Here is a 72089-nt window from a genome sequence, read left to right on the forward strand (position 1 = left end):
TATGGCACATCATAAAACGAGCAAATCAATGTGCGAGTGGGGCCGATCAAGTTTTTTTATAAAGGGGTCTAGAGTAAGGCAATAAGTGTGCGAGAAGAAGACAGTGAACAACACCATATTCAGCCAATTAAGTCACCTCAACACGTGGGCTAACATGTGGGACCTTTGATTCTGCTTCTTGATCTAGAGCGGGAGGATTGGCTCATCAAGGCTGTAAAAAGCCATCTGTGTACTGTAGGACTCCAACTCTCATCAAGACCCTCACACACACACACACACACACACACACACACACACACACACACACACACACACACACACACACACACACACACACTATCCCTTCCTACCGGTCCTCACCATGGTTGACGTTGTTCCTCTATCGTGATGTGTACCTCCCAGGACTAATACTACAGTTACGGGGTCTCTACTCTATTGTGAGTCAGAGAAAAGAGTGGGGCTGAGCCAAGAATCAAATCAAATTAAATGTTATTTGTCACATGCTTTGTAAACAACAGGTGTAGACCAACAATTAAATGCTTACTTCCCGACAATGCATAGGAAAAAATGAGGAATAAATACACAATGAGGAATAAATACACAATGAGTACCAAAACGACGAGACAGCCTATAGGGAGGAGGTCAGAGACCTGGCCGGGTAGTGCCAGAATAACAACCTATCCCTCAACGTAACCAAGACTAAGGAGATGATTGTGGACTACAGGAAAAGGAGGACCGAGCATGCCACCATAAAAATACAATTAATTCCATTCCCCACCCCCAAGAACCCCCCAATGCACCAACAACCAAGAGAATGAACAAAAGAGAAAAAAGGAAAAGACAGAAGAAAACAGCTAACAACAATGTAAAAAGAGAAATAAAACAAAATATTAAATTTAAAACAAAGGACATCAAGGACAACTGAAATCATAACAGCAATGCCAACTGTATATGTTTGTGTGCATGTCTGACACTATTACATGTATGTGTGTGTTTTTATAATGAGAGTGTGTGTATATGCATGTGTACAAACACCTGCACGGCATCAGCCTCAGGCAAACCGGCATTAGTTGTAAAAACACTGCCACTTAGTGTCATTCAAATGTACTTTTTATTATGTTTTATTTTGACTTTCTAATTTATTTTTATTTTTTACTTTTATCTTTGACCATCATTCAATCTCCCACACAGCAACCCCACTCCCACTCCCACTCCAATTCCACATACCAACCCTCAGTTTCCCTCAGCCCATCCCATCTATCTCTGCTGGCAACCCACTTCGGGTTTCTACGCAACATATATCTTTCAACTATGCTGTGATGTTTAACGTACAATTTCAATCTATCTAATCGAATAGAATCCACAGACTGCGAGTCGAAAATAAATACTCTTACTAAGAGTATTAGTATATCAGTAATTGACTGACCCGGTCTCTTCAGATCTCCTAACAGTACTATTTCTATGGTCCATTTTAGATCAATGCTATGCATTTTCAGCCATTCCTGAACCTGAGACCAGAAACAGGCTACCTGAGGGCAATACCAAAATAAATGGTCTATTGATTCTGTATCCTCACAACAAAATCTGCAGAGCTTCGATGACTTTATGCCCCAAATATTCAACATTTGTTGATGGCATGTCACAGCTGTCTTCAGGAAAGGACCAAAATGCAGCAGAGTTAGTGTTCGTCATCTTGAATTTAATAGAAAGAACACTATAACAAAAACAAACTGAGAAAACTGACAGCCAACAGTCCTGTCAGGTGCAACCACACTAAACAAGAAACAATTACCCACAACCCCAAAGAAAAACACACACTCCTATATAGGACTCCCAATCAAAGGCAACTCAACACACCTGCCTTCAATTGGGAGTCCTAATCACCAACACAACCATTCACACACACAAAAACCCTGCCACATCCTGACCAAAACTAATCCAATTGCTCCCTCTGCTGGTCAGGATGTGACATGGCAAGAATTCTATATAATACTTTTAGCTGAAAGCACGAAGTCTTGAATCTTGCGTTGCTTTATATATCAACTCATACACCCTGTACCATGGAATTGGTACATCAAAAATCTCTTCCCAACTATTTTGCAATCTTTATGGCACAGTTGTCAACATCCTGGTCCTCAAATGAAACTGGTATACTTTCCTATTTATGTTATTTTTATTCCTTCGCCAGTTTTGATCCTTTATATTGGGCAGACAGACCAGTTCCCTACCTCCTCCCGCTGCCACCTGCCTCCTCCATTTTTGGGGTAATGCTGTAATCAATTGGTTGTACTCTTGGACTGAGCAGACCTTTCCGTACAATTCTAATAACTCCATGAAGGACATAACTCTACCATTCCAATTTACAATATAATTTAAGAACAAAATACCATTTTCAAACATCTTTCCCATAAATACAGGTATTTTATCAACCAGCACATTTGAGTTCAGCCATAATATTTGTTGTAATATTTGTTCTATCTTTTCAGAGGGATGAAATTGAAATTGTAGCCAGCTCTGCAATGCTTGTTTGAAAAAGAGAGATACTTTGAAAAAAGTATAATTTTCAATTAATCGAAAATGAGACATGGCAATCTGCACAAAGGCAAAAAGGCCATTTTTAAACAATGAATGAGCTTTTCTTAGTAATCCACTTGAGAACCATTTAGGGTTCAAATACAACTTTTGAATGAGTGAAGCTTTTAGAGAGGTTTAGTGCTTTTACATTTAATAATCTCAACCCAGACAATTCATATTCATTATATAGATAGGCACGTTTTATTTTGTCTGGTTTAGCGTCCCAGATAAAGCGAAAAAAATGTTGCTCATATGATTTAAAAAACGAATCATCAGGAGTAGGCAACGCCATAAGTAAGTGAGTAAACTGAGATATGACTGAGGAGTTAATCAGAGCAATTTTTCCATAAATAGACAGGTATTTACCTCTCCGTGGTTGCAGGATCTTGTCTATTTTTACAAGTTTTCTATTGAAATTCATTGTGGAGAGCTTATTTATATATTTTGTGTTATGAATACCGATTAAGTCTACTTCTCCATCAGCCCATTTTATAGGTAAACTTCAGGGTAATGTAAAAGTTCTGTTTTTTAAGGATCCAATATGTAAAATTGTACACTTATCATATATAAAGTTTTAGTCCAGAGAGTACAGAAAAGTTATCTAGATCTTCAATGAGACATTGCAGGGATCTAGCTTGCGGACTTAATATAAAACTTGAGTCATCGGCATGCATGGACACCTTTGTTTTTAAGCCTTGGATTTCTAATCCTCTAATGTTGTTATTGGATCTGATTTTAATAGCTAACATTTCGATGGCCATAATGAATAGATATGGTGACAGCGGAAACCCTTGTTTAACTCCTCTTGACAATTCTGAAACTCTCTGAGAAGTAGCCGTTATTTACTATTTTACACCTGGGGTTGCTATAAAAACAATTACCCATTTTATAAGAGAATTACCAAAATTGAAAAATTCCAGGCATTTAGAAGTAAAATCCAGTCTTACTTTATCAAATGCCCTTTCAAAATCCGCTATAAATACCATTCCTGGCTTCTTATACGTTTCAGGATGTTCTATTATTGCTAGAAGTTGTCGTATATTATCTCCAATGTATCGTCCATGTAAAAAACCTGTCTGATCATAATGAACAATACCTGGTTAAACCCTTTTAATTCTGAGTGCAATGCATTTTCCTAGGATTTTTGCATCACAACATTGAAGTGTAAAGGGACTCCAGTTTTTTTAGATAGACTGGGTCTTTATATTTGCCATCTTGGTCTTGTTTTAATAAAAGAGAAATCAGACCTTCCTGCTGAGTAACTGACAGACTACCATTTCTATAGGAGTAGTTAAAACAATCTAACAATGGAGCTTTTAATAAATAAAAAAAATACTTGATATACCTCTACCGGTATGCCATCAAGCCCTGGGGTTTTTCCAGACTGAAAGGATTTAATAGCCTCAAAAAGTTATTCCTCTGTAATTTGGCCCTCGCACTGATCTTTCTGTACATTTGTTAATTTTAAATGTTTTATATTATTTGGAAAGAATTCCTAAACATAATCTTCATTCAGTGGGAAAGGATGAGACGGAAAAGAGAACATCTGCCTAAAATAATTACCTTCCTTTTTTTAAATATCATTCAGAGAATCATAGATGACTCCGTTTTCAGTTTCGGCTAATTATTTTTGTTAGCGTTCCTGTATAGGAGATTCAGGAAGAATTTTGTGCATTTTTCTCCATATTCCATCCAGTTTGCTTTATTTTTGTAATAGATTACATTAGATCGTTCTTGAATAAGTTCCTCAAGTTCTTTTTGTTTTTCCTCTAACTTATTTTGTATCTCTGTAGTATCATTTTTATGGCTATCTACCTGTATTATTAGTTCATGGATTTCCCTTGTTAGTCTTGTCTCTTTAGCCAGAAACTTATTTTTTTATTATTGATGAATATTGAATTGAATGACCCCTGAAGGTACATTTAAAGGTATCCCAAACAATAAGGGGATTTTCTGAACCTATATTATACTGGAAAAATTCAGTTATAAATAATTTTGTCTTAGTTAAAAATAAGTTGTCCTCCAGTAAATTTTGATTACATTTCCAATATCTGCATCCATGTGGAAAATGTATAAGAGTTATGTGAATGCCAATTAGATGATGATCCGATCGCATTCTGTCTCCTATTAAAACTTATTTAACCTTTGATGCAAGAGAGAAAGAGACAAGAAAGTAGTCAAGACGACTAGCTTGATTAAGTCTCCTCCATGTATATTTCACTAGGTCGTTTTTTTTTGTCTCCAAATATCCACTATTTCTAATGTGTCCATAATATTTGTGATTTCCTTAAGGGCACAGTGATGATAGTTTGTAGAATGATTACCTTTACGGTCCAGTGAGGTACTTAACACTGTGTTATAGTCTCCTACCATAATGATTAGATCATTTGTTGCCTGTAAGTTCAATAAATTGGTATAAATGTTTTCAAAGAAGTGTGGATCATCCTGATTTGGACCATATAGATTAATGAGCCAAATCTCTTTTTCATCCACTTTCATATCCAAAAGGATCCACCTTCCTTGCGAATCCTTCCTGACTATTTGCACATTCAGATTGACATTTTTGTTAATTAATGTCATCACACCCTTTGAGTTCCTTTGTCCATGACAGGAAATTATTTCACCACCCCATTCCTTTTTCCACGCAACTTCATCTAAGTATGTAGAGTGAGTTTCCTGTAAACAGTATATGTTATATTCCTTTTCTTTTAGCCACGTAAAGACTGATATTTTTTTATAATCTGCTAAACCGTTACAATTATAACCGGCTATACGTATTTCACCCCTTACCATAACTAGATACTATTCTCAGTATAAATTGACCATAATTAGTGCTTGTAAAGTTACTGCCATCAGAGGTATTATGAAGGTCAAAACTAGAGCTTTCAAATGTCTGATATTTAGAATTCAAGAAATAGGTTCTAGAAATATTTGTTTTATTCCCTTGCCTGTGAGCCAATGCCACAGGTGTTAGAAAATTGAGACAAGATATTATGTGTGTAGCAAATCTGAGTAGGTTGATGTGTATGATATTGGATGTGATACAGTGAGAGTGTGTACAATGTCTGTATAAGAGTAAGACTATAATGTGTGATGTCCAAATAAATAATAACTCTGCCAATTTGCATGGTTGAGTGTCTTTGTGTGTAACATGTAGTGCGTATAGCCTTAACCCCTGTGCGGCCTCCATCCCGTATGCGGGACGGACATCCAGCGAAAAATCCTATCGCCATTAGCATAACAAAATGTAATATTTTTTTTTTTACCATTCGTTTATCTCCCTTGGAAATTTGTCATTGAGACCGAATTTGGTCCCTTTAAGCTCCCTTCCCCTGCTTTTGATCAGCTCCTTTTGTTGGTAGTGTTCAAATTTTGCGATGATCGGTCGGGGACCCTTGGTCTTGTCACTTCGAGCTCCAAATCTACGTACTCAGTGGAAAGCCACCTTGTTTACAGTCTCCATGGGAAGTTTCAAGGCGGATTGCATGAATTCTCTGATCGCGCCCTCTGGATTATTGGATGCGTCCTCAAGAATCCCAGAAAAAAAATGTTTTTCATGCATGCTACGACTTTGTATGTCTAGTAGCGACTCCTTCATCACCCTGTTTTCCCTGAGTAGACAATCCATGTTGGAATCGTGGATTTTTACCTTGGCTGTGAGTGTCTTGTTTTCTATTTGGAGCGTGAGAATTTCACTCTGGCTGAGCTCCAAACTCCCCCTCAGCACTGTTACCTCCTCACACAACTTTTCCAGTGTTGCATGGATTCCAGCCAGAGCACTAGCCTCTACCTCAATGGTAAGTAAATCGTCCGTGTCTGTAGATTAATCTGTTTTTCTTTTTTTTGTCAGGTTAATGTTATTTTGTGAGGTGGTCTGATCTTCCCATGATGTAGTATGTTGTTCCTCCATAGCATAAAGCTGTTGGTACTTGTCGATTTCCTTCAGGATCTCCTAGGTATCCAGATTGGCTCTTTACTGCAACCAGTTGTTTTACGAAAAGATAACAATGAGTCTTTCCAACGACAACGACAGGTGTCTGTAGTACAGCCAGCTAGCACTCGCGGAATCCATACAAAAAAAGGAACACAAACTTGCAGTCCGTAAAGGCTAACCGTGCTGTGGAATCCTTAACAACAAAACTTTAGTTCGGATTGGTCTCTTTTTTTGCTTTATTGATTAAGGCAGCTCCAAAATGCAGGTGTTTCAGCCTAGCTCAGTGCTTTCTGTGGTGAAGCTGCAGCCAGCATAAAGTACAGAGCGTAGGGGTAGGTAATCTTCTCTAGTTGCACTATGGTGTTGAATGCTGAGATATAGTCAATGAACAGCATTCTCACATAGGTGTCTCTCTTGTCCAGGTGGGAGAGGACAGTGTGGAGTGAAATAGAGATTGCGTCATCTGTGGATCTGTTGGGGCGGTATGCGAATTGGAGTCGGTCTAGAGATGATGGTGCTGATGTGAGCCATGACCAGCCCTTTAAAGCATTTCATGGCTACAGATGTGAGTGCTACAGGGCAATTTAGACAGGTTACCCTGGGGTTCTTAGGCACAGGGACTATGGTGGTCTGTTTGAAACATGTAGGTATTACAGGCTGGGTCAGGGAGAGGTTGAAAATGTCAGTGGACACTTGCCAGCTGGTCAGCGCATGCTTGGAGTGTGCGTCCTGGTAAATCTGCGGTCTTGTGAATGTTAACCTGTTTAAAGGTCTTACTCACATTGAATCCTCGAAGTGTCGAGCCAAGAGAAGCACAATGTGCGATGTGTCAGGGAGAGAGACGAGGCAGAGCGAGGCAGACAAGCATAACCCCTTCCTTGCCCCTGCTCCAGAAAGTGACAACAGCAGTGCACCCTGAGCTTCACCACACCATATACGCTGCTCATTTGGAGACTGGCGATAAAGGCTTTTCCACTGTACAGAGAGGGGACGCTCAGCTCTGATGGTGGGGGTTTGATGGAGCAGTAAGTGCCGGGGGTGTCAGTTATGTCACTACACCCTTACAGAAGCATCACCCCTACACAGTTCCTGCACCGTGTGCCCTCACATAGACATCTCAGGTGTTATGACTTTGTCTGGGTCTCTCTCTCTTTGATGGTGGCTGCCTCTCATAACATAACCATGTGCGGGTGGTGTGATGAAAAAGCGAGGCAACCTGTTTTCATCAAGTCTCATTTTTTGGTCAAAATAATTCACCTACCATGACCCCCATGATGAAAGCTGATGAATAACCAACGCCCCATTGTTCCCGTGCATTGCTTCCTCTGCACTTTAAATACATGACAGAAACAGAACACAGGGCTCAGTTACATTGTGAATTGAGCATATTCCTGATTAAGCTATAAGCTCTTTATAAAAGTGTCTAATATCTCCACCTCCAGGCAACCATAGCCATAAGCCCATTAAGTGCAATGTACTAATATGCTAAGCTGGCTGAACAGTGAACTCATAAACAAACATTTGCTTCATAGATGTACATATAAGGCATTGGTCAAAGGCTGCTCATTAGTCTCTGACTCCGATCACAGGTGCCATAGTTAAGTAGGCAGAGACAGCTCACTAGACTAAACAGACTCAGTCAGGCACTTTCTCTCTAAATACAGTACCTCACACATGACTTCAGCATCAGTGTTGTGTATTCCTGGATGCCAAGGGAAGCCAGGCTTCCCCCAAAAATGTACCAAGATTTTTTTTTTATATAATAATAATTAATCTTTTGTATCTCTGTGTTTCATAATTTTCCTTAAAAATTGTAGGCCACCCATCTGATGCTGTCTTGTCCAAAAGAGTATGACATTTTTGCCGCCCGTAGAACTGAATGCAGTGGAAGCCAGCGAGCATTTGGCTTCCTTTGATAAAAAAATTATAAATAATAGCCAATCAGCGTTGAGCTAAATTGAGTGACTGTTTACTGTTTATTTTACTTATGTAAATAAGGTATTTCTGTTTTTTATATTTATAAAAACCTGTTTTCTCTTTTTCCTTAAGTGTGTAGATTGATGAGGATTTTTATTTATTTAATCGATTTTAGAATTAAGGCGGTAATGTAATGTAATGTAACAAAATGTGGAAAAAGTCAAAGGGTCTGAATACTTTCCGAATGCACTGTATATATAGCATTCTGTTGGTGGCAAGATATTTTTATAATCATTTTAATTTAAAAACTTGAAGTGTTGAATCAAGTGTTGCTTTTTGTACCAGTTCATAAACCATTTGCCATGGAATCGGTACATCAAAAATCTCTTCCCAATTATTTTGCAACCTGTATGGCGCAGTTGTCAACATTGTTGTCCTCAAATGAAACTGGTATATTTTTCTATTTATACCAATTCCTCTCAGCCAATTTGTATCTTTAATATATGGCAGGCAAACAAGTTCCCTACCTTCTCTCTTTTCGACTTGCCTCCTCCATTTTTATGGTAATGCTGCAATCACTTCATTGTAAGTTTGGATTGAGCAGACATTTCCATATATTTTCGATAGCTGCATACGTGACATAATTCATCTGTTTCCATTCATAATATCATTAATAAAAATAATACAATTTTAAAACATTTTCCCATAAATAATGTATTTTTTCTTAATCAGTGTATTTGAGTTTAACCATAACATTTGTTATAATATTTGTTCTTGTCACGTCCTGGCCAGTATAAGGGTTAATTGGTATAGTAGTTTGGTCAGGATGTGGCAGAGGGTATTTGTTTTATGTGGTTAGGGGTGGTGTTTTTCTAAAAAGGGTATTTGATTTAAGTATTCCGGGGTTTTTGGGCACTGTTTGATTTTCATGTATTCTATGTTGAGTCTAGTGTGTCTGTTTCTATGTTTGGGGTTCATTGGGGTTGGGACTCTCAATTGAAGGCAGGTGTTGTCTATTTGCCTTTGATTGAGAGTCCCATACATGAGACGAAGACAGGCGTGACAGAATCTCCCACCTAACCAAAACCAAGCAGCGGAGAGAGGAGCAGCACGCTCAGGATACGGACTATGGGGAGAGATGGACATGGGAGCAGGTTATGGCCGGAGAAGGCCCATGGAGTAAGGATGGTATGGACCGGGAACGTTTCCGAGGGACACGACTGGCGTTGAAGCACGAGAGGCACCCCCAATAATTTTTTTGGGGGGGGCACACGGGTAGTTTGGCTAGGCCTAGGAAGAGCCGGAAGCCAGCTACCCGTGGTTTTATGGAGGAGCGTATGAGGTGGAGAGCGCCATGTTTCGCTGAGGAGCGCACTCTCACACCCATACGCACGCACAGGCCGGTGTGCGTTATTCCAGCCCCTCGCAGGTGCCGTGCTAGAGCGGGCATCCAGCCTGGTAGGAGGATTCCTGCGCAGCGCATCTGGTCGCCGGTACGCCTCCGAGGACCAGGCTACCCAACTCCCGCTCTACGCACGGCTACCATCAGGCCCCTGCACAACCCAGTCCGCCCTGTACAAGCACCCCGCTCGTGCAGGGCTACTAGTTCCATCCAGCCAGGACGGGTTGTGCAGGAGGTAAGATCAAGACCGCCTGTGCGCCTCCATAGCCCTGGGTTTCCAGCTCCTGTCTCTCGTGCGGACCCGGAAGTGCGTCAGCCCAGTCTGAATCGTCCTGTTCCCGCTCCCCGCACTAGCCTGGAGGTGCGTGTTCCCAATCTGGTACGTCCAGTACCAGCACCACGCACCAGGCTTCAAGTGCGTCATTCCAGTCCGACGTCGCTAGAGCTGCCCGTCAGTCAAGAGTCGCCAGAACTGCCCGTCAGTCAAGAGTCGCCAGAACTGCCCGTCAGTCAAGAGTCGCCAGAACTGCCCGTCAGTCAAGAGTCGCCGGAACTGCCCGTCAGTCAAGAGTCGCCGGAACTGCCCGTCAGTCAAGAGTCGCCGGAACTGCCCGTCAGTCAAGAGTCGCCGGAACTGTCCGTCAGTCAAGAGTCGCCGGAACTGCCTGTCAGTCAAGAGTCGCCGGAACTGCCCGTCAGTCAAGAGTCGCCGGAACTGCCCGTCAGTCAAGAGTCGCCGGAACTGCCCGTCAGTCAAGAGTCGCCGGAACTGCCCGTCAGTCAAGAGTCGCCGGAACTGCCCGTCAGTCAAGAGTCGCCAGAACTGCCCGTCAGTCAAGGGTCGCCAGAGCCGCCCGTCAGTGAGGAATCGCCAGAGCCGCCCGTCAGTGAAGAGTCGCCAGAGCCACCCACTAGTCAGGAGCTGCCAGAGTGGCCAGACTGCCCGGAGATGCCAGAGTGGCCAGACTGCCTGGAACTGCCAGAGTGGCCAGACTGCCCGGAACTGCCAGAGTGGCCAGACTGCCAACTGCCAGAGTGGCCAGACTGCCCGGAACTGCCAGAGTGGCCAGACTGCCCCGAGCTGCCAGACTGCCCCGAGCTGCCAGAGCTGCCAGACTGCCCCGAGCTGCCAGACTGCCCCGAGCTGCCAGACTGCCCCGAGCTGCCAGAGTGGCCCGACTGCCTGGAATGGCCAGAACCGGAGCCACCTCCAGATATAGGTGGGTTGGGGAGGGGGGGTGTAGCACAGTGCCGTTGTTGACGGCAGCCACCCTCCCTTCCCTCCCTTTAGTAGGGGGAATTTTTTGTTGTTGTTGTTGTTTGGGGTTGTTGTTTTCTTGTTTTTCTTAAGGTGCTTCCGGGGTTAGCACCTTTAGGGGGGGTACTGTCACGTCCTGGCCAGTATAAGGGTTAATTGGTATAGTAGTTTGGTCAGGACGTGGCAGAGGGTATTTGTTTTATGTGGTTAGGGGTGGTGTTTTTCTAAAAAGGGTATTTGATTTAAGTATTCCGGGGTTTTTGGGCACTGTTTGATTTTCATGTATTCTATGTTGAGTCTAGTGTGTCTGTTTCTATGTTTGGGGTTCATTGGGGTTGGGACTCTCAATTGAAGGCAGGTGTTGTCTATTTGCCTTTGATTGAGAGTCCCATATATGAGTGTGTGTTTGTCTGTTGTGGGAGATTGTTTTTGCACTGCGTTAGGATAGCCTGCAAAATTGTTGCACTGTCATTGTTTATTGTTTTTGTATAGTGTTCACGTGAGCGATTAATTAAATTCAAAGATGAACACGACATCCGCTGCGTATTGGTCTACATTTTCAGACGACGATTTCACTATATCGTCAGAAGACGAAGACAGGCGTGACAGTTCTATCTTTTCTGGAGGATAAAACTAAATTGTAACCAGCTTTGTAAGGCTTGTTTAAGAAAGTGTGATACTTTAAACAAAATGTACATTTCATGAAATGAGAAGTTGTAATCTGTATAAAGGCAAAAAAAGGCCATTTATGAACAAAGGATGAGCCTTAATAATCTACTGGAGAAGTATAACTTATGTATGAGTGAAGCTTTTAGTGAGAGGTTTAAATCTTTAATATTTAATCATTTTAGCCCCCAAACTCATATTCATGATATGAATAGGCTTGTTTTTTAGCCAGGTAGCCTCGGACAACAAAAAATGAAAGCGTGAACTGTATATGATAGAACGTTTCTTCGACATGAAAGACAGGAGGGTGGCATTGGTATTTCTCTACAAGCATGGTGAGTCAACATGCCTTTTCTACTTGAAACGGTGCTGGAATAGCAGAGGCAGCTCCTGTTTTCTTTGCAACTTGCGGTAACTCTCTGTGGTTCTAAATCAATAGTTGTTTAGTGGTCCAAAAATTTCAGAAACATTAACTTGCTTGACCATGCTGTAGGTCATGCACGTAACTGTTTGTTACATGCAATATGCTTTGTGGGGATTCACCGGACAGAGGTTGCTCTCTGGTTTTGTGATGAAACAAAGGAATGGTTGAATTTATTATGCCACCATGTCTTCTTATTGTCTCAGCCTTAGGCCTATATATCACGGTCACAAGGCATATGAACTAGCAGGTTATGTAGCAAACAATTCAATTAATATGGCTTTTTTTTCTTTCTTGGCTTCCCCAGTGATTTTACCCACACACCGCTACTGTGTTGTGCTCCCCCCACCCCCACCTTTTCATTGAAAAATATTTGTTTAAAAAAAAATTATTGTGCAGTTTTTTCTCCCACCCTCCTTTGCTCCCTCCATCAGGTTGTGTCCTAGAGTCATTCTAGCAAGCTGACATTCCATTAGAGGTCTGTCCATGCTAATTAACGCCTAATTTGAAAAAGTCCCCCACTTTCTTTCTTTCACTTCCTCTCTCTTCTCGCTCCCTCTCTCACTTTCTCTCTCTCTCCCTCCTTCTCTTCTACCCCACTCCACTGTGGCTTGGTCATTTGTTTTACATTCCATAGAGACACAGAGACAGGATGTGCCTTGGGACGGAGGGTACGAAACACAGCTCGGTGGGCACCCACCTAACTCCCAACCAACATCCTCATCCATCCGTACGTCAGTAAATAAATCCCCCCCGCATTCACCTCGCTGCCTTCAACCTTTGAAGTCAGATCATTAGTTGCTTTACACACCTGAAGAATCACATATTGGGAGATGGAAACATCAAATGCACTCGAAACTAACCACAGCAGGGAGAGAGAGACACCTGATGAAAAAATAGAAAGGTGCTGGAAGAGTTTCTGAGGGAACCAAATGGCACAAGCAGCGAGGCAGATGATCATACATACACTACCGTTCAAAAGTTTGGGGTCACTTAGAAATGTCCTTGTTTTGAAAGAAAAACAATTTTTTTGTCAGACTGGCCAATAAAAAGAAAAGATTAAGATGGGCAAAAGAACACAGACACTGGACAGAGGAACTCTGCCTAGAAGGTCAGTGTCACGTCCTGACCTGTAAAAGGGGTTGTTTGTTATTGTAGTTTGGTCAGGGCGTGGCAGGAGGTGTTTGTTTAGTGTGTTTCGGGGTTTTTGGTTTATGTTCTATGTTTTCTATTTCTATGGGTTTTTTCTAGTTTTTCTATGTCTATGTTAGTTTTGTCAATGACCTCCAATCAGAGGCAACTGTTTGTTGTTATCTCTGATTTGAGGCCATATTTAGTTGTGTGTGTTTTCACTTGTGTTTCTGGGTGGTTGTTTCCTGTTTAGTCTGAGCACCTTACGGGACTGTTTTTGTCGTTTGTTTTGTGTAAGTGTTTTTTCCCTTCTAATAAAAAGATGATCAATATACCCGCTGCATTTTGGTCTACTTACAATGATGCTTGTTACAGCCAGCATACCGGAGTCGCCTCTTCGCTGTTGATGTTGAGACTGGTCTTTTGCGGGTACTATTTAATGAAGCTGCCAGTTGAGGACTTGTGAGGCGTCTGTTGCTCATACTAGACACTCTAATGTACTTGTCCTCTTGCTCAGTTGTGCACTGGGGCCTCCCACTCCTCTTTCTATTCTGGTTAGAGACAGTTTGCGCTGTTCTGTGAAGGGAGTAGTACACAGCATTGTACGAGATCTTCAGTTTCTTGGCAATTTCTCGCATGGAATAGCCTTCATTTCTCAGAACAAGAATAGATTGACGAGTTTCAGAAGAAAGGTCTTTGTTTCTGGCCATTTTGAGCCTGTAATCGAACCCACAGATACTCAACTAGTCTAAAGAAGGCAAGTTTTCAGCTGTGCTAACATAATTGCAAAAGGGTTTTCTAATGATCAATTAGCCTTTTAAAATGATAAACTTGGATTACCTAACACAATGTGCCGTTGGAATACAGGAGTGATGGTTGCTGATAATGGGCCTCTGTACGCCTATGTAGATATTCCATAAAAAATCTGCCGTTTCCAGCTACAATAGTCATTTATAACATTAACAATGTCTACACTGTATTTCTGATCAATTTTATGTTGTTTTAATAGACAAAAAAAATAGCTTTTCTTTCAAAAACAAGGACATTTCTAAGTGACTCCAAACTTTCGAACGGTAGTGTACATTTTATCACTCAATTATCAATCCACGATCCGTCATCAACACAGAGACATTCCCGACAGTAACGTCCTTGGAAATACCCTTCATTATAAACCTAATGATGAAGGAAGAGGATTTGAAATTAATGTAATTTTCTGTATGAATATTCGGTCCTTAGGAGAGAGAGCTGCTACTTCTGAGGTGGAATCTGATTTGTCACTGTTTGTGTACACAATAAAAAATAACATTTTTGTTTTTTACGGTAACTTAATGGCAGCTAGTTACTGTAAAAAACGTACAGTATGTTACATTACTGTGAACTTTGTGCGCTCCTCCACCCATCCTCCACCCATCCTCCCTTCACTCTCAACTCCACAGTCCCAGCATGCATTGCACCCACACCACAGTGAGCTGAGGAAGCTGGATCGAGACTATGGTTGTTTTTACCATGGAGGGATTAATCACGTTAATGATTATCCACTCTACCAAAATCCTCCACTGGACATTAGCTGGGAATTAATTACATTTGAACTTAGGATCGGGGTAATTTATTGGGGAGGAGATCAATGATTGCCTGTCTTAACAGCTGTCCTGTAGACATGAAGGACTAAGTTATAACTAGAATACATCTGTTGCATCTTCAAATTACTGTAGGCCCTGGGGTTTCACGGAACCCTGCAGTTATGAAAGGTCTGTAATGACTCCATGTGGTGTAGGAGAGAGAACAAAAAAACATTTGAATCTTAATTAGACTCCACATCTAAAAGTATTCATTCATTCTATTACTTGTTTATTTCCACAACCTAACTTGTTTGCTTGGTTTGATTATCTGATTGAAAAAAATGACAAAAGATGAGCCTAAGAGAGCTAATTGTCTCTTAAAGACCCCACACACCGTAGGCAAAAACATCAATGTCATCATTAGCATTCTCCTATTAAAATCTTTGTCCTTGGCCTTCCTCTGGCTGCTCTGTCTGTCCCCTGCTCTACTTGTGTCCCTGTCACCACGCACGCACACACACACACACACACACACACACACACACACACACACACACACACACACACACACACACACACACACACACACACACACACACACACACACACACACACACACACTTCATTGGCAAGGTGAACTCAGCAGGAGGCACTGCATGTAGCTTTGACGATGCAGACGTGAGAGGTCTTCTAAAACTCACTGTGTATGCGTATGCGTGTGTATATGTGCAGATGGAGGACATTTATAAAGAAAGAGATGAGTTCAGTCAGGGCCAGGCCTTGCCTTTTGGGGGCCTGTCATGCCAAACAGTGTCACCCTCTACGTCACAATGGGATTCGATGAGTTCTAGCTTCTGTTGCTAGGGCTGTTGCTAGAACTTGCAACATTCTGACCGGATTACATAATGAACCAAAGCGTCCATTGCTATACTGGTTGCTTGGCTCTATTTTACCTCGGAGGAGGATGCGGGCAGTTCAAGTTCTATTTCACCGCATAAACGCTTGCTCAGTCCGCGCAAAATTATTACCTCAGAATTGCTCTCCAAGGACAGGGTTTTTGATGGTGACAACCTGCGGACTACCTGCTGCTTCAGAGGACCGAAAAGACTGGAAAGAGAACACTTTCTTTACCATGTATTGTCTAACTACATATTGTTAAATAGGAATATGTAATTTAAGCTGTTTTTATAGATTGACGTTTCTAGCTACTGTACTTACGTACCTCAGCCTGTCTGCAGACAGTTTTATTTAGCTAACGTTAGCTAGCTAGCAAGCAAGCTTCTGTAACTTTTATTGCAGCTTTCTGTTTGTATGTAGCTTGCACTTCAATGCCATCCTTCGAGGAGATTTTCTTTTATCTTTTCAACCAGGCGAAGTACTATTTAGACACCACTGATCTCGACAAGAGGCGCAAAATTCAGATGAATTCACAATTCAGCGTAACATTAAACAGTTAACTTCAATTAGATAACTGGACGGATTTAGTTATGAACAACCATTTTCCATCTAACGTTAGCTAGTCGCAAGCTATACACATAGTTCATTGGAGGCTGCTGAGGGGAGGATGGCTCATAATAATGTCTGGAATGGAGTAAATGGAATGGTATCAAACACATGGTTTCCATGTTTGATACCATTCAAATGAATCCATTCCAGCCATTATTATGAGCCGTCCTCCCCTCAGCAGCTTCCACTGATATAGTTATATGTCTATCACATTGAGGTGTCTAGCTATAAGTTACACCTGATCAATCAAATGGACAGGTGTAAACTAGATGTCTTCACTCGAAATACACAGAGGGGGGGAGAAAGTGAGAAAGAAAGGATGAAAATATGAGAGGGAGAGAGAGGTGGGAAGAGCGTGGAAGACATACAGGGAGAGAGATGGAGAGAGAGAAACAGAGAGAGAAAGACAGCAGTGCAAATATACTTAGACTTGAGTATTTCAACAACTCTTCTCTCCGAACTTGTTAGGCAATGATATATACCTACGGGGGAAGGATGGCCAGCCACACAGGAAGGTGATTTTTACTAAGGAGGAGAAGGAGGCCGTGCTGCCCGAAATGCATGCTGGCCATTTCGGAGTGAACCCCATGAATGCTAAAATCAACATACGCTTCTTCTGACGGGGAAGTGTCAAGGAGGTGGACAGTTGGGCAAGTGAAATAACCTTTTGTTTATCAGTCACATTATATTATATCTGAAATTATTATGATTTCAATTAATGTCATATCAGAGAGCACACAATGTTTCAATTTGTCACTTTTTGCATAAAGGTCAGTACCCTGTCTAGCCTGACAGAAGTTTGAAAGGGCGAAGACTGTGGCCCCGGAGTTGAAGCCCATCAAAGTTTTTTCACCATGGCATATGATCGGTAATTGTCCCAATTCAAATTTTGCCCTGATAAGTTGTTTTGTAATGGTTTCTTTATTTGACCACTTGCGAGGCCACCAAGGCAATGGTGGACATCTTCAACACCCACGGTTCTCCTGAGGTCATCTTGAGTGACCGAGGTCATGAACACTGGAACAAGGTACTGAACGGATGTTATAGGTCATATTCTGTCACCAATGGTTTGTTTTATTAATTTTTTACAATTTGTTTTTGTTTTTCCATAGTACATAATCAGACATATTTAAATATCTTTCAAGGTCAATAGATGTCGCTTTCCTACTCCCTCCTCCAGGTTTGGTGACTGACCAACCAGACCCTCAAGACTGCCATTGGCAAGTCCCTTGATTGGCACAGTACCAGGAAGGGTGGGAAAACAACGTGAAGGTAATTCTCTTAGCACACAACAGCAGCATCCAGGCTGAGTACGGACAGGAGCCGTAGCTGTTGACTGAGGTAAACAATGCAACTGTATATACAATTATTCCAGATACTGTAATCTTTCAAATTTGTGATTGACTTAGTGTTTTTGTTTGTCTATTGCTATTTTTGTATAACGTACTTACTGAAACCCCACCTGATGTGGTGGAAGTTGTCGAACCAGATCAGAACGCTTTCGAGTACTACCTACAGGCACGGACTAAGAAGGATGTGGATGTTTTTGACCAGGTAAAAATGATTGTCCGCTGTTAATTTATTTTATAACACTGCACTAATCCATCAAATTTTCTCACAGTTGAGTGTAACCTGTGTGTTTGCTTGTTTTACGTTTCTGTCTCCTACCTTTTTCCTTTGAACTTTGCTCCTGTTTTCCAGGTTTGGGTTCTGCCCAACACCCAGACGTGGATCCACCCTATGTCCTCCATTACCAACCACCCTCTAACTTTTCATTACATCATCTACAGCTACCGTTGTTGTCATGTTGTCATTATCTGCTAAGAAAGTTTTCTTGCACTATCTAAACACTAGCACTGCAAATACTCAGAACAAAGAGAGCAGCAGTGCCTGGACTTTGCAGTCTCCCTCTTAAAGTCCCCCTTCTGAGACTGGCTGCCTGTTGAGAACAAGTGACAGGCAAAATTCCACACACCAGAATTCAGTATTTTAGTCTATGATTGCCATGTGAGTGGAAATAAATTAATGACACAACTGTACCAAAAACTATCAAAGTTTATGTATTAAAATCTTAAATATTGCCAGGTTGGTTTTCACAGCTGTTTCACAAGATGTTCATTATTGTAAGTTGTAAGGTATCCTTTGATGGTATTTATTTGTTCCACATTATTCATTGTTGTATCCTAGGACCTACAATAGATACATACTGTATATGAGCTGCGTGAGAAAAATACATCGTAATAAAGGACTACTGAAATTATATTATTTCAGTGTAGATAAGGGAAGGGCAGGTTAAAATAAAAACATGACAGCCTGACAAGCCAGTGTATGAATCAAATGGATTTGCATATGAATGGAGTAGAAATTAGCTGACTTTGGGATCTGTAAGGTAAGTCACTTTAATGTGTCAAGCAGATTACACGTTTCTTTGCCATTTGTATCATGAAGGAGAGGCAATGCATGCTTGAATTTTATCAAGTACAAAGGGAAGAGGTAGAAAGGATGCTGTTGTCTCTTTTGGATGACAAGTCACCTGGTACCGATAATCTTGGCGCCAAATTGCTTAGAGTTACAGCTAACCAAATATCTACCCCAATCATATTTTTAATAGGTGCTTGATGTATGGGGTGTGCCCAGAAGTCTGGAAAGAGTCAAAGGTTATTCCACTACCTAAGGATGAAAAATCTGCATTTGTCCAATAAGCTTGCTGCCTGTGTTAAGTACATTATTGGAAAAAATTGTATCTCTACAAATCAATAATTATTTCTCATGTAATGGTCTGATAAAGGGTTTCCAGCATGCATGCAAAGAAGGGCATTCTATGAGTATGGCCTTAGCACAAATGACAGATGGTTGGTTAAAGAGTATGGATGAGGAAGTTAGTTGGTGCAGTGTTGCTAGATTTCAGTGCTGCTTTTGATGTAATTGATCATGAACTGTTACTAGGTAAACTCAAATGTTATGGTTTTAAGTCTGCTGCTCTATCCTGGATGGAAAGCTATCTATCCAGAAGGCAAAAAGTGTTCTTTAATATTAGCTTTCAAACAGTAAAGATATACACTGTGGTGTTCCTCAAGGAAGTTGCCTAGGCCCACTTTTCTCCTCTATCTTTACTAATGATTTACCTTCAGTAAAGAACAAAGCAAGAGTTGTCATGTATGCTGATGACTCTACAATGTATAGCGCAGCACAGAATTTAATGAGCTAACAGATGTACTGAGCAGTGAACTAAGAATGGTGTCTGAGTGGGTTGATATGAACAAATTGGTGTTGAACGTTTCTAAAACAAAATGTATTGTATTTGGCTCAAGATATATGCTTGCTGATGATCCCCAATTGAATGTGTTGATGAATAGAATACATGTAGAGCAAGTGAAAAAAAACTGCTAGGCGTCATGTTGGACTCAGCTTTATCATGGTCAGAACACATAGATCATATTGTTATTAAGATGGGTAAGGGAAGTACTGTTACAAGAAAATGTTCAGAGTATGTAACATCTAGCACACTGAATCAGGTGATTCAATCCCTGGCCTTATCACACTTAGACCACTGTCCAGTTATATGGTCATCTGCAGCAAAGAAAGATATAAAAAAGCTCCAAATCGCTCAAAACAGGGCTGCCAGATTAGCTCTTCATTGTGCTATCTATATGAATATTATACAAATGCATTAGAATCTCTCATGGCTTCATGTTGAAAACAAATTACAATCCAGTCTTCTGATTTTCTTTTGGGATGTTATATTTAAAAATATATATTTTTCAGGCCAGTTAGTACATACTAGCAACACGCATAACCACCAAACCAGACAGGCAAATTCAGGGCAGCTAAGACAACCCAAGACAAGGACAAAGGTAAATCCACCTTCAAAAAAAAAAAAAAAGAACATGTAATGCGATAGACCATATGACTGGACAGGAAATAGAAAGCATCAACTGAATGTTAAATGTGTTCCTTGTCAGGTATTTTAATTGTCTGTATTGTCTACTTGTTTAATGTTTGTGAAGTCTTGATTTGTGGTTGTTTGTAATGTCTTGTTAATTGGTGTTGGACCCCAGGAAGATTATCTAGCGTTACGGCGTTACCTAATCGGGATCCTAATAAAAATTACAAAATCTATCCAAATAAATGTGCAACGCATGTGCAGGACACAAACGGTGGAGAAACTTTTCTTCCAAAGGGCGATGGTCGAAAACCACAAGCTCTAAGGCAAGACAATTTAATTACCGCTGGCTTTAGGCATAAAGGAGGGTTAGGTAAGTTACCTTAGATAACCCCAGGGCAAATTGTTGGCACAAATGGTGGACTGACAGTGTGTGCAGCTCACTCACTCGCTTTGCAGATGTTTAGGAAATCACTAAAGAAGTTTTAAAGGAGAGATATTTAATCTCCACGATTTCCATCAGCCCAAATGGCTGCTGTGAAATAGCTTCAAGTAAAATGACAAGTCCCAAGATGGGGCTGAAGGTTAGGAGACTGGACGTAAGCGACATGCTCCTTTCATAAAATGACAACAGAGAGTGCTTCCCTACTGTGGTATTGTCAAAGACTATATGACAGGTCAAGATAATGGCTAAATAGACCTTTGCAGTGGAGAAAGCCTTCCCTCTGTCCAAAAGGTCTTGCAAAAAGCATAGAACCTTGTAAAAACATCCCCACCCCGCTCTCTCCCATAAAGGGAGGTAGAGCGGGTAGTAGCCCACTGCGTTTACCAAGCACACTGGTAGAAGGGAACAGAGGAAAATGTTGGAGCATTGTGTTCTTAAGAGTACCAGATAGATGTTTGGGGCTCGGTCACCTGATAAGGATACTGTCCCTCCCATCTTTTTTTACCAGAAAGTATTGCTAATGAAAAGCTATAGACAGGTTGGCTGACAACGTCACAAAAATTATGTGCGGGCATCGATATAGTGCATGTGTTGCTATGATTCTAAACAGTCAGATATCAAGCAACAATGACAAGAAGCGGCCATGTGGGGAATCATAGGTGGCTCTTTTCAGCTCATTTTATCTTGTTATTTATATTATGTTTTGTTGTGAGGTGTTTTGACTAATGTCATATCTATGCTAATATGTCTAAAATATGCTAGCTAGCTAGCTAACTAACAACTGTAACAATGTATTTGAGAGACAAGTTGTGCAAATGTATTTATGTTTTTAATAAACATTTGGAAATTAAACATAGTTTACATATCGTCAACAGTCTAAGCCAAGGCCATCTTTTTTCCCCCATAGTTGCACGCACGCAGATTTTGTTGCTAAACAACCAACCTGTCTATACTGACTGTGGATCTGAGTTGCTGTAGGCTTGTTGAAAAATCCCAAAAGCCTGGTGGGCTGAGGGGGTTTTGTAGTGAGCCAAGAAAACCTCTACCCTTGGGAACACAAACACTTGGGAACCCCGGGGATGAAACTGTTTGAGCTGGTGGCGTACCGAGGAAGTGCACTCGTAAGCCTGTTCTATTGCAGGGTTTCACAAACAGTCTTGAGGCTTGCCCCAGGTGCAAGTTTTGGTTTTTGCCCTAGCACTACACAGCTGAGTCAAATAGCCAAGTCATCATCAAGCTAATATTATTTTAATTAGCTGTTCAGTGCTAGGGCAAAAATAAAAATGTGCACCCAGGGTGGGCAGCAGGACCGAGTATGGGAAAACCCTGTTCTATTGTGTTCACTTTCGTGTAATAGATAGTTTAGAGGCAAAATGCTTTGAATGATTAGAGGGCCATGAAAGATGGCGACTGGCATTCTGTCATCCTGCTCCGTTAGTCTGATGAGACCGGAGGGAGAGCAAACATGCTGACTTGGCTAGAACCTGAAAAAGGCACTGAGAGAGAGTCTAAGGGAGGAGGGCACTTATGGTTAAAGTGCCCTCTCCTCCTTTTCCCATGTAAGCAAGGTCACGCAGTGAGCTACTGCACAGCAAATAGGGTTTGTTTCCCCACTGCCGTGTGGGTCGGAGAGAGGGAGGAATGGCTTACGTTAAACCTGAGAGAGAGGGTAGGACAGGGGACCATAGGCCTTGCACACTATCCTCCTCTGCCACTAGGGCTGTGCACTAGGTTGGTCGATCCCTCTTGCCGCCTCTATGGGGGTTAAGAGAGCGAAACCTTTCTGTGGCTGCAGCAAATGACTCCGGATTTGCCCTGGTTCATGGGTCTAACCTGGGTATGGGCAGTCTGCTGTGTCGCCGGAGATCTAAGACCCCCAAAGCCAGCTTGTTCGCTCCTCCCAGCTGTGAGGCTGGGACAAATAGCTGCAGGAACTGACAGGCTGACACGGAACCGGGGGGGCAGGTAGAAGATGAAGGCTTCGTCTTTGTCGTGACATGACTATCATTAATGTGATGACTGCTATTCATCAAATAATTTCCTACTATGTTTAATTATTACTCAATTAAATTAATCATGTAACAATTAACTCATTAGGAATTTGGGGCACCACGGGTAAAGTTTATTTAATGAATTAACTCAAGAACATATCGATATCATACCAGTCATCAATGAATAATTTCCTCATAACAGTCTCTTTCTGAATTTCTTTGACTTCGTAAATCTGCACAACACTAACCTAAGTGATGAATCAGTGTAAGACAAATTGGTTTAAATATTTATTTACTAACTAACTCGGTTCATCTATGGGAACGTCCCGTGTGGCTCAGTTGGTAGAGCACGGTGTTTGCAATGCCAGGGTTGTGGGTTCAATTCCCACGGGGGTCCAGTACGGGGGGAAAAAATGTATGAAATGTATGCATTCACTACTGTAAGTTGCTCTGGATAAGAGTGTCTGCTAAATGACCAAAATGTTAAAAAAAAGTTAAAATATACTTCAATGCAAGTCTCTGGTTGTCCACCAGAGGTCACAATGTCCTTCTTAGTTAAAGGCTTATTTTCTTCTGGTGTGTTCTTAGAATGGATACATCAGAGGTGTACCACATGGTGGTGAGATGGATCTATTCTTCCCTCCCATCTTTGGTCAATTGTCCTAGACTACTTTACATGCAGAGCTGCAGATGATGCATGGTTTGGTCTAGTCTTCACCTTCTTCACTCGTCGAGAGTTTCAGAGGGTCTGGTCTTGTAGTTTTTACGTGTGGACCACAACCTCACCTTCTCTGGTCTGTATTTAAATTCTCAGCGCATCCTATATTTAAGCACTGGCCTTGGAGGGCGGTTCCATCATGTGGACTCAAAGGCTTGCTTGATGTTGAAGTTTTGGCAAGAGTCTCTCTCTACACACAGCACATTCTTTTGTTCAATTCTGCAGAGCAATAGGGAGAAAATTTACGACCAGCGTTAATTCATAAAACTGGCCCAACTCCCCCTTCCTCACTGGTGGGAGAGGGGGGCGGGGGTCTGACTATCTGTCAGACCTGTGCCGAGCTGATCTGAGTCATGACACCTTCTTTCTTATGCATGTAACACTTTTGCTGCATGGCGGTGACAGTGGGCCCGGACAGCTCCTTGGGTTATACTGGGCGATCCAGGAGATCCACTTTTTCTTTGTCAGTTAAGCTGGAAAAGCTTAACAAAAGTGCCCTCTCTCCCACCACCGCCAAGCCTTGTATGGCATTACGGGAGGAGCAGAGGTTTAGGTCTGTAACTATACAGATCTCATCCCAGGCATCTGAATCCCAGGCATCTGGATCCAGCTGTTTCCCCACCTCCTCCAGTAACTCAGCCTGGTAAGCAATCAATAAAAAGTTCACGTTAAGTGCTCTGATCGACTGGGCCGAGGCTTTGTAAGTCTTCTGGAAAATGGAAGCAGAAAAGCTCTCCGACTTTCGAGGGAGGGAGTTACTGGCGGTGTTAGCAGCACAACGTTTGGAGTTGTGTCAGTCAGCCAGTGACGACTCCACCGTAGGGGAGGAAAACCCGATTTCTTCAATTTTTTGCATGTCCAGGATAGGGGACCCCTTAGCAAGGATCTTGCTTGTAAAGGGCTTTTCCAATGAGCCGTTAGCATCCCTAAGCAGTTGTTTAACTTGGGCCACACGAGCCAGGAGTCTTTTCCCGTTGTGCAGGTCCTACTGGAAGCTGAGTCTGGCCAAAGGCTCTCTTGCAAATGTCAAAGAGCCCAAACTCCAAGCGTAGGGGATACACATTATATTCCCAAGACAATCTCAGGGTGTTGGATAGACAACTTTACCGCCCTTACGATGACAGTACCAAGAGAGCCCACTACACCAACAGCAATCACATAGGCCTACAACCTAAATTGACAAATGGTAGTCTCCTTCAACTCCAACCCTCCAAGGCTACTCAGGTCTAGTGGCAAAAGGCACTGCATCTTTCTGTGTGTCACGTCCTGACCAGCAGAGGGAGTAGTTGTTTAGTATTGTGGTCAGGACGTGGCAGAAGTACTGGGTATGTGTTTGTCTAGTATTTCTGTTTCTATGTTGGTCTGTGTGGCTCCCGATCAGGGACAGCTGGTTATCGTTGTTCCTGATTGGGAGTCATATATTAGGAGTGTGTTTGTCACCTGGTTTTTGTGGGTTGTTGTATTTCGCACTGCTAGTGAATGTTAGCCTGTGAAACTGTCACTAGTTGTTATTGTTTTCCCGTGTATGCTTTATTCAAAATAAATATAAAGATGAGTATTCACATCCCGCTGCGTTTTGGTCGATTCAACACGGCTACACCTATGACACTGTGAGACTGAATATAATTTAAAAGTGACAGTCGAGATTTTACAACAGCAGCATTCTATACAAACATCACCTATTGGAACAATGAGAAATATTCTAAGGATCTTAATATTCATCCTCATGTTCATCCTTGATCTCCATGATTTGAGCAGTTCATGTCCATATCAACTTTTGTCAGTATTCACATTTTCCCCACTGCAATACAAGTGGAACCAGCAGATTTGTGTTGATTGCCAATATCTGTCTGCCTGCCTGCCAATATCAGGTTTGCAAAGCTTCATCCGAAAGAAGACAATTTACTTAAAGGTGCTAAACATCGAAGAGTGAACTTGAAATTGTGTAAAAGTCCTCAATTGCTCAACCCCCACTGTTCTTTCTGATTATCCTTGCTATGCGGGGAAAGGAATATTTCCCTCCTTGAGAAAATAATAGTTTTTTACGCTTTTAATGATGAATGTCATGTGCCTCATTTTTGTGCGAGATCGCGAGTTGTTTTCACAACCACGGTGTGTCTGGATGCTCCATATAGAACCATATGCTGCGATCGCTTCTTCCTGCTCCCCACACCACCTCTGTTTGCCCTCGCAGACACAGTGCTACAGCTATTCCTGCATGCCATCTGCTGCTAACTAAGCACTCACAACTCCAGCTCCTTTAAGGCCCTTCCATGTTCCTTGATTGGGTATTAATTAGGACCAGACTGACAGTGTTGCAGAACGGGTGAAGTGCATCATGACAACCATGATCTGTATCTCATTAAAGAAACTCATTGGTGGATGTCATGTGAACTCCATGCTGTGTACATTTGCGTGTGTGATGAACAGGAACACAGGGTATTCATCAACATTACAGTCATTCACACATCAAGATAGGAGGTGAGAATGGATATATATGATCTCTAACTCTGTTTCTCTGACATTGAGATCTGTGTGAAATGTGTCACATCAATCATCCTGACTCCCTTTCATTAACCAAGATATCATAAGCACTCCAGGATTTGAATGGGCAGACGTTGTCCTTTAGATGTTTTGCCTTTAATGGCTATTACCTGTAAAGTAAATTGTCTGCCAATCTAGCATCAAGCTGAGTAGAAATTCTGCCAGATAATCACTTTCACCCACATCAACACTGAAGCATGCACAAGAGCACCAGCTGTTCTAGATGACTGTGCGATAACGCTCTCGGTAGCCGATGTGAACAAAACCTTTAAACAGGTCAACATTCACAAAGTTGCTGGGCCAGACGGATTACCAGGACATGTACTCAAGGCATGCGCGGACCAACTGTCAAGTGTCTTCACTGACATTTTCAAACTCTCCCTGACCGAGTCTGTAATAACTACATGTTTCAAGCAGACCACCATAGTCCCTGTGCCCAAGGAAACGAAGGTAACCTGCTTAAATGATTACCGCCCGTGGCACTCACGTCGGTAGCCATAAAGTGCTTTGAAAGGCTGGTCATGGCTCACATCAACAGCATCCTCCCAGACACCCTAGACCCACTCCAATTCGCACACCGCCCCAACAGATCCACAGATGACGCAATCTCAATCGCACTCCACACTGCCCTTTCTCACCTGGACAAAAGCAACACCTATGTGAGAATGCTGATCATTGACTACAGCTCAGCGTTCAACACCATAGTGCCCACGAAGCTCATCACTAAGCTAAGGACCCTGGGACTAAACACCTCCCTCTGTAACTGGATCCTGGACATCCTGACGGGCTGCCCCCAGGTGGTAAGAGTAGGCAACAACACATCTGCCACGCTGATATTTAACACTGGGGCCCCTCGGGGGTGTGGACTTAGTCCCCTCCTGTATTCCCTGTTCACCCATGACTGCGTGGCCAAACACGACTCCACACCATCATTAAGTTTGCTGACGACACAACAGTGGTAGGCCTGATCACCGACAACGATGAGACAGCCTATAGGGAGGCTGTCATAGAACTGGCAGTGTGGTGCCAGGACAACAACCTTTCCCTCAATGTGAGCAAGACAAAGGAACTGATCATAGACTACAGGAAAAGGCAGGCCGAACAGGCCCCCTTTAACATCGACGGAGCTGTAGCGGAGCGGGTCGAGTGTTTCAAGTTCCTTGCTGTCCACATCACCAACGAACTATCATGGTCCAAACATACCAAGACAGTTGTGAAGAGGGCACGACAAAACCTTTTCCTCCTCAGGAGACTGAAAAGATTTGGCATGGGTCCCCAGATCCTCAAAAGGTTCTACAGCTGCACCATCGAGTGCATCCTGACCGGTTGCATCACCGCCTGGTATGGCAACTGCTTGGCATCTGACCGCAAGGCGCTACAGAGGGTAGTGCGAACGGCCAAGTACATCACTGGGCCAAGCTTCCTGCCATCCAGGACCTATATAATAGGCAGTGTCAGAGGAAAGCCCATAAAATTGTCAGAGACTCCAGTCACCCAAGTTATAGACTGTCTTCTCTGATTCCGCACTGCAAGCGGTACCGGAGCGCCAAGTCTAGGACCGAAAAGGCTTCACAACAGCTTCTACCTCCAAGCCATAAGACTGCTGAACAATTAATAAAATCCCCACCGGACAATTTACATTGACCCCCCCTCCCTTTTGTACACTGCTGCTACTCGCTGTTTATTATCTATGCATGGTCACTTCACCCCCACCTACATGTACAAATTACCTCAACTAGCCTGTACCCCCGCACACTGACTCGGTACCAATGCCCCCTGTTTATAGCCTCGTTATAGTTATTCTTATTGTGTTACTTTTTATTATTACTTTTTTATTTTAGTCTACTTGGTAAATATTTTCTTAACTCTTCTTGAACTGCACTGCACTGTAAGTAAGCATTTCACGCTAAAGTCTACACTTGTTGTATTCGGCGCATGTGCTAAAAACTTTTGATTTGATTTGATCAGGTTAGCCAACTCCAAGAAACATATACAAATGACAGAAATGGTGGGAAAGCTGAAACACACACACACACACACACACACACACACACACACACACACACACACACACACACACACACACACAGTGCAGAAACTGTATATTCTACAATGATGCAATATATTTATAGGCATAAAAAACATGGACAACATTCACATGACCATATGATGTGACAAACAGGTGTAGAGGTGCAGTCTTGCAGATTAACATTAACACTATACAATAGACAGACTCTAGCACACATATATACAGTGCCTTGCAAAAGTATTCATCCCCCTTGGCGTTTTTCCTATTTTGTTGCATTACAACCTGAAATTTAAATTGATTTTTATTTCAAATTGGTGAAGTGAAATGAAATTTGAAAAAACTCTAAACTGAAAACTGGTGCTATGAAGCTCCTAAATAAGATATTGTGGAACCAATTACCTTCAGAAGTCACATAATTAGTTAAATAAAGTCCACCTGTGTGCAATCTAAGTGTCACATGATCTGTCGCATGATCTCAGTATATATACACCTATTCTGAAAGGCCCCAGAGTCTGCAACATCACTAAGCAAGGGACACCACCAAGCAAGCGGCACCATGAAGACCAAGGCACTCTCCAAACAGGTCAGGGACAAAGTTGTGGAGAAATACAGATCAGGGTTGGGTTATAATAAAATATCTGAATATTTGAATATCCCTTGAAGCACCATTAAATCCATTATTAAAAATTGAAAGAATATGGCACCACAACAAACCTGCCAAGAGAGGGCCGCCCACCAAAACGGACCAGGCAAGGAGGACATTAATCAGAGAGGCAACAAAGAGACCAAAGATAACCCTGAAGGATCTGCGGAGCTGCGGAGGTGTGGAGCTGTGAAGCTCCAAAGCGAAGATTGGAGTGTCTGTCCATAGGACCACTTTAAGCCATACACTCCACAGAGCTGGGCTTTACAAAACACATTTGGTGTTCGCTAAAAGGCATGTGGGAGACTCCCCAAACATATGGAAGAAGGTACTCTGGTCAAATGAGACTAAAATTGAGCTTTTTGGCCATCAAGGAAAACGCTATGTCTGGCACAAACCCAACACCTCTCATCACCCCGAGAACGCCATCCCCACAGTGAAGCATGGTGGTGGCAGCATCATGCTGTGGGGATGTTTTTCATCGGTAGGGACTGTGAAACTGGTCAGAATTGAAGGAATGATGGATGGCGCTAAATACAGGGAAATTCTTGAGGGAAACCTGTTTGAGTCTTCCAGAGATTTGAGACTGGGACGGAGGTTCACCTTTCAGCAGGACAATGACCCTAAGCATACTGCTAAAGCAACACTCGGGTGGTTTAAGGGGAAATATTTAAATGTCTTGGAATGGCCTTGTCAAAGCCCAGACCTCAATCCAATTGAGAATCTGTGGTATGACTAAAAGATTGCTGTACACCAGCGGAACCCATCCAACTTGAAGGAGCTGTTTTACCTAGAAGAATGGGCAAAAATCCCAGTGGCTAGATGTGCCAATCTTATAGAGACATACCCCAAGACACTTGCAGCTGTAATTGCTGCATAAGGTGGCTCTACAAAGTATTGACTTTTGGGGGGGGTGAATAGTTATGCACGCTCAAGTTTTCTGTTTTTTTGTCTTATTTCTTGTTTGTTTCACAATAAAAAATATTTTGCATCTTCAAAGTGGTAGTGTATTATTGTGTAAATCAAATGATACATACCACCAAATTTTTTAAATTTATTTCCAGGTTGTAAGGCAACAAAATAGGAAAAATGCCAAGGGGGGTTGAATACTTTCGCAGGCCAGTGTATAACCTGGCACTGTACAAACTGGCATAACGATATACACTCAGTGGCCAGTTAATTAGGTACACCAATCTAGAACCGGGTCGGACCCCTCTTTGCCTCAAGAACAGCCTGAATTTTTGTATTTGTATTTATTGTATTTATTAGCAGCAGCTACTCTTCATGGGGTCCAGCAAAATTAAGACAGTTTAAACAATTTACATTTACATTTACATAGTCATTTAGCAGACGCTCTTATCCAGAGCGACTTACAAATTGGTGCATTCACCTTAAAAAACATTACAATACATTCACAGATTTCTCGTCCTGGGGTTCAGCAAAATTAAGGCAGTTTATACAATTTAAAAAACATTACAATACATTCACAGATTTTACAACACACTGTGTGCCCGCAGGCCCCTACTCCACCACTATCACATATCTGCAGTACTAAATCCATGTGTATGTGTGTGTATAGTGCGTGTGTGTGTGTGTGTGTGTATATATGCATGTGTCTGTGCTTGTTTGTGTTGCTTCACAGTCCCCGCTGTTCCATAAGGTGTTATTTTATCTGTTTTTTAAATCTAATTTTACTGCGTGTATCAGTTACTTGATGTGGAACAGAGATCCATGTAGTCATGTCTCTATGTAGTACTGTGTGCGCCTCCCATAGTCTGTTCTGGACTTGGGGACTGTGAAGAGACCTCTGGTGGCATGTCTTGTGGGGTATGCATGGGTGTCTGAGCTGTGTGCCAGTAGTTTAGACAGACAGCTTGGTGCATTCAACATGTCAATACCTCTCATAAATATAAGTAGTGATGAAGTCAATCTCTCTTCCACTTTGACATGCATATATTTAACATTAGCTCTCTTTGTACATTCAAGGGCCAGGCGTTCTGCCCTGTTCTGAGCAAAGTCCTTTTTTGTGGCACCTGACCACACGACTGAACAGTAGTCAAGGCGCAACAGAACAAGGGCCTGTAGACCTGCCTTGTTGATAGTGTTGTTAAGAAGGCAGAGCAGCGCTTTATTATGGACATACTTCTCCCCATCTTAGCTACTGTTGTAACAATATGTTTTGACCATGAGGGTTTACAATCTAGGGTTACTCCAAGCAGTTTAGTCATCTCAACTTTCTCCATTTCCACATTATTTATTACAAGATTTAGTTGAGGTTTAGGGTTTAGTGAATGTGTTGTTCCAAATACAATGCTTTTAGTTTTTTGAAATATTTAGGGCTAACTTATTCCTTGCCACCCACTCTGAAACTAACTGCAACTCTTTGTTAAGTGTTGCAGTCATTTCTGTCGCTGTAGTAGCTGACATGTAGTAGCTGACATTCATAGTGTTGAGTCATCTTCGTGGCCATGGCGTTCAGTCATTGCTCAATTGGTATCAAGGGAGCTAACATGTGCCAGGAAAACATTCCCCACACCAGTACACCACCTGAACCGTTGACACCAGGCAGGATGGATCCATGGATTCATGCTGTTTACACCAAATCCTGACTCAGGACTCATCAGACCAGGTGATGTTTTCTACACCTCAATTGTCCAGCGTTGGTAATGGTGTGCCCACTGGAGCCGCTTTTTCTTGTTTTTAGCTGATAGGAGTGGAATGCGGTGTGGTCGTCTGCTGCAATAGCCCATCTGTGACAAGAATCAACGAGTTTTGCGTTCCGAGATGTGGCGCCTGGCACCGCCTGGCACCGACGGTAATACCATGCTCAAAATATATTATGAATTTGAGATTCTTCAAAGTAGCCACCCTTTGCCTTGATGACAGCTTTGCCACAGAATTGTCTAAATCAAATCAAATGAAATTGTATTGGTCACATACACGTGATTAGCAGGTGTTACTGCGGGTGTAGCAAAATGCTTGTGGTTCTAGCTCCAAAAGTGCAGTAATATCTAACAAGTAATATCTAACAAATTACACAACATATACCCAATACACACAAATCTAAGTAGGAATGAATTAAGACTATATACATATGGACGAGCGATGTCAGAGCGGAACGGACTAAGATACAGTAGAATAGTATAGAATACAGTATATACACATGAGCCGCTTCTTCTTGTTTTTAGCTGATAGGAGTGGAACCCGGTGTGGTCGTCTGCTGCAATAGCCCATCTGTGACAAGGATCGACGAGTTGTGCGTTCCGAGATGCCGTTCTGCACACCGCTGTTGTACTGCGCTGTTATTTGTCTGTGGCCCGCCTGTTAGCTTGCACGATTCTTGCCATTCTCCTTCGACCTCTCTCATCAACGAGATGTTTTCGCCCCTAGGACTGCCGTTGACTGGATGTTTTTTGTTTGTCACACAATTCTCAGTAAACCCTAGACACTGTTGTGCATGAAAAGCCCAGGATGCCGGCCGTTTCTGAGATACTGGATGCGGCGCGCCTGGCACCGACGGTCATACCATGCTCAAAGTCGCTTAGGTCACTTGTTTTGCCCATTCTAATGTTCAATCAAACAGTAACTGAATGCCTTGATGCCTGTCTGCCTGCTTTATATAGCAAGCCACGGCCACTGTTTGTAGGAGCAATCTATTTTCGTAAACTGGGTGGTGTACCTAATAAAATGTGAGAATTCAGAGAATTCGTCATGATAGGTATAGATATTTCAGGCATACAAAAACCTGATATAATAATGTGTGTGTGTGTTTGTGCGCACGTGCGTGTGTGCGTGCTGTCGTGTTCATGCGTGTTTGCATGCATGCACCCATGTGTACTTGTTATGTTAAGTGGGGTTGTTAAACTCAGTACGATTAATTGTATAAAGGTGCCATTGATTGTGCATTTTAAGGTCTCTCTCTCACTTTTCCTCTGCTCTCTCACATAGAGAAGAGGGAGGAGAGGGAGCTAAACTTGGCACTGCCCCTCCCTCCTTCCATCCCTCCCTATGTGCATCTCATCTCCCGCTCCTGCCTCCATATATAAATTACCACACCTATATCCAGGTCCTGTAAACAGAGAGGACTGGGTGGAAACGCACACATGAATGCACGTGTGCTCACATAAACACAGACAGAAACACACACACACACACACACACACAAAGACATACAAGAACCCTAGCTAGAGGCTGGGTCTTTATAAAACACCTCTGATGGACATCAGCTCTCTTCTCAGAGTTCTCAGTCAAAACAAGTATTCATATACTCTTACAGCCCACACTGTTGAAACAATCATTGGAGAAAACACTGGATTATACTGTGAGACCTTGCTTGGCAAACATAGCAGACAGATGTGGCTGCTGAAAGCAGAGTACCAGATATATAACCTCTACCCACATTCCCTCTCTAGTTAACATCTCTGCTCACAGTTTCCCAGCTCATCTGAGATCAATCTTCTTCCACGTGTGAGGCAGCTGGCTTCATGTTGATTACCCAGGATTATCGGCTCATCGGAGGGAGCAACAATGTTGCCAGCTTCTGAGGGGGGGACAGCTCTACCGATCAAGGTTTTATTATCCGCAGGCGCTTAATGAGTTTGGGTCGTCGACCGTGTGATAATTAGATGGAAGGGCATGCACATCTATCAGAGCCAGTGGCAGAGTGGTATAGGGAACTGGAGCTATAACACTCGATGGTGGCAGGTCAGTTATGTGGAGGTCAGGAGGTCCTGTCTGTCTGTCTGTCTGTCTGTCTGTCTTGTCTGTCTGCCTGCCTGCCTGCCTGCCTGCCTATATCGGTGGCCAACATTTTATTCTCATCTATCCCTAATATGAGGAGAGAAAAATCTGAATCCCTCATTTGTATATGCCATGTTTAATCACCTTCATTTACATATACAGTATATACCTCAGGTTTTACAATATCTTAGCTCCTGAGAATCCGTTCTTAATTTGAATTTGCAGCAATTACAGCCAGTTTGGGATTTCCACTTAATTTGGGGGTATTTCTGCCTGTTTTTTACACTTTGCGCTTGAGCGAGCTGCCTCCTTAGAGCTTTATACTAAGGGCACTGGGAGTTCAGCAGCTGGATACAAACACATAGTTAATTCAAGGGAACATGAGAGGTGGCAAAACGTACCCTGCTGCCTAAACCACTCTGGAAGTTTACATTGAAGAGGATTATTAGCCAGCGAGCCCATCCAAGACCTGATGAATACCGTATGAGAATGCTAATAGTAAGTCCTACATGATGCCAAGAGTGAATAGAACTCCCTAAATGATGTTCTTCCCACTGCTAACCATATTTGACTATGAGAGGAGAGAGCTTTTTTGTTGTTGTTTTTGCTCAGCCCGTAAGCTACCGTACACCAGGGCTGGGGTGGGGTAGGGGTGAGGAAAGGGCTATGTGTTTGCTGGAGGGATGGTTGTCTGAGTCTCATACCAATGAGAATATGTCATGGCTAAACAGATTCCACTGTGATGACGGATGATGACAAATGGTCATAAAATACCTGGAGAGGTGAAACAAACAGCAACCATAATGAAAATAGTTTCAGTAAGCGATTCTTGTTGGAGTAATTTCTCCTATTAGGACCCAAGAGCATAGATAGGTAAAGCCAAGGAAGACCCACTAGTAAACCCTGATATGCCAGCTTTGATTTTAGGGTACAGTCTATCCCATACAGATTTATATGCTGGGACTCCTGAGGGCTTAGGATATTTGTTCTGAGAGTTGATTATTCATCCAAAAAAAGGCATGAAGAAGAAAAAGCATATACACTACATGACCAAAAGTACAGTACCAGTCAAAAGTTTGGACACACCTACTCATTCCAGGGTTTTTCTTCATTTTTACTATTTTCTACATTGTAGAATAATCATCACAACTATGAAATAACACATAAAATAAATAAAAATATATTTTATATTTGGGATTCGTCAAAGTAGCCACCCTTTGTCTCGATGACAGCTTTGCCACAGAATTGTCTAAATCAAATCAAATTTTATTGGTCACATACACGTGATTAGCAGATGTTATTTCAGGTGTAGAAAAAGGCTTGTGCTTCTAGCTCCGACAGTGCAGTAATATCTCACAACTAATATCTAACAAATTACACAAAATATACCCAATAAACACAAATCTAAGTAGGAATGAATTACGACTATATACATATGGACGAGCGATGTCAGAGCGGAACGGACTAAGATACAGTAGAATAGTATAGAATACAGTATATACATATGAGATGAGTAATGCAAGATTTGTAAACATTAGTAAGTTGAATGAGATACTGCAGAAGAGTATAGAAAACAGTATATAAATATGAGATGAGTAATGCCAAATATGTAAACATTAAGTGACTAAGATACAGTAGAATAATATAGAATACAGTATATACATATGAGATGAGTAATACAAGATATGTAACATTATTAAAGTGACTTGTGTTCCATTCCTTAAAGTTGCCAGTGATTTCTAGTCTATGTCTATAGGCAACAGCCTCTAATGTGCTAGTGATGGCTGTTTAACAGACTCTCGGTCCCAGCTTTGATACACTTGTACTGACCCCGTTTCTGGATGATAGTGGGGTGAACAGGCTGTGGCTCGGGTGGTTGATGTCCTTGATGATCATTTTGGCCTTCCTGTGACATCGGGTGCTGTAGGTGTCCTGGAAGGCGGGTAGTTTGCCCCCAGTAATGCGTTGGGCAGACCGCACCACCCTCTGGAGAGCCTTGCGGTTGCGGGTGGTGCAGTTGCCATACCAGGCGATGATACAGCCCGACAGGATGCTTTCAATTGTGCATCTGTAAAAGTTTGTGAGGGTTTTAGGTAACAAGCCAAATTTCTTTAGCCTCCTGAGGTTGAAGAGGCTCTGTTGTGCCTTTTTCACCACCCTGTCTGTGTGGGTGGTCCATTTCAGTTTGTCAGTGATGTGTACGCCAAGGAACTTGAAGCTTTCCACCTTCTCCATTGCTGTCCCATCGATGTAGATAAGGGGGTGCACCCTCTGCTGTTTCCTGAAGTCCACGATCATGTCCTTTGTTTTGTTGACGTTGAGTAAGAGGTTGTTTTCCAGGCACCACACTCCCAGAGCCCTCACCTCCTCCCTGTAGGCTGTCTCGTCATCATTGGTAATCAAGCCTACTACTGTTCTATCATCTGCAAACTTGATGATTGAGTTGGAGGCGTGCTTGGCCATGCAGTCATGTGTGAACAGGGAGTAAAGGAAGGGCTGTACTCTCAGCAGAGTGGAGGAGATGTTTCCTACCTTCACCACCTGGGGGTGGCCCGTCAGGAAGTCCAGGACCCAGTTGCCCAGGGCCTCGAGCTTAATGATGAGCTTGGAAGGTACTATGGTGTTTAATTCTGAGCTATAGTCAATAAACAGCATTCTTACATACAGTTGAAGTCGGAAGTTTACATACACCTTAGCCAAATACATTTAAACTCAGTTTTTCACAATTCCTGACATTTAATCCTAGTAAACATTCCCTTAATTAGGTCAGTTAGGATCACCACTTATTTTAAGAATGTGAAATTTCAGAACAATAGTAGAGAGAATGATTTATTTCAGCTTTTATTTCTTTCATCACATTCCCAGTGGGTCAGAAGTTTACATACACTCAATTAGTATTTGGTAGCATTGCCTTTAAATTGTTTAACTTGGGTCAAAGGTTTCGTTTAGCCTTCCACAAGCTTCCCACAATAAGTTGGGTGAATTTTGGCCCATTCCTCCTGACAGAGCTGGTGTAACTGAGTCAGGTTTTTAGGCCTCCTTGCTCGCACACACTTTTTCAGTTTTGCCCACAAATTTTCTATAGGATTGAGGTCAGGGTTTTGTGATGGCCACTCCAAGACCTTGACTTTGTTGTCCTTAAGCCATTTTGGCACAACTTTGTAAGTATGCTTGTGGTCATTGTCCATTTGAAAGACCATTTTGTGACCAAGCTTTAACTTCCTGACTGATGTCTTGAGATGTTGCTTCTATATATCCACATAATTGACCTTCGTCATGAAGCCATCTGTTTTGTGAAGTGTACCAGTCTATCCTGCAGCAAAGCACCCCCACAACATGATGCTGCCACCTCGTGCTTCACGGTTGGGATGGTGTTCTATGGCTTGCAAACCTCCCCCTTTTTCCTCCAAACATAACGATGGTCATTATGGCCAAACAGTTCTATTTTTTTTCATCAGACCAGAGTTTGTTTCATCAGACCAGAGGATATTTCTCCAAAAAGCATGATCTTATATGATAAACTTTTGACTGGTACTGTATATCCTAGTTATTGATATTTTATTGTTGCTCTTTTATTGTTTTACTAGAGTTTATTAAATAAATATTTTTCTTAACTCTTATTTTTCTGCATTTAACTGCATTGTTGGTTAAGAGCTTATAAGTAAGCATTGCACGGTAAGCATGCATGCAATGATAACATAAAGCTTTTGACTCTACAAACTTGTTGGATGCTTTTGCTGTTTGTTTTGGTTGTGTTTCAGATTATTTTGTGCCAAATATAAATGAATGGTAAATAATGTATTATGTCATTTTGGAGTCACTTTTATTTTAAATAAGAATAGAATATGTTTCTAAACACTTCTACATTAATGTGGATGCTACCATGATTACCTATAATCCTGAATTAATCGTGAATAATGATGAGTGAGAAAGTTACAGACGTACAAATATCATACCCCCCAAAAATGCTAACCTCCCCTGTTATTGTAATGGTGATAGGTAGCATGTCTTCGGGGTTTAATATTGTATATATTAAATGTATGTCTACATTCAGATATAGATCTCTCTGTTAAATATCACTTACCCTTCCATTTCTTGATCAGTTGTCTAGGACAGGGATGTTGTTTCAATGTGCCAATTCGTAGGCAAGTTCTCTGCATTTGAGGCTATTAAACCCATGAAACTGGTCCGTGAGAATCTTGATGTGTTTAGCAAGCTCAGACTCCATGTCATCAGATAAGACCTTGTGTGCCTCTGCTAGTCTATCATATCCTCTCTTTCGCACAGGTGAATGTTTGTTTTATTTTTTTTGTCAATGTACCACTTCAGTGTCCTTCAGTCTATTTTTTCATCCCTTGCTGCTGCTTGAATGGACTTCTTCCCTTCTCTCACTTCCTTAGCTGTTCTCTCAAGAACCTCAAGGGGGGCTAGACCCCTGTTTATTTTACGTTTGTATACACGGGGCATGATGTTGTCTGCTCTGCAACAATAAAAATACACAGCTTAAATTCATTTGCATGATACATTGCAAACATACTATGCATATTATGCATTCAACTTACAAAATGGAACCATAATTTGTGGGTTTGATGGCCATTGGCTCAACTTACCCCATGGCCTTTGGCTCAATTTACCCAAAGACAAACATTTTGACTATATTAGGCCACACAGCAACAAGGATGCACTTTCATGCTAGGTTTAGGACCTCATATTGTAAATAATAGAGACCCCAGCTAATTTATAAGCAATCTTAAAATGATATACTTTGGTTTAGATACAAGCATCAAGAAACCTGTAACACAATAAATTAATTTGACTTTGAGAAAATCCTTTTTTTTTTACGTACCTAACTTAAGGAAGAAACCACTTTGACGATATGGTTTCTTCCTTCACAGACTCCATGAAATGATGACCTCTTCCTAAATATTTGGTCACACTTACCCCGCTCTCTCCTATATCCATGAAGCCTGGTCTATCCATGTGCTGGCTGAGCCTCTGTTTTTCTTCACACACCGCTTCATGGATTACATGGGGTGGCATTTAGATTTATAGACTTCAGTGTTCTGTTTAAAGTCCACTCTTGGAACTCCAATCTCTCCTTGGAATGACTTGCTCATAATCATAACAAAAATGTAATACATATCGGCTTCAGTTTTGATGTGCGAGAGTAATACACATTCTCAATGTTAATAAGCTTCACATTCATGTACGCACAACCAAGCACTATAGAGAGGATTGGTTACACAAAACAGAACGCCTGAAAATGAAAGTGTGGAATTACCATCAATCTCCTTCATTTGTCATAGCCAACATAACTAGGCCGGGGTAGTATAACACACTTGTTGGCGGCTAATCTGGAAGTAGAGAGAATACAGCATGGGAACATAATGACCATATTTAGCTATTTTGAATAAGACAGCTGAATTTAATCAGAAGTGTTTTTGTGGTTCCACTAGCTCAGGGAGTTAAAAGCATCTGTTAATGTCTATATCCATCTACCTGTATATCTAGACAGAGAAACATTAGGAGCAAATCAGAGAGCAGTTGGGATCACTTACAGGAATTCTGTTGGTGTCTATTGAGGCTGATTCTTCAGATCCTTCTCTCCATTGGTGCTTGAAGGGTGGCGGGATGGCAGTGGGAAGACGGCTTCGGATCGATGCCCCTGCGTCTCCGTGACTTTGGGAAAATGAAGTGTCGGGGCTCTGGCGGCCTATTCCTGGAGTGCTGATGGGATTGCTTTTGTAATTAGCAATGCGTGAGTCCTTGACGGTGTGGCGTCTCAGTGGGTACACACTAGGGAGGACAGAGCTCTCTAGCTGAAGGACAGCCTCCATCGTTTTGTCCCTCGAGTTGAGACCTGACGTTCTGTGACCTTTATCAAAATCCTCACACCCCATTGTTCGGCACCAATGGCAGGGTACAGCTCTCGTTATCAATCTTGAGGGTCCCTAACGGTCCGTGTTTCACCTGGGCTGTTTTCAGTAGGTGCAAAACAGGAAAAAATTATTTGAAACAGAGTGAAACAGGGAGGTTCTACCAGAACGTGTCCAATAAGAACTGTTCATTTTCCTTTCGCAAACATTTTGCTACGGTGTGTCCTACTGAACAGGACCAAGGCCTCCCCTAGAGGCCCATACGGTACTTCTCTTCTCATCAGAGGGAGCAGCAGCTCTGTCTTTGTCTGAGTAAATGACAGGTGTGGGGTTATAGTACTGCGTTCCTCAGGGTGGTTTTACTCATATCCATTACTTTGATTGATAGCCTCGACGAGAGGCTCATTTCCCTGCACCGATGTGTGCAAAAGAGATTAAAAACAATAGATGTGTAAAATGTGTCGCCCCTTCTCCTCATTGATTTGTTTCCCTCTAGTGGGGTGTTATCAAAAGGACAAGGAGCGAAGCAGCCTGAATATAGAGGGAGTAAAGACATTTTGAATACCATGTATTAAAAAACGGGTTGTTTGGATCCTGGAAACTGATTGGTTAATATGCGGGAGTTGTGGGACGTGTTATTGTCATAGTTCCACTGTCTGCAGCCCAGGCAGAACAGTAATCTACCTTAGGAAAAAAGCGTTTAGAAATAAATTGCCCATGCTACTATTTGGTTTGCAACAGTTGGGGTTTTTATAAACAAACACTACCTTTCAAAAGTTTGGGGTCATTCAGAAATGAGTTGTAAAATGAATAGGAAATATAGTCAAGACTTTGACAAGGTTAGAAATAATGATTTTTAATTGAAATAATAATTGTGTTCTTCAAACTTTGCTTTCATCAAAGAATCCTCAATTTGCAGCAGTTACAGTCTTGCAGACCTTTGGCATTCTAGTTGTCAATTTGTTGAGGTAATCTGAAGAGATTACATCCCATGCTTCCTGAAGCACCTCCCACAAGTTGGATTGGCTTGATGGGCACTTCTTACGTACCATACGGTCAAGCTGCTCACAACAGCTCAATAGGGTTGAGATCCAGTGACTGTGCTGGCCACTCCTCTGTCCAGTGTCTGTTATTTTGCCCATCTTAATCATTTCTTTTTATTGGCCAGTCTGAGATATGGCTTTTTCTTAGCTTTTTCTTTGGTTGAGATCCATTGACTGTGCTGGCCACTCCATTATAAACAGAATACCAGCTGACTGCTTCTTCCCTAAATAGTTCTTGCATAGATTGGAGCTGTGCTTTGGGTTATTGTCCTGTTGTAGGAGGAAATTGGCTCCAATTAAGTGCCGTCCACAGGGTATGGCATGGCGTTGCAAAATGAAGTGATAGCCTTCCTTCTTCAAGATCCCTTTTACCCCAAAGAGGAACATGCGTCTCACGAATGTTCCTCTTTGTGATCCGAACACCTCAAACTTACACTGCATGCACAATTATTAGGCAAGTGAGTATTCTGATCTTATCATTATTTCTATTCACATTTTCGAACTCCAAACCATATAAATGCTTATTGGATTTAATCATTTTCAGGTGATATGTATTTGTGTAATGAGGGAGGGTGTGGCGAAAGTGAATAACACCTTATATCAAGGTGTGCGTAATTATTAGGCAGCCTCATTACCTCAGGTAAAATGGGCCAAAAAAAGAGATTTAACTGACACTGAAAAGCCAAAAATGTAAAATGCCTTTCAGACGGATGCGACACTCTTTAAATAGCTAAACTATTGAGGCGTGACCACCGGACCATCAAATATTTTGTTGTGAATAGTCAACTGGGGCGCAAAAAACGCATGGGGAAGAAAAGGCGCAAATTAACTGCAAAAGACTTGAGAAGAATTAAACGTCAAACTACCAGGAACCCATTATCCTCCAGTGCCACCGTATTCCAGAACTGAAACTTACCTGGAGTGTTCAAAAGTACAAGGTGTCAAGTGCTCACAGACATGGCCAAGGTCAAGAAGACTGAAACAAGACCACCACTGAATAAGATTCACAAGTTGAAGCGTCAAGATTGGGCAAAGAAATACCTGAAGACAGATTTTTCAAAGGTTTTATGGACAGATGAAATGAAAGTGACTCTTGATGGACCAAATGGATGGGCCCGTGGCTGGATCAGTAATGGACACAGGGCACCACTTTGAGTCAGGTGCCAGCAAGGTGAAGGAGGGGTACTGGTATGGGCTGCTATATTTGAGGATGAGGTAGTTGGACCTTTTCGGGTTGAAGATGGACTGAAACTCAACTCCCAAACCTACTGCCAGTTTCTGGAAGATTCTTTCGTCAAACAGTGGTACAGGAAGAAGTCCTCAGCACTCTAGAAGGCCATGATCTTTATGCAGGACAATGCTCCATAACATGCATCCAAGTACTCCACTGCTTGGCTAGCCAGCAAGGGCCTCAAAGATGTCTGAGTAACGACCTGGCCCCCTTCCTCACCTGACTTAAATCCTATTGAGAACTTGTGGGCCCTTCTCAAACGTGAGATTTACAGTGAGGGAAGACAATACACCTCTTTGAACAGCATTTGGGAGGCTGTGGTTGCTGCTTCAACGAAAATTGATCGTGAACAGATCAAGATGACAGACTCCATGGATGGAAGGCTCATGGCAGTTCTTGAAAATAAGGGGTGGCTATATTGGTCACTGAATATTTTTGAAAGGCCAAAAATGTTATATAATTGTCATTTTGTGTTACTTATCTGTTCAACTTACTCAAAAAATTGAGAATCAACAAGTGAGTTGAGAGAAATTATTTTTGTAATTTAGTTGCCTAATAATTCTGCACACTAATAGTTGCCTAATAATTGTGCACACATATATTTCCCTGAGAAAGACAAAACTCACTTTTCCTTTGTTAAACATTCAGGTTTGAGGTTCAATAACATTTTGGATTGACTGAGAGCATTGTGTTTGTTCAACAAAATTAATCCCGAGGAATACAATTTGCCTACAATTGTGCACGCAGAGTCGTCTGTCCTTAACGCTTTTTTCCAATCTTCCTCTGTCCAGTGTCTGTGTTCTTTTGCCCATCTTAATCTTTTCTTTTTATTGGACAGTGTGAGATATGGCTTTTTCTTTACAATTCTGCCTAGAAGACCAGCATCCCGGAGTCGCATCTTCACTGTTGAGACTGGTGTTTGATGGGTACTATTTAATGAAGCTGCCAGTTGAGGACTTGTGAGGCATCTGTTTCTCAAACTAGACACTCTAGTGTACTTGTCCTCTTCCTCAGTTGTGCACCGGGGCCTCCCACTCCTCTTTCTTTTCTGGTTAGGGCCAGTTTGTGCTGTTCTGTGAAGGGAGTAGTACACAACGTTGTATGAGATCTTCAGTTTCTTGGCAATTTCTCGCATGGAATAGCCTTCATTTTTCAGAAAAAGTCTAGACTGACGAGTTTCAGAAGGAAGGTCTTTGTTTCTGGCCATTTTGAGCCTGTAATCGAACCCACAAATGCTGATGCTCCAGATACTCAACTAGTCTAAAGAAGGACAGTTTTATTGCTTCTTTAAACAGAACAACAGTTTTCAGCTGTGCTAACATAATTTCAAAAGGGTTTTCTAATGTTCAATTAGCCTTTTAAAATGATAAACTTGGATTAGCTTACACAATGTGCTAGGAGTGATGGTTGCTGATAATGGGCCTCTGTACGCCTATGTAGATATTCCATTAAAAATCAGCCGTTTCCAGCTACAATAGTCATTTACAACATTAACAATGTCTACACTGTATTTCTGATCAATATGATGTTATTTTAATGGACAAAAAAATGTGCTTTTCTTTCAAAAACAAGGACAATTCTAAGTGACCCCAAACTTTTGAACGGTAGCGTATATATCATTCTTATCTATTATTTGTTATTTGTAAACGTTTAGATGAAATAAGCAGCAGCAGTACAGAACCATCCCTTGACTGGCACATTAGACCACACAGGACACATTCCTCACTTGCTCGATGCACAATTAAAGGACCAGATGTGCAATTAAAGGGGAATTACACTCAAATCAAAATGTGTTAGCTTTCTTCCAGACCTAAAAAAAATAATTTAAGCATTGACATGGACTCATAATCTTCAAATTTCGTTGTTTCTCTATGAACAATTGTAATTCTGAGAGTGAAAAACAAAAAAAATCTAAAACCAGGTTAAAATAAAACTGAGAAAACATAATTTGGGAAAATAAATCACATTTATATTTTATATTACCATTATTTTACCAGGTATATTGACAGAAAACAGTGCACTACTTTCACGCAGCGTTACATTTTTAAAAAGTAGCTCTCATGTTAGAAAAGGTAGGAGACCCTTCGGGGGGTCCTATGCCCTATGCTATGTCTGAACAGCAGAACAGGAGGGAAGCCATCCTGTAGGTAGCGTATGAGTGCACCATGCTGAGATGGTAGTTTTAAATATCACAATTGTGCTCAGTCAATATGTCTCTAGTCTCAGCATATCTAAGGACTGGACTCCACACGTCTCCATGAATCAGCAGTGTGGAGCTGCCCACACAAAACGATGTGCTTGTACAAGAGATTTCTCAGTGTGTAATGTAGGCAGTTCGGAAACATGCTGGGTCCCTGAGCTAATGCCTAGGCTTTAGCTCACCTGGCTAACACAGTCTTGTAGTGTGAGGAGATCCGGGTTTGAACTCTGGTTGTCACAAGTGCACATTCATCATAAACATTCCAAATATCCAGTCACTTCTCATATCATACTCACGATGGTACATGAACTGTTCATATCATGATCTAAAATGACATACAAGTCTTGCTATTTATAGCTGAAAACAAGAACAACACATATTGCCTCATTGCCTGTGAGCAATGATGAACGACATACGTCTTCAACAACCTTTGCTCTACAGCTCTCTAAAATATACAACCAGATATTATGTATTGAGTGTATTACACAACACAATATGAAGTTGGATAGAAATAGCTAGGCTATGCCCACACAATACTCCCACAGCCTTCCGAGGGCTACTACTCTCGCCCGGCGATTCCGGCAACCTGTAATGCACTTCAGAGGTCAGCAGTGTCACCGAGTGATAAATGGCGCCCACCTCGGGGCCCACATGGTATCCCAGATGTCACAGCGATAAATAACAGCCAATCCAGTGACATTCCTCTGGCTGGGCAGTTTCCCACAACCCAGACGTTTCACAGCAGCCCCTCATACATGTAGCATGTACATGTAGTATGTGTGAAACCATCAGGATTTCACGCTTGACATATTGTATAATGACATCAAGCCTTCCGCTTCCTTAATGTCTACTGATTTAATCCTGTCACAATGTAATTATAAAAAAATGCAATAGCAGTTCGTATACCGTATCGACTGTGCCATAATATTTCATGAAGTCATCTTAAAGAGAGGAGTTTGCTGTAATATCAGAAGGATTTATTCGGGGAATAAGAGACTGCCCATTGTTGGCTTGAAGAGGATTTTATGAGAGAGTACAGTGACCATTTGAGGACATCTTCATATTGAGGATGTCTTTTTGAGGATCTGGGGACCCATGCCAAATATTTTTAGTCTCCTGAGGGGAAAAAGTGTTGTTGTGCCCTCTTCACGACAGTCTTGATGTGTTTGGACCAAGATAATTTGTTGGTGATGTGGACACCATGGAACTTGAAACTCTCGACCTGTTCCACAACAGCCCCATTGATGTTAATGGGGGCCTGTTCGGCCCTCCTTTTCATTTAGTCCACGATCAGCTCCTTTGTCTTGCTCACATTGAGGGAGAGGTTGTTGTCCTGGCACCAGACTGCCAGATCTCTGACCTCCTCCCTATAGGCTGTCTCATCGCTCAATTGGAGGTTTTCTCAGTAGCAGTGCAAATACCATGGTACAGCTATATGGACACTCAATCATCATGGTACTTGTTAATGATAAGTTTACAAACATACGTGGGCGAGGATATTGGACATTTTATCAAAACCTATTGGATAACAACTTGTTTTTAACCAGGTCAGAAGAACATAGGTACACCAGATCCCCTTATTGTATGGGACATTTTTAATGGTGCCTGTAGAGGCCATGGAATTCAATACTCATCTTTAAAACTGCTACTGAAAAAACCTGTGTTAACTAACCTCCAGACAAGCTTCAATGCCATACAACTCTCCTTCCCTGGCCTCCAACTGCTCTTAAACGCAAGTAAAACTAAATGCATGCTATTCAATTGATCACTGCCCGCACCTGCTCGCCCGTCCAACATCACGACTCTGGACGGCTCTGACTTAGAATATGTGGACAACTACAAATACCTGGGTGTCTGGTTAGACTGTAAACTCTCCTTCCAGACTCACATTAAGCATCTCCAATCCAAAATTAAATCTAGAATCGGCTTCCTATATCGCAACAAAGCATCCTTCACTCATGCTGCCAAACATACCCTCGTAAAACGGACCATCCTACCGATCCTCGACTTTAGTGATGTCATCTATAAAATAGCCTCCAACACTCTACTCAACAAACTGGATGCAGTCTATCACAGTACCATCCGTTTTGTCACCAAAGCCCCATATACTACCCACCATTGCGACCTGTACGCTCTCGTTGGTTGGCCCTCGCTTCATTCTCGTCGCCAAACCCACTGGCTACAGGTCATCTACAAGTCAATGCTAGGTAAAGCCCCGCCTTATCTCAGCTCACTGGTCACCATAGCAGCACACACTCGTAGCACGCGCTCCAGCAGGTATATCTCACTGGTCACCCCCAAAGCCAATTCCTCCTTTGGTCATCTTTCCTTCCAGTTCTCTGCTGCCAATGACTGGAACGAACTGCAAAAATCTCTGAAGCTGGAGACTCATATCTCCCTCATTAGATTTAAGCACCAGCTGTCAGAGCAGCTCACAGATCACTGCACCTGTACATAGCCCATCTGTAAAGAGCCCATCTATCTACCTACCTCATCCCCATACGGTATTTATTTATTTACCTTGCTCCTTTCCCAGTATCTCTACTTGCACATTCATCTTCTGCACATCTACCATTCCAGTGTTTAATTGCTATATTGTAATTACTTTGCCACCATGGCCTATTTATTGCCTTAACTTACCTCATTTGCACTCACTGTATATAGACTTTTTGTTTTCTTTTGTTCTACTGTATTATTGACTGTATGTTTTGTTTATTCCATGTGTAACTCTGTGTTGTTGTATGTGTCAAATTGCTATGCTTTCTCTTGGCCAGGTCACAGTTGCAAATGATAACTTGTTCTCAACTAGCCTACCTGGTTAAAGGTGAAATAAAAAATAAAAATAAAATAAATAAAAAAACAAAAGCAATTTAGGTCAAAAGAGTTCATATTAACAAAGTAAATTGAGAGACTAACAGTACAGATAGATAGCAATACAAACTGAACTTATTAAAGAAATATCAAGTGTAATATATTATACAAATAAAGCGAACTGGAAGGAATATGGGGCAAAAAATGTAGGCAAATTATTTTTTATCTTCAATATAAAAATAATTTACTGTAACTTTTTACAAATGATGGAGCCACCCATAATTCACCAAACTATATTTTGAAAGAGAAAGCAAAGTACTTCAAGCATATTATTTAGTTTCAGTTTCCTCTATCTCCACTAACCAAAGTTAATTGTAAGGATTTTTTGTTGTTGTTGTTAATATTGTAAAATGAACAGCTGTACAGAAAGACTCACGTGAAGACCAAAAGACATTTAAACATTTAAGTTCGGGAAAACTCCAGGGCTGGATGATACACCAGTTGAGGTATATCAAACATGTTTTAACCACTCCTATAAAAATGGCAGATTATCATATACTCAACAAGAAGGTGGAGGCCCTTTACACTTCAGTGTTGTGACCAATGTTCCCTCTAAACTGTGCACGCACAGTAGCCCGGGACTGCAGCGCAGAAATACCAGCCCACAGAGAGAAGCACGATATTGAACTTCACTCAACTTTCTAGAGCAGTGGTCACCAACCGGTCAATCTCCAAGGCCTTCTTAGTCGATTGCAAAAAATGTCTATAAAAAAACACACCGATAAAGCCTTGTGTTTCTATTTTTTTTTTTGTCTCGGGCTGTTGACGGTAGGTGCACTTCAGCTGTCCTTTGCACCGAATAGGTAAACTGTTGGCATTTTGAATGATTTCATGTGTCTGAAGGTACAAACTCTGCCTTCCCAGCAGGCCCAGAGAGCAAATCAAGTGCACTATAGGCCTATCGCTGGCCAATCGCATGGCTAAGATGACTGTGTCTGTAGTGACATAGCAGGCATAAAAGAAAGCTTCAGCAAAGTTGATACTCTGAGATTTCAAAACGTTTAAAGCAATGAATAGAGAGAGACCGTCAACGAATATAGCAAATAGATGCTGTTTTTATGAGTGAATTCATGTTTAAGTTCTTACTCAGCACTGTCAACACTTTGTACTCAACACTTTTATGAGCCATAAAATTTGCATTCTTCTTATTTCCACTCAGCGCCACAACAAGCACTGCAGCAGTAATGAATGAGTAGGAAGGTGTATCTATTCGCCTGCGTTGTTGTTGTTATTATTAGCGGCTTGGGTCTTTTTTAATATATAGGAATATTTCACTTTCTCTGTTCATACTGTATGAGTAACAACATAAATTTGTGCATGAGGCAGCAATAATGCGCTTGCGACTCGTGTTTTGCCATCAGCTGGAAGATGGTGTCCCTTTTTGGTCAGTGTCAGTGGAGGAAAGGGAGAGTGGAGGGATGTTGAGAGGCGGCTCCTCAGTCTGCTGCTCTCTCCCTCTGCTGAGACTGACCATCAGATGCAGGCACCATCAGCCCAGTAAAATAAAAATCAAAAAACAAATTATTTAAATGTATGCTCACTCAGCTGTGCTTCACAATTAATACAACAACGGATCTATTACCGGTGTGATCATATAGCCAACCTCAAAAAATGTTATATAACAAAATAAAAATGGCCTGAACAACAATGCATTGGCAGGCCAATTCAAGCAAAGCCAATATGCTGTGATAATGTATTGGGCCTTTAGCTTACTGCACAAACCTCATTGCTACAGTACTATTTTTACAGTGCATTCGGAAAGTATTCAGACCACTTGACGTTTTCCACATTTGTGACTCGTTTCAGGAAACTAGGCATATTTCGCACGTCACTACTTCACAGGAGAGGCAATTGAACGTAAACATTTATTTTTTTATCAAAATGAGTTTTTTTGGCAGAAATGCCTTCTGAAATGTGAACTTTCATGTGCCTTAATAACAAACTTGTATTCCATCCATAAATATTATTACAATTGTTAAATTACGAGCCTAGTTGGATTAGCCATGAAATAAGACAGTAACCTTCCGGCTAGCCATGATTGGTTGAGATAATGGGTGGGCTGGACATGCTGGGAGATGAGTTTGGATTGGTCTGCCATGTAGCATGCGTCTGTCTATAACATGAGCTGTTCAGTATCTGCTGACAGTAATTTCTACCGCGCTGTTTTTGAAAAATAAAACGTTGGCCATCGAGAACTACAAACTTTTTGCTACTTTTCTCAACAACATTGATGCCCTGAATTTAGCAGGCGCTATCGACAGATCAGTTGGAAAAAGGGATGGACTACTTTCTGCACACGCCACGGTCAGTGTGAACTGGATTGACTTGACACAACGCTGCCCAAACAAGATGTAGCTACAAACAAAACGTGGAGTTCCAGGTCTCCGGCAGCCTCTGGAACTGCCGGTTTGCGGCCAACAAGGCAGAGTTCATCTCAGCCTATGCTACCCTCCAGTCCCTCGACTTCTTGGCGCTGACGGAAACATGGATTACCACAGAAAACACTGCTACTCCTACTGCTCTCTCCTCGTCTGACCACGTGTTCTCGCACACCTCAAGAGCATCTGGTCAGTGGGGTGGTGGCACTGGAATCCTCATCTCTCCTAAGTGGACATTCTCTCTTTCTCCCCTGACCCATCTGTCTATCTCCTCATTTCAATTGCATGCTGTCACAATCACTAGCCCATTCAAGCTTAACATCCTTACCATTTATCGCCCTCCAGGTTCCCTTGGAGAGTTCATCAATGAGCTTGACGCCTTGATAATTCCTTTCCTGAGGATGGCTCACCCCTCACAGTTCTGGGTGCAGTATTTGCACGGCCGGAAAAAACGTATCCGATTTAATCTGGTTACAACTCCTGCCCAGTAACTAGAATATGCATATAATTGTTTGATTTGGATAGAAAACACCCTAAAGTTTCTAAAACTGTTTGAATGGTGTCTGTGAGTATAACAGAACTCATATGGCAGGCCAAAACCTGAGAAGATTCCAAACAGGAAGTGCCCTCTTTGACCATTTCTTGGCCTTCTTTGTCATCTCTATCCAAAACAAAGGATCTCTGCTGTAACATGACACTTTCTAAGGCTCCCATAGGTTCTCAGAAGGTGCCAGAACGTTGAATGATGACTCTGCAGTTACTGGCTGAAAAACAGTAGCGCATTTGGTAAGTGGTCGATCTGAGAACAATGAGACGGGTGCACGCCTGCACGTGAAGAGTCCATTTTACTTTCTCAGTCTTTGAACGAAAACAACGACTCCCGGTCAGAATATTATCGCTATTTTACGAGAAAAATCGCATAAAAATTGATTTTAAACAGCGTTTGACATGCTTCGAAGTACGGTAATGGAATATTTTGAATTTTTTTGTCACGAAACGCGCCGGGCGCGTCACCCTTCGTTACCCTTCGGATAGTGTCTTGAACGCACAAACAAAACGCCGCTATTTGGATATAACTATCGATTATTTGGAACCAAACAAACATTTGTTGTTTAAGTAGAAGTCCTGGGAGTGCATTCTGACGAAGAACAGCAAAGGTAATCCAATTTTTCTTATAGTAAATCTGAGTTTGGTGAGTACCAAACTTGGTGGGTGTCAAAATAGCTAGCCTGTGATGGCCGGGCTATCTACTCAGAATATTGCAAAATGTGCTTTCACCGAAAAGCTATTTTAAAATCGGACACCGCGATTGCATAAAGGAGGTCTATATCTATAATTCTTAACCTCTTACATCTAGACGTTCCGCTAGCGGAACACCTGCTCCAATATCCAATGATAGGCGTGGCGCGAATTACAAAAATACAAAAACTTCAATTTTTCAAACATATGACTATTTTACAGCATTTTAAAGACAAGACTCTCCTTTATCTAACCACACTGTCCGATTTCAAAAAGGCTTTACAGCGAAAGCAAAACATTAGATTATGTCAGCAGAGTACCGAGCCAGAAATAATCAGACACCCATTTTTCAAGCTAGCATATAATGTCACAAAAAACAAAACCACAGCTAAATGCAGCACTAACCTTTGATGATCTTCATCAGATGACAACCCTAGGACATTATGTTATACAATACATGCATGTTTTGTTCAATCAAGTTCATATTTATATCAAAAACCAGCTTTTTACATTAGCATGTGACGTTCAGAACTAGCATTCCCACCGAACACTTCCGGTGAATTTACTGGATATCATAACCCTCCGGTTGCTGGCTCGCCTTTCTAACCGCTAGGCTACCCGACGATATAATTGCCATGGTGCCAGGGTAAGGGGTGGAAGAATGGTGGTGCTGGTTCTAAGAGCAGCTGACCATGCCATCTGTCACCCTGGCATGCTGCATGCTGCGGATGCCATGGGTGGAATGGGTAAGGCCTGGCCATTGGCTTTTGGCTATTGGCTACTGGAAACCTTTGCACGCAGCGCCAAGGAATAGAGCCACTCTGGAGAAGTGGTTGGGATTGAGGTTAAGTTACGGTCACCAAAGAGGAAGTGTTGGAGTGGAGGTTAAGTTGAGGTTAAGTTAAGGTATATAAGATGAAGTGGAGCGGTTGAGGTTAAGTTTGGGACGTTGAAGAGGGATTGGTTAGGTTGCGGTTCAATTTATGTACTGTAACAGATTTGACCTGATTCCTTCACAACATCTACGTAGATTGTTCACAGAAGATTCAGACCAGCTGGAAGTTCTCAGAAAAGGAAACCAATGGGTTTTTTGTGAAATGGAATTAAATATGAATGATAACCAGATGTATGGAGCAGAAAACAGTCCATAGCATACAGTCTCTACTGGGGCCACCTGGTCCAGCTCAAGTACAGGTCACCTGCCTCTCTCTCATGAGTCCTCAAGTGGCTGGTGGTTATATGACCCACAAGACTCAATAGAGCAGTTAGCTTGCTCAACTCTCTTTCTTTCTCCTCTTCTCAATCTCCACAGATACAAAACACAGACACAGAAACACACACACACACACACACACACACACACACACACACACACACACACACAGTCTCATTCTTATTAATTCCCTCTTCTCTTAAAGGGATATCTCAGGATTTTGGCAATGAGGCCCTTTATCTACCTCCCCAGAGTCAGTTAACCTTGTGGATACCATTTGTATGTTTCTGTGTTCAGTATGAAGGAAGTTAGAGGTAGTTATGCGAGCAAATGGGGCGGTAGGTAGCCTAGTGATTAAAGAGTTGGGCCAGTAACTGAAAGGTTGCTGAATCGAATCCCCAAGCTGACAAGGTAAAAATATGTCGTTCTACCCATCAGCAAGGCAGTTAACCCACTGTTCCCTGGGCGCCGTGTAGATTTAGAATTAGGCACCTCTATGGTTCAGAGGGGTTGGGTTAAATGCGGAAGACACATTTCAGTTGAAGTCATTCAGTTGTACAATTGACTAGGTATCCTCCTTTCCCAATGCTAACTAGCATTAGTGCAATGACTGGAAGTCTATGGGTATCTGCTAGCATGCTACCCAAAGTCATTGCACTAATGCTAGTTAGCAACTTCCTTCAAACTGTTCAAACTGTTCAAAGTTCAAATGACTGGGTAAGTAGATCAAATCAAAATCAAATCAAACTTTTGTCACATGTGCCAAATACAACAAGTGTAGACCTTACTGTGAAATGATTTCTTACAAGCCCTTAACCAACAGTGCAGTTCATGAAAGAGTTAAACAGCTTGGAAAATTCCAGAAAAGGATGTCATGGCTTTAGAAACTTCTCATAGGCTAATTGACATAATTTGAGTCAATTGGAGGTGTACCTGTGGATGAATTTCAAGGCCTACCTTCAAACTCATTGCCTCTTCGCTTGACATCATGGGAAAATCAAAATTAGTCAGCCAAGACGTCCGAAAAGTAATTTGTAGACCTCCACAAGTCTGATTCATCCTTGGGAGCAATTTCCAAACACCTGAAGGTACCACGTTCATCTGTACAAACAATAGTACGCAAGTATAAACACCATGGGACCACGTAGCCGTCATACCACTCAGGAAGGAGACACGTTCTGTCTCCTAGCGATGAACGTACTTTGGTTCGAAAAGTGCAAATCAATCCCAGAACAACAGCAAAGAACCTTGTGAAGATGCTGGAGGAAACAGGTACAAAAGTATCTATATCCACAGGAAATCGAGTCCTATACCGAAATAAACTGAAAGGCAGCTCAGCAAGGAAGAAGCCACTGCTCCAAAACTGTCATAAAAAAGCCAGACTACGGTTTGCAACTGCACATGGGGACAAAGATTGTACTTTTTGGAGAAATATCCTCTGGTCTGATGAAACAAAAATAGAACTGTTTGGCCATAATGACCATTGTTATGTTTGGAGGAAAAAGGGGGAGGCTTGCAAGCCGAACAACACCATCCCAACCGTGAAGCATGGGGGTGGCAGCATCATGTTGTGGGGGTTCTTTGCTGCAGGAGGGACTGGTGCACTTCACAAAATAGATGGCATCATGAGGGAGGGAAATTATGTGGATATATTGAAGCAATATCTCAAGACATCAGTCAGGAAGTTAAAGCTTGGTCGCAAATGGGTCTTCCAAATGAACAATGACCCCAAGGATACTTCTAAAGTTGTGGCAAAATGGCTTAAGGACAACAAAGTCAAGGTATTGGAGTGGCCATCACAAAGCCCTGACCTCAATCCTATAGAAAATGTGTGGGCAGAACTTAAAAAGCTCATGCAAGCAAGGAGGCCTACAAACGTGACTCAGTTACACCAGCTCTGTCAGGAGGAATGGGCCAAAATTCACTCAACTTATTGTGGGAAGCTTGTGGAAGGCTAAACGAAACGTTTGACCCAAGTTAAACAATTTAAAGGCAATGCTACCAAATACTAATTGAGTGTATGTAAACTTCTGACCCACTGGGAATGTGATGACAGAAATAAAAGCTGAAATAAATAATTCTCTCTACTATTATTCTGACATATCAAAATAAATTGGTGATCCTAACTGACCTAAGACAGGGACTTTTTACTAGGGTAAAATGTCAGGAATTGTGAAAAACGGAGTTTAAATGCGTTTGGCTAAGGTATGTAAACTTCCGACTTCAACTGTAGGTAGGGGTGAAGTGACTATGCATAGATAATAAACAGTGAGTAGCAGTGTACAAAACAAATGGGGGGGTCAATGTAAATAGTCCGGTGGCCATTTGATTAATTGTTCAGCAGTGTTATGGCTTGGGGGTAGAAGCTGTTAAGGAGCCTTTTGGTCCTAGACTTGGCGCTCCGGTACTACTTGTCGTGTGGTAGCTGAGAAAACAGTCTATGACTTGGACGGCTAGAGTCTCTGACAATTTTGTGGGCTTTCCTCTGACACCGCCTAGTATATAGGTCCAGGATGGCAGGAAGCTTGGCCCCAGTGAAGTACTGAGCCGTACGCACTACCCTCTGTAGCTCCTTACGGTCAGACGCCGAGCAGTTGCCATACCAGGCGGTGATGCAACCCATTAGGATGCTCTCGATGGTGCAGCTGTAGAACTTTTTTAGGATCTGGGGACCCATGCCAAATCTTTTCAGTCTCATGAGGGGGAAAATGTGTTGTTGTGCCCTCTTTACGATAGTTTGTTGGTGATGTGGACACCAAGGAACTTGAAACTCTCGACACGCTCCACTATAGCCCCGTCGATGTCACTGGTGGCCCTCCTCATTGGCCTCATTGACAAAATCCTGAAGTTTCCTTTTAATAACAGGCCCTGCTTCCTCCCCAGGGTCTGTATTTTAGCCCATCTCTATCTTTTATTTCTCTCTCACACTATCTCTCCCTCTTCTCTCTATTCATGGCTTTATTTTTACAGACACAACGTCTGTTCTCCCTCTCTTTTTTCCCCAAACCAGGCTTTGGTCTATTAATTGCTTTGTGTGCGTGCGCATGTTCATGCACAAGAGTGTGTGTGTCATAATCCAGGGCGCTTTGATTTATGGAGTCGGTTATGATAATGCCCTTGGTCTAGGGAACCCACTGCTACTTCAGTAGGCGAAGCAGGCAGCTCCTTTTCATTTTCACTTCCACTCTTAATCTCTCGATCTCCATTCCTTTTTGGAGATTTTTCCATCTCTGACTCTCACCTTTCTCTCTCTGTCCTTTCCTCTGCATTTTGGTCCCTCCATTCTTGTCAGTCTATCTCTTACAGTACTTCCCTCTCTCCTGCCTTTTCTCATTCTCTCTTTCTCAGACCTATAGCACGTTTTACTGCATTTGGAGAAAGCCTTGCTGTCGTCAGCCTTACAAGCCTATAGAGGAGAATCTCGGAGGATGACAGATTCACAGTCACATATTTGCAGCTTGACTAATGGCATTCAGTCTCTATATGCCATTCCTGCCTATCCTGAATCAATAAATATGTGTTTGTCAGTGGTTTTGCATACCTGTAGTATATTTTAGTATGCTAATTGGTATTATTTTGGATTAACGATACTGTATAGCGAGTCCCATGACCATTTACATCTTGAACGTGACATTTAGACAACTTCCTCTACCAGGTCTTTCTACAAAGCATGTGAGCCACAATCCATTTTCCTGTCCAATTCTCCTGTAAAGGGTAAGGGATCTGCAGAACATCATTTATCAAAGAAGATTTCATGAAAATGTCAACAAGAACATCCTTACAAACGTATGACTCAATGTGATTAGCCATTAGCTATGCACTGCAAAGCTCGTAAAAAACTCTGTGGGTGAACGATACCTGGACAACTGGCACGGAGTGTACACGGTTCTTTGATGTCACACACTCAGGTCTGTACAAAGAGAGCATCCCTGCGAAGGCTAATTACAGAGCAGAACAGATGCTATCTCGGAATTAGCTAGAGTTAGCTTCAATGCTAACGCTAAACTGGCTAGGGAGACTAATGATTAGCAGGAGTTAGTCCAGCTGGTGTTCCCTGTTCGGAGGTCAAACTTAAGTCAGGGAAAGGACAAAAGGTCAAGGCACCAGAATGTCGATTCTGTGTAAATGATGATAAGATTTGTTCTGTTTTGTTGTATTATTTCATTTGCCTCAAGCCTTGAAAATATACATTTGTGGCATTGATACATTTTTAGGAGAATCTAAAAAGTACATGCTTCTAATTGTCCACTGAAAAAGAGGGAAGCATGTTCATAATCCTCCTTATCACTTGAATATGGTTATTATGACTGTGAAAACTCAATAACATTTCTAGCAGGGACTCGCATGAGGGAAGCACAGCGGGTGAAAAATACATGTTTATCAGAGAACCCAGGACTGGGAGAGATAAAAACGGCGGGGTGGAGGGGAGAGGGAGCACAGAGTTGAAAGGAAAGGGAAATATGTTGCGGGTATACACTATATAATTGATGGAATACTATTTTTACTGCGATGGGGAACATGGGAACACAGATAGGTTTTGAGAAAACATATCGAAGCATATTTGTTTAAAAAATGTGTGTTGTCCTATTAGAGTAAAGAGAGCAAAACACTAGGAATAGCTTTAGTGAAGGTGCTGAGATCACGAAACCATGTTGAGAGTATTATAGTGCAGAGCAATCGCATGATGTGCTAAATCTATTACATAGAGAATAGTTCAGATAATCTACTACAACAGCATATAAAAAACCATTAAATTAACAGGTGCAAAGGAGATGTAAAACACTGTTAACTAAATGAATGGAATGAAACATTGTGTAGACTAGCAGAATAAACATTTCTCTCAGTCACACACAATCCCTGAGATCCAGCTCTCCGGCCTCCCGCTGCTCCATGTCTCCTCATTTTCCCCCACGGGTTGAAAAATGACTTGAAGATTAAGACCCCATCACAATCATCTGTTGTTCACTCCTCTTCCTCCCTCCTCCCTCCCTTCTGTAGCCAATCATGTCCCAACCCCACTTTGACTGGTGTCTTTCCAGACAAAATAATTATGTCCACAGAGATATAACTGGCCTTCTGCCTCTTTGTCTGCCTCTCACCCTTTCCATCTCCAAGCCCCCTGGGAATTAAACTGGAGGTTTGAATCCAGCCTATCGTCCTCCCTCACTCTCCCTATCAGGATTCATTACGGATCCTGACCAGGGGTTGGAACTGAAATCATTTTCCAATAATTTAGTTCTGAACAGAACAATATTTTTTTTCTGTCCATTCCACTGTTCCGACCAGCAAAATAAAGTTTTTAACCGGTTTGAAACCCAAAAAAGTAACAGTTTATATCGTTCCTTTCTGTTCTTTTTTAAAAACTCTGAACTGGACATTTAGCAAAAAATGTAATTACTTCACCAATCACTGTGGATAGAGCAGCTTGCTATGGAGCGGGAGAAAGCTATAGTAAGACTTCCCCCTGTAATGTACAGCATTATACTGGCACCAGATTTAGCAGCTTAATACTGTAATGTTGCTTTACAGCAGAGACTATTTTCCTTACTGTAAAGCATATTACTGCATCCCTGCAGTACATTTACAAGGATGCTGTAATGTTTTACAGTAAGGAAAATAGTACATATATATATATATATATATTACAGCATCTCTGCTGTAAATCAAAAGTACAGTATAATGGTGTAAATTTACAGTGAAATTCTCCCTGAAATCTAAATGTATGAAAAACAATACATTTTTACATAAAATACATTGATTGAAATTGTAACAATATTAACAACAAATTAACAACATAATTGACAATAGAAGTAACAACAGTTAACACCTGCAGTACCAGTCAAAAGTTTGGACACACCTCCTCATTCGAGGTTTTTCTTTATTTTTACTATTTTCTACATTGTAGAATAATAGTGAAGACATCAAAACCCTATGAAATAACACATATGGAATCATGTAGTAAACAAAAAAGTGTTAAACAAATCAAAATACATTTAAAATGTGAGATTCTTCAAAGTAGCCACCCTTTGCCTTGATGACAGCTTTGCACACTCTTGGCATTCTCTCAACCAGTTTCACCTGGAATGCTTTTCCAACAGTCTTCCCACATATGCTGAGCACTTGAAACTGGTTGAGAGAATGCCAATAGTGTGCAAAGCTGTCATCAAGGCAAAGTGTGGCTACTTTGAAGAATATGAAATCTATTTTGATTTGATTAACACTTTTTTGGTTACTACATGATTCCATATTTGTTATTTCATAGTTTCGATGTCTTTAATATTATTCTACAACGTAGAAAATAGTAAAAATACAGAAAAAGCCTTGAATGAGTAGGTGTGTCCAAACCTATATATGTAATCAAATAAGAGCATCATTACAACACTAATTTAAAAACAATATTGTGTGCCTGTGTGTGGGGGGTGTGGAGGAGAGAGACATGGAGAGAGATGGAGTTCAAATTGGAATTGGGTACAATCCTAGATCTATGATCAGGGGCAACTCTATTCGGGGTAAGGGGGTTCAATGTAGGGATTGAGAACAGCTAGCTTCCTCTGGGCCACCTTGTCCCATCTTCAGGGTTCATCATCTTGGGTTGATTCAAACCTATAGCATATATCCAATATAGTTCATGAAATCAATTGAGTCATTGCACAAATACAAATGAGACAACTAGATACACCTACTTCAAACCTGAGGTAACTAATAAAACATTGCTATAGCCTCCATCAGGGTCTCCCAAACTCTGTCCTGTGGCCCCTGTGTCCACGTTTTGGTTTTTGCCCTAGAACTACACAGCTGATTGAAATAACCAACTCATCATCAAGCTTCAAGCGGCCGGTTGAACTTCAAAAACATTCCTAGTTGATCGCCAAACATTTCTGTAAAAAAAGCCAATGATAAAAGGCTTGTGCATCTTTTTCTGTGTGTATTGCGCTATTGGTGGTAGGTGCACTTGATTCAAAAGCCCTGCGCACCGGGTAGGCGAAGTGTTCCCATTTCGAACCATTTCATTTGTCTGAAAGGACAAACTCCGCCTACACAGAAGATCTGTGGCTAAATTGAGTGTGCCTACTGCGCTGGCCAATCGAATAGCTCAAATCACTGCACAGAGCTTCCACGACCCCGGTCACAGCAAAGTGTGATACTAGCCTACAGTAGGTAAGATTGAATAACTTTTAAAACCATGACCACAGAGAGACTGTCAAAGAATACCACAAAGAACTGCTGTTTTTATGAGTGAGTTCATGTTTAAGTTTTTATTTAACACTACTACAAAACATAAAACGTGCTTCTCCCTTTATCCAGCTGCAATGAATGAGTAGCCAAGTGTATCCATAGCCCTGTATTTTTATTATTATTACCGCTACAAAAAAGATTTCAGTAACTGTAACAGTAAAAGTGTAGTAACTGCAGTCGACTGTGGTATTTTGGATGCAGTAATTGCAGAATAACTGCAGTGTACTGCAGTTGAACTGCACTGTAACTGTAGTTACACTGCAAAACTACTGCAGTAAAACTGTGTTATTTTGGACTCAGCGTAATGCAGTTAGACTGCAATCTTTTTTGTAAGGGTATCGTCATGTCTATTTTACTATTGAGCAATATTTCACTTTCTCTGTTGAATTTGTGCATGAGGCAGATGCGGTGCGACTCGAGTTTCTTCATCAGGTGAAAGATGATGTCCCCTCTCTCTGGTCAGTCTCAACGGAGGAAAGGAAGGATAGAGCAGGCAATGTGAGAGGTGGACCCGCTGCTCTGTTGAGAATAATGCTGTATTCAAAACAACTGGGAACTCGGAAATCTCTGACTTCCGACTTCAGTGCGTTCAAGACAACTGGGAACACGGTCAAAATGAGATCCAGTTGGGAAAAATAGTTTTGAAAGGTCATTCAACTTGGGATTGCTAGTCGGAAACTCTGGCATATTTATAGAACTCCGTAATCATGGTATCATTCACATTAATGTAGAAGTGTTTAGAAACATATTCTATTCTTATTTACAATAAAAGTGACTCCAAACTGACAATACATTATTTACCATTCAGCTCTATTGGGCACAAAATTTGTAGTCACAAGCTTGAAGTAGTCATTTTGTGCTATGAATGTGGAACCAAAAACTTAACTTTTAACTACACTGCTCAAAAAATTAAAGGAAACACTTAAACAACACATCCTAGATCTGAATGAAGGAAATAATCTTATTAAATACTTTTTTCTTTACATAGTTGAATGTGCTGACAACAAAATCACACAAAAATAATCAATGGAAATCCAATTTATCAACCCATAGAGGTCTGGATTTGGAGTCACACTCAAAATGGAAAAGTGGAAAACCACACTACAGGCTGATCCAACTTTGATGTAATGTCCTTAAAACAAGTCAAAATGAGGCTTAGTCGTGTGTGTGGCCTCCACGTGCCTGTATGACCTCCCTACAATGCCTGGGCATGCTCCTGATGAGGTGGCGGATGGTCTCCTGAGGGATCTCCTCCCAGACCTGGACTAAAGCATCCGCCAACTCCTGGACAGTCTGTGGTGCAACGTGGCGTTGGTGGATGGAGCGAGACATGATGTCCCAGATGTGCTCAATTGGATTCAGGTCTGGGGAACGGGAGGGCCAGTCCATAGCATCAATGCCTTCCTCTTGCAGGAACTGCTGACACACTCCAGCCACATGAGATCTAGCATTGTCTTGCATTAGGAGGAACCCATGGCCAACCGCACCAGCATATGGTCTCACAAGGGGTCTGAGGATCTCATCTCGGTACCTAATGGCAGTCAGGCTACCTCTGGCGAGCAGATGGAGGGCTGTGCGGCCCCCCAAAGAAATGCCACCCCACACCATGACTGACCCACCGCCAAACCGGTCATGCTGGAGGATGTTGCAGGCAGCAGAACGTTATCCACGGCGTCTCCAGACTCTGTCACGTCTGTCACATGTGCTCAGTGTGAACCTGCTTTCATCTGTGAAGAGCACAGGGCGCCAGTGGCGAATTTGCCAATCTTGGTGTTCTCTGGCAAATGCCAAACGTCCTGCACGGTGTTGGGCTGTAAGCACAACTCCCACCTGTGGACGTCGGGCCCTCATACCACCCCCATGGAGTCCGTTTCTGACCGTTTGAGCAGACACATGCACATTTGTGGCCTTCTGGAGGTCATTTTGCAGGGCTCTGGCAGTGCTCCTCCTGCTCCTCCTTGCACAAAGGCGGAGGTAGCGGTCCTGCTGCTGGGTTGTTGCCCTCCTACGGCCTCCTCCACGTCTCCTGATGTACTGGCCTGTCTCCTGGTAGCGCCTCCATGCTCTGGACACTACGCTGACAGACACAGCAAACCTTCTTGCCACAGCTCGCATTGATGTGCCATCCTGGATGAGCTGCACTACCTGAGCCACTTGTGTGGGTTGTAGACTCCGTCTCATGCTACCACTAGAGTGAAAGCACCGCCAGCATTCAAAAGTGACCAAAACATCAGCCAGGAAGCATAGGAACTGAGAAGTGGTCTGTGGTCTCCACCTGCAGAACCACTCCTTTATTGGGGGTGTCTTGCTTATTGCCTATAATTTCCACCTGTAGTCTATTCCATTTGCACAACAGCATGTGAAATTTATTGTCAATCAGTGTTGCTTCTTAAGTGGACAGTTTGATTTCACAGAAGTGTGATTGACTTGGAGTTACATTGTGTTGTTTAAGTGTTCCCTTTATTTTTTTGAGCAGTATACTTTCATACACATACATGTTAACTTGTCCCAATACTCTTGGTCCCCTAAAATGGGGGGACTATGTACAAAAAGTGCTGTGATCTCTAAACAGTTCACCCTATATGGATTAAAATAACCTCAAATTAATGATGACAGTATGCACTTTAACCCCATAGTCAATGTTTGATTTCAAATCCAAACTTTTGGAGTATAGAGACAAAAGTTGGAAAATGCTTCACATGGAGGGCACTGTCATTCATATCATAGGCCTAACAGTACTGTAATGCTCTTTTTACTTAAATACAATATAGCTGGATCGCCCTGTACTGCCCCTAGGGGTCCACCAGCCTGCAGCGACCCAACCAAACACACCCGACTCAGCTTTAGGATCTTAGTGAAACATTCAATATTGGTTTCAGGTGTGTTAGGCCAAGGCCAGAGTGACAACCAACAGTACGGCAGACCCCCAGGTCCAGGACTGAGCAGCCCAGCAGCTAGGTATTGCCTAAATAGGTATCTACCCTGACGTGGGCATGTTATCAATACAGACTCCTTTTGTCATACAGTATTCCATATAAGGTATCGAGACCTTGTGAAATTTGCACAGTATACCCTTAATCTTGTAATAAATAAAATCTAGTTATACATAACTTGACATTTCTGCCATCCATTGTGGAAGGATAACCAACTGTCACGGTTGTCGTCGGTGAAGGAGGACCAATACGCAGCAGGTACGTGTATGCTCATCTTGAGAATTTATTAACTTCAAAAAATGAACGTACAAAATCACAAAACAAAAAGAACGAACGAACAACTACAAACAGTCTGGCTAGCATAGGCTCAACACAGAACAATCACCCACAAATAACACATACAAACACACCCTAATATATGGGACTCTCAATCAAAGGCAGATAGACAACACCTGCCTTCAACTGAGAGTCCCAACCCCAATCAACCAAACATAGAAACACACACACTAGACTAACCATAGAATAAACTAAACATAAACCAAAACCCGGAAATACTAAATCAAACACCCTTTACACAAACACACCACCCCGAACCACATAAAACAAATACCCCCTGCCACGCCCTGACCAAACTACAAAACAATTAACCTTATATACTGGCCAGGACGTGACACCAACCTTCCAATTAATGGCAATGCTTTTCTTAGCTGCTATGAATTCTAGGTTATACAATTTATTCTGATAGTCTCCGGTATCAACATTTCCAAACAACAAAAACAGGGAGAAGGGAGAATCTGTAGACATGCTGAGATAAAACAACATACTCTTTGGTAGAATTCAGCCAGCCTTCACAAGACCATACCATATGCAAATATGTCACCTTGTGTTTTACTCCTCCAGCAGATACATTACATTTCTGTGTTGATGATATTCAGTTTCACTGGCATATAGGACTATCTATGGATGGTCTTAAAACTGCAGTAATTTATGTCTGAGATGATATGAACATGACTGGGCATTCAAACACATCTGTATCCATTTATCATCATCAATAGTGTCTCCCATGTCTTCCTCAAATTTTAGTTTTACATGTTTTGTGTCATCGAGAAAAGCCTCTATCAACCCTTGATACAGTTTGGAAATCAACTTTAGAGGTTTGTCAGACTCCCTTAAAATAGTTAAAATATTTGAAGCTTCTGGCTTGTCCAGTGTTTGCTGCACAGAGAGAATAAAGTGTTGCATCTGCAAAAGTTCACCTTAGTGCCGCCACAGACTGGTCTTCCCTGGTTGACTGACCCTGTTGAGACCCCTGTCACCATCTGATCCTGCTAAGATGAGGCATGACAAAGAATTACCTTGGTGTACATTTATAAAGAATATAATCAATGTTTCAATAATTGAAATGACCATTATTCCCAGATCCCAGGCTAGCTTTAAGCTGCTGTCATGTAGCTACTGTAGGCCTACCCGTCAACTCAAGATGGAACTTTATCATTCACTGATTGTTATAATATACTGCAAAATTCACCTGAGGTCTGGAGGCTGGTCTTCCCTGGCTGTCTGACCCTGCTGGGACACCAGCTAAGATATGATGAGCATAGTGTTGTGTAGTGTGTACTGACAATGCACAATGACATTGAAGCCTGTAGAGCTGTTTATGCCGTGTAAGTGTAAAAAATAGGGAATTAGCTAGGTAAACTGACAGATCAATAACTTTACATTGCTATACTGACTCTAATAAAAAACGTACATTGCACTGTCAAAACACTTCAGAATATCGGTCTTGAATTGTTTGGTTTTATCATTGGATTCAGGTCTAATGTGATTGAGGCAAAAATAATAGCTAAAGTTAATGAGCTAGCTAGCTAACATTAACCAACTTTTGGCTAACTCTAATGGTACATCAACTGGGGAAAACTAGCCAATTTAACTTACTTCTGTTGAAATGGGACAAAACAAAGGCTAGAAAACATTTCCATACACACAACAGTTGTTAGATATTGCTACCTGACAGATACTGAGACAGCTAGATACTAAAGCTGAATTGGCTGTGGTAGCTACTAGCTAGCTACTGTAGCTAGTTCAGTCAATTCATACAGAACTCAGTCGAGAGGGGATGAAACATGAGCTAACGTTACATGTCAGTTAGCTAAACTACTTGCTCAGCACTGGGAATATATACTTGTTTTCCCTGTTATGTCAAACAGCATTTACCTTGCATCAATCTAATAAAGAGTAGCCAGTTTCTGATCTGCCTGGTTATACAACTCGGAGAAAAAGCGCAACACACACCACCTGCCGCTGTTCTATAAGACAGCCTTTCAGAAGCTATGCCTTCACACAGCCTGTCCGCACGCTCTGTGGTGTCCACATGGTCCTAAATCCAGCCGGCTGAAACTACCAAACAGTCTACCTGACCACTCTAAGACATCTGCATGGTCCTATAGAACACTGATCCCGCTTTTTGCATCACAGTGCAATGACAAAACTGGAGGGGTGGCAAAAATGCAATTTCAGAATGTGGGGAGATCATGTCCCCCCCCGTCCCCAGTGAAAGTGGCGCCCCTTACCATTCAAATAGATTTTTTCCAGTTGGAGTTCCCAGTTGTTTTGAATGCACTGAAGACGGAAATCTGTGATTTCTGAGTTCGCAGTTTCGAGCTTCCAGCAGTTCCGAGCTCCCAGCTCCCAAATCCAGTAAAATAATATTAAAAGCTAATTATTTCAATTCATGCTCAGTTGTGCCACGCAAATGCTACACCAACTGATCTATTTTGCTATCAAAGCTTGAGTTTTTAAATATAATATGGTCTGAGAAGAACAATATTGTCAGACCAGGCATATAGCCAAAATGCTGTGATAATGTATTAGGCCTACTGCACAAACCTCATACATTTTTTTAGGTTAATGTCATTTTTTGAAGTCATGTAAAACAACAAAAATTGAGCTATAGATCTCGGCTTACTTTTTGAATGTAAATGTAATCTTGACTCAAAAAAGGTTGGTGACCACTGACCTACACAATACACAGATTATTTTACAAGACTCAAAACATTTAGCCTTATTTCTGTGCCACCATATGTTTGCATACTACTGGTAAAGTGAACAGGTTTAGCTAATACTATAGCAATAATGGGATAATGTTGTTTAAATTAATAAATGGTTAGCAGGGAGAGACTATGGACACTCCTTGCCTGCAAAACGATGATGAATGTCGCGCAGCTTAGAACCGAGTGAACCCGAATCACACAGGATTGTGACAGCTAAGGAGAACACTGTGTCCTGGTGTTGTTGCCGTTCATGCTCTCCCCATTGAGTAGACTATATAAAGGTGACATCTAGATGGCTACCAATATTAGTCATTTCTTTTGTAGGCTGCTATACTACTTGAAATATAATCCTTGATTGGAGAAAAACTGCCCACGTTATTAGCTACCGCTGGCGACACTGTAATGGGTTACAGCTGCCCAGTGCCCACTGTACCGGTGTACTGGTCATTCACATTGGCTTTAGCGGCTTGTGAGTACGGCCAATGAAATGGTTTATGTGTAAAATGCTGCACACCAATCCCCCCCCCCCCAAAAAAAAGACTTTGCGTCATTAATATGGGTCATATCTTTTGAACTGCTACATGACATTTTCTCTGTAATAATGGTGAAAATATAAGTCACAAATCTGCACTCAGTGTATTCTCAATATCATTCAGAGGCTGCGGTACAGGCAGCATAGCCGATCATCATCACAGCAATTAATATCTGGGTGATGTTGTTCTAGGTTGCACAGCAAGGTACAGTGCATTCGGAAAGTATTCAGACCCCCTGACTTTTTCCACATTTTGTTGCGTTACAGCCTCATTCTAAATATATATATTTTTTTATCCTTAATCTACACACAATACCCCATAATGACAAAAAGAAAAAACAGAAACACATTATTTACATAAGAATTCAAAACCTTTGCTTATGAGACTCGAAATTGAGCTCAGGTGAATCCTGTTTCCATTGATCATCCTTGAGATGTTTCTACAACTTGACTGGAGGCCACTTATGGTAAATTCAATTGATTGGACATGATTTGGAAAGGCACACACCTGTTTATATAAGGTCCCACAGCTGACAGTGCATTTTAGATAAAAAAAAACAAGCCATGAGATCGAAGGAATTGAGACACTTGATGAAAACCTTCTCCAGAGCACTCAGGACATCAGTCGAAGATTCATCTTCCAACAGGACAACGACCCTAAGTACATAGCCAAGTCAGTGCAGGAGTGGCTTTGGGACAAGTATCTGAATGTCCTTGAGTGTTCAAACCAGAGACCGAACTTGAACCCAATCGTACTTCTCTGGAGAGACCTGAAAATAGCTGTGCAGCGACACTCCCCATCCAACCCAACAAAGCTTGGGGCGGCAGCGTAGCCTAGTGGTTAGAGTGTTGGACTAGTAACTGAAAGGTTGCAAGATCAAATCCCTGAGCTGACAAGGTACAAATCTGTCGTTCTGCCCCTGAACAAGGCAGTTAACCCACTGTTCCTAGGCTGTCATTGAAAATAAGAATTTGTTCTTAACTGACTTGCCTAGTAAAATAAAGGTAAAAAAAAAAAATCTGCATAGAAGAATAAGAGAAACTCCCCTACAGGTGTGCCAAACTTGTAGCGTCATACCCAAGAAGACTGTAATCGCAGCCAAAAGTTGTTCAACAAAGTACTTATGTAAATGTATTATATCAGTTTTATTTTTTATACATTTGCAAAAATGTCTAAAAACCTGTTTTCGCTTTGTCATTATGGGGTATTGTGTGTAGATTGATGAGGGATAAAATGATTTAATCAATTTTAGAAAAAAGATGTAATGTAATAAAATGTGGAAATAGTCAAGGGGTCTGAATACTTTCCGAATGCACTGTATATACACTACCATTTAAAAGTTTGGGGTCACTTATAGATGTCCTCGTTTTCCATGAAAATCTACATGAAATTAGTTGCAAAATGAATAGGAAATATAGTCAAGACGTTGACAAGGTTATAAATAATGATTTTTAATTGAAATAATAATTGTCCTTCAAACTTTGCTTTCGTCAAAGAATCCTCCATTTGCAGCAATTACAGCCCTGCAGACCTTTGGCATTCTATGTGTCAATTTGTTGAGGTAATCTGAATTGATTTCACCCTATGCTTCCTGAAGCACCGCCCACAAGTTGGATTGGCTTGATGGGCACTTCTTACATACCATACGGTCAAGCTGCTCCCACAACAGCTCAAAAGGGTTGAGATCCGGGTTGGCCACTCCATTATAGACAGAAAACCAGCTGACTGCTTCTTCCCTAAATAGTTCTTGCATAGTTTGGAGCTGTGCTTTGGGTCATTGTCCTGTTGTGGGAGGAAATTGGCTCCAATTAATCACTGTCCACAGGATATGGCATGAAATTGCAAAATGGAGTGATAGCCTTCCTTCTTCAAGATCCCTTTTACCCTGTGCAAATCTCCCACTTTACCACCACCAAAGCACCCCCAGACCATCACATTGCCTCTACCATGCTGAACAGATGGCGTCAAGCACTCATCCAGCATCTTTACATTTTTTGTGCGTCTCACGAATGTTCCTCTTTGTGATCCGAAAACACCTCAAACTTAGATTTGTCTGTCCATAACACTTTTTTCCAATCTTCATCTGTCCAGTGTCTGTGTTCTTTTGCTCATTTTAATATTTTCTTTTTATTGGCCAGTCTGAGATATGGCTTTTTTTTCGCAAATCTACCTAGAAGGCCAGCATCCCAGAGTCGCCTCTTAACTGGTGAGACTGGTGTTTTGCGGGTACTATTTAATGAAGCTGCCAGTTGAGGACTTGTGAGGCATCTGTTTCTCAAACTAGACACTATAATGTACTTGTCCTCTTGCTCAGTTGTGCTCCGAGGCCTCCCACTCCTCTTTCTATTCTGGTTAGAGCCAGTTTGCGCTGTTCTGTGAAGGGAGTAGTACATAGCGTTGTACGAGATCTTCAGTTTCTTGGCAATTTCTCTCATGGAATAGCCTTAATTTCTCAGAACAAGAATAGACTGATGAGTTTCAGAAGAAAGTTCTTTGCTTCGGGACGTTTTCAACCTGTAATCGAACCCACAAATGCTGATGCTCCAGATACTCAACTAGTCTAAAAGCCAGTTTTATTGCTTCTTTAATCAGTACAGCAGTTGTCAGCTGTGCTAACATAATTGCAAAAGGGTTTTCTAATGATCAATTAGCCTTTTAAAATGATTAACTTGGATTAGCTAACACAACGTGCCATTGGAATACAGGAGTGATGGTTGCTGACAATGGGCCTCTGTAAGCCTTTGTAGATATTCCATAAAAAATCTGCCGTTTCCAGCTACAATAGTCATTTACAACATCAACAATGTCTACACTGTATTTCTGATCAATATGATGTTATTTTAATGGTCAAACATTTTAGATTTTCTTTAAAAAACAAGGACATTTCTAAGTGACCCCAAACATGCGACTTGTAATAAGACTATGCAATTAGCCCTTTGTAAAATGAATGGATTCACATACAAGGCATAAATCTTAAGTTACAAAGCATTAACAAGCAGTACAAGACATTATTCAAAACATGGTCAGAGAGAAAGAGAGAGACAAAGAAACCATGGATTGTGCCATGGCTCATAGCTCATGGGAGAGGGAGAGGGAGAGAAAAAGAAAGAAAGTGAGAGAGAGTATCTCACCAAAGCAGGTCAGGAACATAAGAGAAAGCACAATGCATCTAATGCCCTTTTGTAAGCATTTCAGTTGTTTGGAATCAAAATCTGAGTTGTCGACCAATAGTATTACATTTACATTTTAGTCATTTAGCAGACGCTCTTCTCCAGAGCGACTTACAGTAGTGAACGCATACATTTCATTAAAAAAAAATCTTCTTTTTTTTCTCCGTACTGGTCCCCCGTGGGAATCAAACCCACAACCCTGGCGTTGCAAACACCATGCTCTACCAACTGAGCCACACGGGACCGTGTCCAGTTATCTCCAATCAGATATCAGACCTATATGATGTAACTGCTGCTTCTCAGAGGTGAGATAATGGACGTTGGTAAGATCAAGAGAATGCGGAATTCCTAAGACAACACAAAGGACATTTTTGCGTATAGTTGATAAGAAGAGTCACTTCGGGGGTTGGGCTGCCCTACACATGTGTCAAACACAAGGACTGCGGGCCGAATTCCTAACATATTTCTATCTGGCCCGCACAATGATATGGGTTGTCAATTCATTTTGGCCCGCTTCCATACAGCCGGGGATGCACTGCACTACAAGTCACAGCCAAATGGCAGTGCATTGTCACACACACACCCTTTCTCCCAGACCTACAAATGCACCCACACATGAGCCAGCCAGTGATCTGTATCATATCATCACTAATGGCACTGACCAAATCTTTTACTGGACAGAAAGTTTAAACATGTTGTAGGCTTGGCATGCCAAGTTTTGGTTCCAACCGGTCATTGCTGCAACCTACAGAATATGTCATCTTGGTTGTCAAGAAGTTATAAGATAAAGGATTCACACGCGATTGAGCTGCTTACGTGTGTCCCGTTTACAGCGCACAGTGGAAAGTAAAGTGTACAGATCACCTTCCTAGCTAGGCTAATACAATTTTGCAGTCTGGCTTTAGTTTTTAAAGCTTGACAATGAATAACCCCCCAAAAAAACTGCAACAAAACACCATGCAAAGGAGAAACATGTAGGCCTATTACAGCAACATTTGAGCAGTAGCCTAGGCTGGCTACTCAACCACAATACATTTTGAGTGCACCATATAGCAGAGGAGGCTGGTGGGAGGAGCTATAGGAGACAGGCTCCTTGTAATGGCTGGAATGGAATAAATGGAACAGTACCAAATGCATCAAGCATATGAAAACCCCGTTTTACTCCATTGTATTTACAACCATTACAATGAGCCTGTCCTCCTATAGCTCCTCCCACCAGCCTCCACTGCCATGTAGTGCAAAAAAATGAAAAACATGTTTTAAGTTGAAATACTACAACAACCTAGCTACATTTTTGTTATTTGGAGTTATTAAATACATTTGATTAGGGTCGCTGCATATTATGCACATCAAGCATAGCAGCAAAGGCTGGACAAATATGATTTATCTCTTCTTTTGTTTTAGTATGTAAACAATTCTATATACAGCATCTTATGTACATTCCGAAAGTGGACATTATAATGGGACATCATTTTTTTCTAACAAAACAATGGCCAGTTTGGGTGGCAGTTGTATGCAATTTCTTTTGTTAAAACAAACATAATAGGCTATGCCTGGCCCGCAAATTTGTTGTGTTTTTTCAATATGGCCCTTGTGCTGATAGAGTTTGACACCCTTTAAAAGCTTCAGCGATACAGATTGAATAGAGCCACAAGTCCCATACTACTATAATGCTTTATCAATGTGTTAATAATTGATTTGTTAACTAAGTACTGCAGACCAATTCATGTAACCTTATTATAAAGTGTTATACCTACCTCTCCTGCTGTCACCTCCAGCAGTTAGTGATAATAAGCCATGGTGCAGCTAAGGTGCACTCCAGGTGCTAGCTATGGCGATATATCAACTACTTAGCAGCCTGTTATAGTAGTGTACCAGTGTTTTTTTTTTTTTTAATCAGAGAGTAAAATCTATCATTCTCTTTCACTGTGACCTGCTGAAGAAGTTTCTCCCCTCGTGATATGTGCACAGACCCTTTAGATGGCATTGTTTTGCCAAGTTTGAAGCAGTCACCTTCTGGTAAAATCTGAGGAAACATAGCCAAATAAACCGTGCTGACACAGCAAAATATCACTAAAATAACCATTGGAGATGGTTGTAGTGGGTTAGAGAGACAGGAAAGTTTTCAAGAGCCTGTGGAGAAGGATGAGAAACCATGTTTTATATAAGAGCTTTCTGAATTGACACACTCCTGTAAAAGCATCTCCCTCTAAAAGGGTTTTTCTTCATGACTATGTTGGAAGAGCGTTGCAGCTGTCTTCGACTGAAAAACTCAGTAGAAGTTTATGGTTGGTTTCCTCTAACAAGGAAAATGTGCACCCCCGTCTCTTTTTCACTCTCTGTGTCTCTCTCCCTCTCTCTGTGTCTCTCTCCCTCTCTCTGTCTCTCCCTCTGTGTCTCTCTCTCTCTCTGTTTGTGTCTCTCTCTCTCTCTGTTTGTGTCTCTCTCTCTCTTTGTGTCTCTCTCTCTCTCTCTTTGTGTCTCTCTCTCTCTCTTTGTGTCTCTCTCTCTCTCTTTGTGTCTCTCTCTGTGTCTCTCTGTCTCTGTCTCTGTGTCATTCTCTCTCTGTCTCTGTCTGTGTGTGTGTGTGTGTGTGTGTGTGTGTGTGTGTGTGTGTGTGTGTGTGTGTGTGTGTGTGTGTGTGTGTGACTGTGTGACTGTGTGACTTACAGCTCCCGATGATGTTACAGGAAGAAGGGATTTGGGGCACGGTGCTGTTAAGCCCCCTCGCAGTTCTCTGTTATGGACTGTGACTCAGTGTGTTTTGGCGTCACACAGCCTTCCTACACTCCACTACTTTATCTGTATCTGCCACCATCTCTATCCTCCACTGTTGAGGTGCCCAGTGGGACAAGTCCTCTCGTGAAGAGCTAGCTTTCAACAAGACATGACAGAGAGAGGCAGACAGGCAGGCTTTCCATTAGTTGCTAGAAGACAGCACACCACAAATGTACCATGGCACCCACGTTCTTGGCCTTGGAACACAGGCTCCAGTCACATTTACAGGCTCATTAGAACCTTCAAGATGTGCAGATAGCCTGAGCCTGGCACAGTCTGCATGGCTTATCCATTACTCCAGCTCTGGCTACTCTGGCTGGTAACCAACCAGATTTTAATAAAAATTTGTAGGTTTGGAACAAGATCCAAATGAAGATCCAGTAGATCTTGCTGTGGTTTCTTATGTTAATTAGAATTCGCAAAACTGCTGGTGGTGGTTATTTGGCTGCCAAGTTGGCACAGTAAAATGCCTTGGTATTAGTTCAAAAAGAAAAGGGCAGCAGGGATCAAATTGAATGTGTTACCATCATCATCATCCAAGTATTTTACAGTGGCTCAACCACCCTATTGAGAACATGCACGAGAAATGGACTGAACTGGCCGCTATCGATGACAGGTCATCTTGATCATGTAGTGGTCAACCAGCTCAACACTGTCACTGTCTCGAGAGCGCCACACCAATAAAAGCCCTTCCACCCCCCAACAGTGCCTCTCACCAGGGGCCTTGCTGGGAGCAAAATGGCTAATTATCCTGCTGTAATTACGAAAAACGAGGCCAATGTGCACCGACACGCCAATTTTCACAGTTCAGCTGCTCCTGGTAATGAGAAGCTGTAGTTTATTTGGAGTGTGACGAGTGTGTGCATGTGTGTGTGTGTGCGTGCATTCATGTGTGTGTCCATGCATGTGCATAGGGGGACATGATACAGAGGAGAACTCCCGCAACCCTCCCCCTCCAATATCTGCCTCCTGTATGG

General features: G+C 41.9%; 1 long non-coding RNA gene across 2 annotated transcripts; it reads left to right on the plus strand.

Moving 5' to 3' along the window:
* The first annotated feature begins 15771 nt into the window (after positions 1-15771).
* On the plus strand, positions 15772-19056 carry LOC123730528 (uncharacterized). Of its 2 annotated transcripts, XR_006761984.1 has the most exons (5): positions 15772-15996; positions 16837-17395; positions 17549-17709; positions 17846-17922; positions 18070-19056. It is a non-coding gene; the product is annotated as an uncharacterized lncRNA (long non-coding RNA). The 2 variants fall into 2 exon arrangements; XR_006761983.1 differs by having other exon boundaries at positions 17549-17922; positions 18070-19055.
* The last annotated feature ends 53033 nt before the right edge of the window (positions 19057-72089 follow it).

The sequence above is a fragment of the Salmo salar genome, chromosome ssa25, assembly GCF_905237065.1.
Source record: "Salmo salar chromosome ssa25, Ssal_v3.1, whole genome shotgun sequence".
NCBI lineage: Eukaryota > Metazoa > Chordata > Actinopteri > Salmoniformes > Salmonidae > Salmo > Salmo salar.